Source organism: Nuphar pumila, chromosome 14 (assembly GCF_984573655.1).
Source record: "Nuphar pumila chromosome 14, dmNupPumi1.hap1.1, whole genome shotgun sequence".
Lineage (NCBI taxonomy): Eukaryota > Viridiplantae > Streptophyta > Magnoliopsida > Nymphaeales > Nymphaeaceae > Nuphar > Nuphar pumila.
Window position 1 is genome coordinate 8,487,645 of NC_143262.1, and position 60,948 is coordinate 8,548,592.

Consider the following 60,948-nt stretch of genomic DNA (forward strand, 5'->3'; position numbering starts at 1 on the left):
AATTTGAGCTTCGAATCATTTGAACCACCTGATCGCCACTCCATCCAGGTGAATCGAGGCAATCGCTACTATCTAGTGTTCTGTAGTCTGATAGCATCGAAAATATTGATCATCCTTAATTGTCCAACCAAGTGGATCATCTCCGAAAAAACGGGGAAATTCAATTTTAGCCCGATCATCCGAGAACCATCACCGGATGCAATGATGACGCCTCTCCTTGTTGATCTGTGCATGAGCGTTGCGGCAATGCTTAGATTAGAACAGACATGATCATCCAGCTGTTGCATGGTCCTTTGCATATGCTTCATAGCCTCTTTCTGAACATCTCGAAACTTCACTGATCCTTCTCCAATCAAGCTCTAATACGAATGATATCGGCCTTTCTCATTCTACCAATCATCGCTAACCAGATTTGAGTGGGCATTAGGGAAAAGTGATGGCATCAAAGATGAATTAGAATTCAGGATGGAGAAGGGAACGAGATTTGTGAAAAGAAAATGAAATTGGGGATTAGGCTTTATTCTTCTCCTCTTTGAGAGAGATGGGAGAGAGAGAGAGTAAAGGGGGTGTCGACGAACCAAGGGGGTTTTTCGGCTGGGGTTGCAAATGAAGAGGGAAAACAGAGAGGGGTGAGCATAATGGTGTTGTTGGGGTGTGAGGTTGCATGAAGACCCCAAACACAGGGTGGTCGTGAGGCTGGAACCGCAGAGGAAGAGGGGAAAGCCCAAGCAACACAATTGGTGGGAGGGGAAGAAGATGAAGAAGCCGAAAGAAAAAAAACATTCGGCTGGTAGGGAAAAAGCAGAAAATGTGAGGGGCGACTGAGGGGAAAGAGGAGGGAGGAGTCGAGTGCGTGAAATGCCTTAAGCGCAAAGATGCAAAGTTGCAAACTAATCCAAACCGGGTCCCGATTTGGGTCCGGTTTGGTCCGGTATTATCCCAATCTAAACATAAAAAAATAATAATCTAAGATGGACCTAAACCTAATTAACTAATACAATTTATTTTTAAACAATATTTGTAAAAAAAGAAAAACCAGAATTAGAATATCATGAAATATTCGTTTAATCGCTTAAAACCCATAAAACTGTATGTTTGGTTCGCTTTGATTGGATCCAACCCATTTAGAGTTTGAATCCATTCTAAATTGGCAAATTTTATTTCATTTCTTTCTCAAATAATTTTTTACATTTTATTTGCATCAATTACTCATCTAAATTTTAAATAGTTCAGCAATTTATTGATTAGAGTGTTTCTCGTAAATTATTTTATAACTAAAACACCCTTTTGATAGAATTTCTTCTGAATTTACCAAAATACATCCAATTAGGTTTGAAGCACTTTGATAACACCTTGATGAGTCATAATTCCCTAAAATAACTAGTTTAATTGATAAATTAAATATTTTAAATAGTACTTTTGATTACAATGATAAAAATACCCTTTATTCGGATTTGTTTCGAAAGCCACCAAACCGTGTCTAGTTAAATTCAAAAGACATTAAAAACACCTAGATGAGGTTGTGACTCTCTCTCAAACAATTTATTTTCCATGAACGTTTGAACATTTTAACAATATTTTATCTAAAGAAATTCTTGAAATGACCATTTTACCCTTATTGGTCAGAAAGATATAATTAAGCATATAAAATACCCAAAATTGACATTTAAAAGATAGAAGCACATTTTTTTTACTCAAAGGTAAAGCTAATTCTTTATTTATTTAATATCTCGAAAATTTACAGGTTTTACACTTTGTCAACCGGCAAGCTTGTTTTATCTTGTTGATAAATTATGAATTTATCACAAAGTCAGCTTTCAATTCTGAAATATATATGAAATGGAGTGCCCAGTTTAGTTGATTATGCCACATACTTGGTTAGATATTCATGGTGTTTCTTATACAAGAATTGGCTTCTTAGCCATTGGCTGCATAGACAGCAATTTCAGTCATTAATTCATATCTTATTGGCTTAGAAGTTACTTGATTTCTTCATTACTGATTAGCTATAATGTGGTGCAGTTACATTGACTTCATACATCCCTTGATTCAACTAACTTGACAGTTGGCACACATCATCAACTCCCATTTTAACCTTTTGTTCTCTCTTTCTTTCTTTTGTACAATCATCAAATATCGTTCACTTTCATTTCTCTGTGGTTTTGTTAATCTTTGTTTTTTTTTTCGTTTTTCGTTAGCCTTGATTCGCAAGAAGGCAACATTTGACCACCTTTTACATTGGCTCATGTATTGAATATAAAGCAATCTGTGTTGATATGAAATGTGTTCTGCAGTTACTTCTTGCATATTTAGCAACAGCACGCTACGAAGGTCCTGAGGTTGATTTAGGGATGGCAGAGAAGGATGCCAAGGCTCTTTATAAGGCTGGGGAAAGGAAATTGGGAACTGATGAAGATACCTTCATTCAAATATTTAGTGGAAGAAGTAGAGCTCATTTGGCTGCTGTTGCTTCCTCTTATCATCACATGTACAAAAAGAAGCTGAAAAAGGTAGTTCCATCATATTGCTTCTCATACTATTGATTACTAGTCCTATGTTGATATTCATGATTTATCACTCTTACAATTTGATCTCTTTATTGCTACATTGCTATTCTTAAGCTTTGTAAATATCACATACAGGTGGTAAAGAGTGAAAACATCTGGAAAGTTCGAAGATGCACTTCTTACAATCTTACAGTGTGCTGAGAATCCTGGTAGATACTTTGCTAAGGTGTGTGCTGACGTGATTATACACAATCCTGTTGTTGTTACTCTCTTAGACTGTGTGTATTGCAACTTTTAATTTCATAAGCTGTATACTTGGGTAAGCTGCAAGTGCTATCCGCTCATAGAAGGGGTGAGATAATGAGAGCTGTGGTAGGAGAAAGGTCATTTGATTGCTTCCAAACACATAAGTGCAAATAGGCATAACACATATTGCCACCTCATTTGTGGAACTTGTAACATCTGTTAGAGAACTGGATTTTTGTTTTGGCGAGCATTTGACAGAGAAAAATATGGCTACAAGTAAAATTGAAATATTTCTATAAATTGGATAATGGCGCACTTAAGTTCTTAACTATAAAGTATTGTGGCAAAGTTAGTCACTTAATATGGCAATTCATCATTTGGAAATGATGGCTTTTGTCTGCCTGGTGGTTTACCTGGCTGGGGAGGAAGGGAAGAATTTTCAGTGACCAATCTTCCAAGGCATTGAGCCATTAAAAGAGTTATTTTAGTGTGCAAGGACAAAATGGTCTGACTATGATAACTCATGGATTGGGCCTTCCAGGGCTAGCTGTCTCCTTTAAAAAAAAGCATTCTCTGTATATTCTCGTGTATCTGGTTGTGGTTCCTCGTTACTTGTTTTGCCTGATCTTGATGACTATTGGTTCCTGTTGGCCTTGGTTCAATAACCTTTATGCATGAAAGGTACATGTGACCACAAGCAATCTCAATAAGTATAACGAAGGAGATGAAATTTTGGAGATGACACATAATCTCCTGGGATCATAAAGATGTGTGTTATTTTGTCGAAAACTTATATAAAAAAACCAAAAATTAAGTCCTAATTCATGAGATTCCAACTCCTTTGTTTATGACTTTGCATGCTCTGTATGTGCGTGTATATGATGTTGCTATCTAGCCATTTCAGGCAACCAAATCTGATTTTCTCAAATTTGGTGTTTGTTGTCTGTTGAATCCTTGGTTTTGGCTATGTTATAGGCCAACCTGCTGAATGTAATGAACTCAATTTTCTCAAATTCGGTGTATTTTTGGTAGATGGTCATCTGACCTGTGATTTTCTCCTTTTCCTTTTTTTCTTAGCTATATATTTTCTTCGATTGTGATGCTTATTTTTCAGGTTTTACATAAAGCTATGAAAGGTTTAGGAACCAATGATACAAAACTTGTTCGTATCATTGTCATAAGGACTGAAATTGATATGCAATATATCAAAGCTGAATATCAAAATAAATACAAGAAGCCACTGCCAAATGCAATATATTCGAAGACTTCTGTCCACTATCAGACGTTTCTTCTTGCTCTAGTTGAGGGAAACCACTAACCAGCTGGAGCCTTATTATTGTACTGGTGTACGTACAGACTGAAGTGCTTGTTTATGTTTACGTGTTATGACCCAGGCATGTTATTGTATTTCACTTGGCATTTCTCAAGTAGTATGTTTATGTGTTGAGTAATGCTATTTACTGTGAACACCACTGTTATTAATATGTATATTTCTGTTTAAAGATATTCTGGTTGAAATTAGTCCTAATTTCTGTCTTTCCTCTTGCTGTTGGAATGGAGACCACCAAAATGACAGTTGAAGCAAAAGGTGAGGTAGTGCACCTGATTTGGAAAGAACAAAAAGAAAATTTAGAACTAAATTCTGAAGGCTTTTCGGCCTGTCTATTTTAGCTGAAGCTTAACATGAAGCTTTGAGAATACTCAAAGGAACTTTGGTTTTTTCTTTTTTAAATTTTATTTCAACAGCTTGCTATGAATAAGTGAGTAATTTCAACTTATTTGTGAATATTGGTGTTGTAAATTCAGAATCAGGTTTCTATATGGTCTTACCAACATCCAAGCATATTACAGGCCTCCGCTATTATGCTAATGTTTGTGATTATTGAAGAACTCATCCTTATCTACTGAAGAGATTGTCATAGATCTCTATCTTTTTTATCCTTTTCAGAGTCCGGATAGTGCTTTCTTTGCTACTTTATCATGATGCATGTGTTTGAAGAAGTTATGTATTTTTATGTGCATGTGAAATGTTGAGCATTCTTTCCTGCTCATGAGGTATGGACTTTACAAAAGATATCATAATATGCTTTACCAGCGTTAGTGAAGGAAAATTTTACTACAGTCAAGCTTTTAACAAGAAAGATCAAGAAACCTAGAGCTTGATTTATAGCATCTCCTTGACTCTGCTGTTGGGCTTTGCAACGGCAAATGTTGGTGAAGCAGGGGTTGCCTGACAGTTCATGATCTTCTTAAGTATTTGAAGAATGGAGCCTGCAATGTGGATTGTAGGATCAATCTTGGCCATTTCCTTGAACCTTGCACAGAGAGAGATGTGCACTTTGAGTGCTGCTTCCACACCCACACCAAGCTTTGCCTGTTCTTCCTTGATGGCTTCTGCACACAGTCCACACACCCAAACCCCGCAGAACCGATCCTGCACCATGCAGACATAGCCCTTGGTGCACTCCTCACACATGCTGCAGCACACACACTTGGCCTTCACCAACTCGACCTCTCCATTGGAGCAACTTTTGTTGCTAACTAATGCTTGGCAGTTGGAAGCTCCAGTCATCTTCTACCCAACTACCTAATGTAGCCATGCCACCGTTGCCTTCTTGCATTATATCGTGTCTTCCTGTACGAGAACTAGACCTCTATGTCCTTTCCTTTGTGTAAAATGACAACGGGGGTTCAACAACAGTTTTGGGAATTATCAAAGTTGGGACTCCAGAAAAAATTCTGAACCGATCAAAAGCCCACATTGGATGTTCCAAACAGAGTTTTGTGAAATTTCTTGAGATTGTGCCTTCAATAAATGATATTATGAGGAATGATGAACCTGTAACTTGAAATATTCGCCAATCTGGTGGCCTTATTAATTGTGGTTTACTTATTTTCATGAAAAAATGGTTTATCATTGCTCATCATGATTGGGACACTTTGATTTTCAAGGCCCATGAAAGATTTGGGGTTGCTTTTTTGGGATTCATGGGGTGTTGAATGTACTCTTAGCCACTTTAGGGAACAGTATTTGGTGGGAAGGGGCTTATTTATTGGTGCCTAGGGTTGCTCACTGCATTTTTTCCGTGAGGCATAGCAGGAATCTGGTGACTCTGAATGTCCTTTTCTGGCTGTCAATTGTGTTGGGAGGTAAACCATGTGCTGGTGCTCCTTCAAGGACGCCTTCACATGCATTGGGTTCCCAGATGTTGCGGTTAATGCTTGGTGGACCTGTCTGTTATTTTGGGGCATGGCTCTGTGCTCTTTGTAACCATGTGAGCCGTTTTGTGGTGGATGAGTCCTTGCGTCTGTCCTATTACATGCAGTGGTTGACATGAATGCCAATTTCCCACAGGGGATGTCTTTCTTCTGAATGGACTTGTCCAAAGAGGTGGAACTTGGAACGGCCAAAGATGAGGCTGTTAATATAGTACTGTTGTTTGGGTTTGGGTAAGAAGTGCTCTCTCTCTCTCTCTCTCTCTCTCTCTCTTTTGTGTCCTTTAATATCTTGTTGAGAATTAGTGTATGAATAGTATATTTAGTACAAGGCTATTAAATTGCTTCTTACAGATCTTTTGCATCATTATCATAGCTGACTGCATCGTTTGTCTTGTTGCATAAGGGGATGTAAATCGAGTTTTTTTTTATTATTATTATCTGCAAACGTTACCCTAAGCCTGTGTGGGACCAACCTATATAATACTTTTAAGTACATTTTCAGATAAAATTTTCATATAAAGCTGTACTTATAAAACTTTTTCTGTTTACCTTAGTGTATAGTTTTTGTCAGGGTAATATCTGGTACTAATGAAGGTATGAAAATATTGAGTAGAAATCACAATTTTTTTTATTTCAGTTTTTAGTGGATCAGACGCTTTGTATTAGTAAGAAATGAGTTTGAATCACGTGATTGTAATGTCTAAGCAAGTTTCCAAAGGGATTAAAAAATCAACAGCTGACAATGTACGAAAACTTTATAACTGAAAAGATCATGTTTTTATGTCAGAAAAACAAGATTCAGGTCCGATTCTTAGCAAACAAATCATGTGAACACATCTACGTGGTGGTTAAATTGAATTGATACAACTTGGACCTATGATTTCTAGCTCAATAATTCTGTACCTACATTATTTCCAAATATTTCAGCTTTTTGTCAATTGGTGTGGTTTATCTGCTCAGAACTTTATCTTTGTTAAACAAAAAGTTTTAAGAAAACAACAATAAGCCCTTGAACTTTCATAGGAAGTAACAAGCCCAGATCTCAAAAGACCTAGACATTTATGATATTACGATTTTCAAATGATCAAGAATTCCCTCTGAATTCATCCTTTCTCGTGACATATCCTAGACTTAGGGATGAACAATGAGCCGAGCTAGCTCAAGCTCGTCCGTGAGCATAAATGAGCTGATCTTGAACATAAATCCAGGAGTGGTGTGCATAAACGAGCCGAGCTTGGTCAAGCTGCTGAATTCAATTAAGCATAAAAAGTTCGATTAGGCTTGCAATATATATATATATATATATATATATATATATATATATATATATATATATATATATATATATATATATATATATATTCAACTTAGAACCTAAGTTACTGATAGCTTACTGGGTAAGGGCATTAGCTCGAGTTCAGCTTCTCACATTTTTTTTGCTGGATGCTAATCTAGGGGCTTTAGTATTTGTATATTTTTCTGGGTCACGGTTAACAAAAAACATGGCCTGGTGCAGTGGTGGGCACGTTTGTGCAATGTTTGGGGAGGTCAGGGATTGAATCCCACCTTCTCAAATGCTCATTACTGTATATACCTTTTTAAAGTGTTGTTCAAGCTTGGCTTGGCTTGGCTCGAGCTCGAGCTCGGAACAGAGCTGAGTCTGAATAATGCTGTTGAAGCTCGGCTCTGAGCTCGAAAAGAGCTTGAACAGGGGCATTTTGATTTCGAACAGCCCAAGCTTGGCTTGTCTGCATCCCTACCTAGACCTTGTAGGAAGCGTTAGATTGGTAGTTTGTTGGACTTGTTATCAGGGTAAAATCTATGGCAGTTTTTCACTGTGATGTGTGTTTCACTAAAGGTAAGAGAGGCAGAACCGCAGAAGTAGACAAGGTGGTCTCTGGCATCACAGACCCTGAGAATAATGTGCAAGAACATAAATAATTTTTTTTTATAATCTTTTAATAAGAAAAAGTGAAAAGCACATTATCTTCTTTGGAAGGATAAAAAGTTGGAAATTATGTGAGTGGGGGTGGGAAGGATCACATGGGCTTTGATGATGCAGTTCACATGGACTTTAAGGATGCAGCAAAGCTTTCTACGATTTGGTTGTGACTTACTTTGGGGCCTCGAGACACCAATATTCTCACTTTCTCTCTCTACTAAGATTTATTCATGTGAAGAGCTACTCTCTCTCTCTCTCTCTCTAAGATTTATTCATGTGAAGAGCTACTCTCTCTCTCTCTCTCTAAGATTTATTCATGTGAAGAGCTACTCTCTCTCTCTCTCTCTCTCTCTCTCTCTCTCTCTCTCTCTCTCTCTCTCTCTCTACTAAGATTTATTCATGTGAAGAGCTAGCATGAACAATTAGTACCTTCTTGCTGGTGCAATACTGTTGAACTATGTCACAAAGTTACAGGTACGACCCCAGCACGCAACTGGAGTTCGACACACAAAGTTCATTTAAAAAAAAAATTAGGATATGAAAATAATGATTTCTTAATTTTTAATAAACAAGAAAACTATTTTTGATATTTTAATATACAAAAATATGTTTTGTTAAAATGTTAAGATATCCTTAAAAAAATATCAAATTAATGTTCATAAGTTCTAGAGTCGTGTCATAGCATCTCCAACTGGTATCACCCATGACCCGGTCATGTCACCCTAACATAGCTAGGCAGGCTCATCAAGTGACTCGGTTCTCGGTGAGGGTATTCCTTTGCCCCCAAAAAAAAAACAAAAAATATTACACACCAACGGGAGAAAAGATATAACTGCTCCTGAGATGGTGACTTCTGCATGCAATTTGCAGAGCAGAATGGAGGGGTTGTGGGGAAGGGAGGCAGACTATGTTTGTGATCACTGATCAGTTACTACCAAAAGCAGGGGCACACATCGCTAAAAGAGGTGGAACCCACCTAGAAGTAGGGGTAGGGCTGCACAACGAGTGGAGCTAGCTCGAGCTAGACTTGTTTAGACTCGATTTGGACTCGTTCGAGTAATTAAACTCGGCTAATAGAGATATATGGGGATTAGTTTTAGGATATGTATTATTTTTGTTGGCTAATAATCGTAAAGTGTGCTTTTGGCTTAGAGACTAACGTGATTGCCATGTACATGTGTGGTCATGAGTTCAAATCTCATCCTCTCTAGAGTTGAATTATTATTTTTTACATAAGTTAGTGTGGCTCGTGAACTCGAGCCGAGTTTGTACACATCCTTTCAAGCTCAGCTAGGTGCGAGCCGAGCTTTTTTAGCCTGAGCTCGGCTCAAGCCCGGCTTGTGTGCACCCCTAAGTAAGGATGTCAATGGGTCGGGTTTGGTTTGGACCCAAGTGGAACCAAACTTGGACCAGATTTTTGGGTATGGTATTGGGTCTAGACCCAAGTCTAATCGAGTCTACTATAAAATAAACCATACCTGGACCCGATTAAAATTCATGAACCAGATCTGGATCATACCCGATAAAATAATATTTTTTTATCACTTTTTACATTGAAAATTTGTGGGTCTTAATCAAAACTCAGGTCAAGCCCGGGTATGGTATAAAATTTCACAAACCATACCCGGGTCCATGTATTAATCAGACCTTTAAGTCCAAACCTGAGTCTTCTTATTTGTCACCATACCAAGATCCTATAGAGTTTGGTCTGAGTTGGGTCCAGGTAAACCCGACCCATTGACACCCCTACCTAGAAGACATGTGCAGCCTTTATGATGGAGAGCAGATCAGGTGACATCTTCACCATCCATTGCTTCATCCCACATGGTCCTTGTGTACATTTTTGGACGGTGAGGATGCCAAATCCCTTGATCTCCTCTCTTTAGGAAGTATTAGGGGGAAGACTAAGTAAGAAATAACCACAGAACCAACGGGGGGGGGGGGGGTCGCTTGTCTAGTAGGAGCAGCTAGTGCCCATCACCTTGTGTTGAGACGTTGCAGGTTCAAAACCCAATAGTATAGTTGTATAACTTGTAGGGGTCTGCCTAACCCCAGCTTGCCTTTAAAAAAAACAAGACTCTTGAAAAGTACGTTTTGCCCATGTTTTAAGAAGCGTTCTTCAGTGACTATCATTGCCACATTATTGTAAGAGGCAGTATCAGGTGCAATCACATTGCACAAATGCAATGTGCCCCTGCACTTACAGCCTGTCAAAGTGAGGCCCAACAGCAAATGGATGGTGATCAGATGCAGCATTGCACCTGATCCCATCAGGTAGTGTAAGATACAACGTTGTGAGCTTGTCACTGTGCAACAATATTACTACACTAGAATATGTTAACTAGAGTATGAACCGAGTTTTTCATGTTTTTTTTTTTTTTTGTTTTTTTGTTAAATCTCACCTTATTAAGGAAGTAATCTACATGCTTGGCTTTATAGAATCAGAAGGATCTTTTAAGGCTTGAAAATCAATGGCTCAAAATTTTAGTAAATATTTAAGCATATAAAAATAGAACATTTTCATCGAAAATACATGATCCAACAGTCTATTCCTAGCAAATGGACCATGCCCAATGCATCTACTCGGTTAGATTTAAAAAAAAAATGTCAAAAATGCCTAGTTCACAGTCTGGCTCACATATTTTCAGTTAATATATTCTTAGTGACCCCATAAAAGCGTTTTTCTATGTTGATTTAAAGGAAAAGAAAAGATTTCCTTGGGACGATTTAAAGCAAAAGCATGGCAACGTTAGCAATGTTTTTAAGGGAGTGGGTACTTCTGATAATTTTCCATGTGAATCAAAGGGTGCTTGACTTGAAAAAGATAAACCTACTTGTGCTTTCCTGTTAGGGCCCACATGCCATCTATGGTACTTTCGGTTGCTACTTTGAAAAAAACATGATTCAGAATCACTTTCCTAATTTGTTTGAGAATTAGAATCACATGTGATTTTGAATCTCAAGTAGTTTAGAAAGTGACTCGTTTGCAAAGGCAAATGAGATTCACTTTCTCACAGCTTAACTTGTTATGTTCGACTGCTTGTACAAATCAGATTGACTTTCTCATTCTAATGAGAAAGTAAATTTGCTGATAGGGTGTGACTTTTTTTTTTTGTTTGCTAAGCAAAGAGAAATCCTTCACCCAATAACCGATCATGCATTATTAGGGATGGCAGTGGACCGGGGGAAAGTGGGACCCCGCCCCGCTTGGACCGGGGATGAAGGGTATGAAACGGGGATGGAGGCAGGGACGAAGGTTAAAATCCATCCCCGTCCGGGGATGGACGTGCACTTTTCCCCGCCCTGCTTGGACCGGGGATGAAGGGTATGAAACGGGGATGGAGGCAGGGACCAAGGTTAAAATCCATCCCCGTCCGGGGATGGAGGCAGGGATGGACGTGCACTTTTCCCCGCCCCACCCCATCCCCACCACGATCCTTGCCTCTTCCCCGCCCCGACCACTTTTCCCCACAATATCCCTGCCCCGCCCTGCCTCATCCCCGTTTGAACCGGGGATGGAGGACATGAAACGGGGATGAAGGCGGGGGTGGAGGATAAAATCCATCCCGGCCGGGGATGGAGGAGGGGGTGGAGGATAAAATCTTGAGGCGGGGCCGGGGTGGAGACCTTGTCCCCCGCCCCGCTGCCATCCCTATGCATTATCCGACCTTTGGTTGGTAAAATGGTTATGCTTTAACTTGCGGCGACGAATGTCCTGTCTAGATTTCGAACAGATCGCGATATTTTATTTTAAAGTAGTTTGCAGAAAACCGTTTGATCCATCACTTATTTACAAAAAAGAACTGTTTTAACATTTTCATTATTATATTCAGTTACCTGCTGTATAGTTTATGTTTCAAATACATCTTAGTTTGATCATAAATTATTCGGTTGACCGTTGCATCGCCAAGATAAGTGCCCACAACGCCCTGGATTTTGTTTGTTTAATAACAGCATAAGACAACGGTTATATTACAAATACACGCGCGTTTGATTTTTTTATTTTTATTTTTTGAAAAAATAGGGCACGAGGACACAAATTTTTTTTATTTTTAATCAATAAAATTTTTTTTTGATATTTTAATGTAAAAATATATTTTATAGAAATAAAACCTTAAAATGATAAAAAATAATACAATATTATTCATATGTGTCAGTGTCCACGTTTCCAAGAGTGTTCACTCGTGTCATGGGAGACATGCCACAAAAATGGTGTGTCCCTGATGAGTTGTTTTATAGAAATAACAAAAATGTCATTGGGAGATCCAAAAAAAAAAGGGGGGGTTAATAGGTGTCTAACCTCTGTTGGAATAAAGGAACAATGCCTCTCCATCGTCCTCCTTTCCCCCCTCTATTGTTCTCCTCTCCATCTCTACCCAGATAAGTGATGGCCTTTTCGAGCTACTTACCATCCTCTTATTGTGTTTTTGGAGCTCGTGCCCAGGATCACATTAGGTCAAATATGCTATTGATGCGATTAAAGAATACATACAATTACAATAAACCTAATAAAGAAACAAATAACTACAAGACAAGAAAATTTACATAATTCAGCAAAATCGCCTACATTTATAAAGAGAGTACTCATAACCTTTATTAATATAATAAAGTCACAAGCATGAATCTATCATTCAACCCACCAAGAGTAGATGCGTGCAGCCAAAAACTACATCTCACTCATCAAAAAAAAGTTGTGATATTATCCCTCACACTCCTCTCAAAATCCAAGCGAAACCTAAAGTATTGGAGAACTGCCCATAAGAACAAAATTACTTTATTTCAATACAAAAAAAAGACACCTTTTATTTTTCTCTCTCTCTCTCTCTCTCTCGAGCCAAGAAGTATATCTTCATCTTTCCAAAAGAGAACACACTTATTTATAATTATCAAAGGTAGAGTTCTTATCTACGAACCTTATATAGTTTATATTTATCATCTCATATAGGTTTCTAAATAAGAGTCCAACATGGACTTCTTTACTTGGCAAGGTGAGTCCTAGTCAAACCATAATCGACATTCTCTACTTTAGCTTGAATGTTTTTCAACCAACTTTCTTTAACACCCTTTTCTTGAGACCCAAGCAATTTGGCTTATAACAAGGACCAATTTCAAGTCAATCCTAGACTCTACAATTTTCACTGTTTTATCCGTTTTACCTGTAGAAGCCATATTTTACATGCACAAACATGCATATTCAATTGAGAAAGTGTACACTATCATATCATCCCATGCACATTGCTCATGAGCTCAATAATCTTTTTATAAAATTGAATCACCTTCTGCAGTGAGCTATCCTGTAATTGAACCTGAAAAGATCTTGATGAATGATCATCAATCTTTTCATTCTTCTCAGCTTTCTACTTTACCTACAATAAAGTTTTATTTGTTTATCTTGTCTTGTAAACACTTTGTTGAGTTAATGGACTCTTAACTCTTATTTTTCTTAATGCTTTGTCATCAAATTTCTCCACTTCAAACTTAATATTCATTACCCTTGAGGTCATATCTAATATTTCCTACAATCAATAGATTTGACATCACTTCTTATGATTTTGGAGTTTATGTTCATGACCACACATGGTAAGTTCTGATATTAATGCAATTCGGAAACATTGGAAATCACAATAAAACAAACAAAGAAACAAATAACTACAAGGCAAGATGATTTATGTGGTTCAACAAAACCATCTACATCCATGATAAGAGTATTGAGGGTATTTATTAATATAATCAATCACCAATATAAGAAAAAACAAATAAAATAACAAACCAAAATAATTGAATATGTTGTTCGACCTACCAAGAGGATCGACGCATGCAACCTAAAATTTTATCTCACTCACAAAAAAAAAGCCATTACATTCTCTCACACTTTCTCTAAAAATCTAAAAGAAACCAATCATCCAAGAACTGCCTAAGAGAGCAAAACCATCATTTTTCTGCACCAAAAGAGATACCTTATCTTTTCTTTCTCTATCAAGCCAAAAAGTATCTTTTCATCTTTTCAAAAGAGAACGCACCCTCTTTTTATAATTCTCTAAGATAGAGTCTTTATCTATCAAAGAACCTCATAATTCATATTTTTGATCTCATATGATATTTTAAATAAGAGTCCAAAAAAAACTTCTTTATGTTACAAGGTAGCTCTTAATCCAATAAAAACTCATTTAAGCTATCATCAACACCTTTGCTCACCTACTTTTCTTCTTGGCAGACCTCTATTTTCAACATATCTTTAAGCATGCTGGAGCCCTCTGTCTCGACCACATTGGATGGATCCTAGAGTCAGGATCTCTTGTTTGGGCCATGTTTCCCCAACAACAAAACTAAATGAAACTTTATTTGGCACTATCGGATCATCACTGCATGGTGGTTCATTTGGAAGGAAACCCCCCCCCCCCCCCCCCCCCACCACCACCACCACCACACACACACACACAATGCAACCTTATCCTCGTGGATATCTTTCTAATGACAAGACAGAAATGGGGTTCACATTCTCTGCAATGGTTGCAAGTTTTATTTCAATGTAACATTTCAATGACAAATTCTTGTGTGTTTTTAATTATTTTAAGTGTTTTTAAGCTTAATAATATATAAATAATAAAAGTATAAAACACATATACTATCTATTATATATAATATATGTATAAAAAATATAATATATACAAGCCTATAAGAGCCTAGCCGAGCTTGCCATGTTCATGCTCTGCTGGTCAAACTCAATTTGGGAGCTGAACGCCTAGCTGCTAGTCTTGTTTGAGGCACAATGCAATACACCTATAAATTGAGGAAATCATTATAGATAACAAATTGAAAAGACAACAAAACTCATCTTTTTAGACTAACTATAAATTTTTTAAAAAGTATCATTAGACAAACCCATGTCCTGAGTCCAGCCCAAAAGATGCGCAAAGAACCGATACATCATACTAAGCACCAGATAATGAAAGATTATCATCATGGGACTCTTCAGGATGATCCACTATCCATTAGCAGGATGATAGAAGTACCAAAAAGAAGTTAGTCTAAATTGTTTTCAAATTCCTGTTCTGCTTGGCATGGTGAATTTGCTAGGAATCAATGGATCATGTATTTTGGATGAAAAAATACTTAAAGAATATGAGCCATTATTTTAAAACCTTAAATAAATCATGTTTATGCATCAAAATGAGATGATTCAAGAGCTGAAAAAAGGACAAAAAATTCATGATCCACATTTAGTTCTCATATTCTAGTGATTAATATATATATATATATATATATATATATATATATTTTTATTTATTTATTTATTTATTTATTTATTTATTGTGTTATACAAACTTGAAAATCTTTTCAAGTATCTCATATTTACCTATTGTTTTTTACATTTACACGAAAAAACTGCTGTCAAAATCATAGACCTAGCCGCGCTGGCTTTACTTGCCGTACTTACCAACGGTCGGTTGTTGTCTTGACAGCGTAAAATTCTGTACACTTGCCCCTAGAAAGTCATCACACTTCGATTTGCGAAAGGGTCGGGTTTATCCTTACCCTTATAGAGACTGGGTATGGTGACAAATAAGAAGGCCCAATTAAGACTCGAGTCCAGGCCCGAAGGTTCCATTAATACATGGACCCAGGTATAGTTTGTGAAATTTTATATCATACCCGCAATTGATTAAGACAAACATATTTTCAATGTAAAAATGATAAAAAATATTATTTTACACTATATGATATGTTCATGTAGTTTTTATTGGATCTGGGTATGGTTTCTTTTATAGTAAATCCGATTAGACTTGAGTATGAACCTGATACCATAGCAAAAAATCTGGTTCAAGTGTGGTTCCACCTGGGTTCGAACCAAACCCGACCTGTTGACGCCCGATGGTGGACTTTTCTAGTCCCCTTGACAGAGAAATTTTGTGTCCCGTCAAAGACGAAATTGGTCCCAGTTTCCACTCAGGCCCAAACTATATCCAAACATATTTTTGAATTTGGGTAGTAATTAGATCTCTGATACAGAGAATCCAGATCTAATTTGGATGTAAACGGTTTGGATTTTGGTTGAATGTAGCTAATACCAAATCCAACTCATCAAAAATTGGCTAAACCGATTCTGACGTGGATGGATGAAAAGCACTTATCAAATTAGCATCCATCAAATTCGGTAGCAAAAATCCGAAACCATGTCTGCATCCTATTATAATAGGACATGGTTTTGGCTAACCAAATCCGACTAAATAAAATGGGATTCTATTGGATACCGGATAAAATTCAATCCATTGACATCCTTAGAGAAACCATGGTTTTACGGATCTGGTGTTATGATGCGATAACGTCCCACCCATTTTCATAGTTTAGTGTTCACTCAGACAAGCCTTTTGATGTAGCGGTCAGATCTTTCCGGATCGGGTTAATATCCGAACCATTTTACTTTGAAACTCCCAAAGGCGGTTCTGGGACCCCTTTATATACCCGTCCTCTGTTTTCTTTCCATTCTCTGTGGGTGAGCCGTTTCTTCTCTCCATCTGTTTTTTGCTCTCTTTTTTTTAATCTTTTTTTTGTCACAAACAAGGTAACTCTTTTCCTTCTCTCTTTTTAAATTTTGTTTCTCAGTAAAAATGCTTTTTTGTGTAGTTTTTTTTTTCATTCTTTTTCCTGGTTTGAATTTCATTGTTTTGGGATGAAGGCGTAGTTGTTGTTGTTGTTGTTGTTGTTTCCTGGTTTGAATTTCGTTATTTTTTTTCAAAAAAAATAAAAAATTCATTTACTGAGGAAATTTCGGTGCCAGTTGGATGAAACTTTTCGCGATCGTTTGGGTTTTATTTCCGATCGCGCGATCGATTATGGTTTCTGGTGACCGAAATTATGAATGAAAAAGAGTAATTGAGTAGTTTTTTTCCTAGGCGATGCATCTTCGAGGTTAGGGTTAGGGTTAGGTTTTTTCGCATGCAAATTTGATTTTTGTGGGATTTTTGTTAGGGTTTTGATGTTTTTTCGCATGCAAATTTGATTTTTTGGGGGATTTTTGTTAGGGTTTTGATGTATTTTCGTCGGCTCTTGTGTGGATAGGTTGCTGTTGAGTGCCGTCGATCCGGTGGATGTAAATATGTGTAGATCGGTAGTTTTCTTTCGTTGATTTGTAAGGTTTTTTGTTTTTCTCCGGAGTTGGATCTCTTGTACAGTTTTGAGTATGGATAGGATGGTCGGAGAGGTCGATCGCGGCGGACAGAGGGTTGCGGATTTGAAGCGGAAACAGGCTTTGCGGTGCGCTGCGTATCTGGCGGGTGTGGGGCGGACGCGGAGCCATCGTGCTGGTTGGAGCAGGGAACGGCGGCAGCCGCCTCCGGCAGCGGCGATGATGGTGGAGGGTTTCCGGCGTGGGTGCGGGTGTTGTTCCGGGAAGTCCGTGATCAACAACTACTCGAATTTTCTCAAGAGCGGGTTTCCCAGGCGGATAATGTTCTTCTCCAAGGGGGAGTGGTGCGATTTCCCTGCGCATGTGATCGGTCCCCTTGCCGATGCGTTCGTCAGCAAGAGATCCGCTTTGGAGGTGGTGTTGGACGGGCGCCGCTGCCTCGTCGATTTTCTTCGCATGGTGCGGATCGATCTCAGAAGTGGGTTGCAGCGATCGATTGCGTGGATTGATGATTCGGAACGGTGTTTTTTCCCCAAGTTTTTCTTCGACGGTAGTGGTAACACTGGCGGGAGGAAATGCCGGCATCCGAAGCTTGCAGATTCGCGGGAGATTGAGGTGAAACTTGAAATTGGTATTAGTCGGGTAGATAGTTCGAAGACGGAGGATCCGAGCGATGTATCGGTTTCGCATGCGAAGATTGCAAAGGTTCCGCCGAGCGACGAGCATAGTGATTTAGATCAGGATTCTGGTGCTAGCCGAAACCAACCTGCAGAAATGAGAAAAGTAATAGGTGAAAATGGCGAACTGTTGCCTGAGGGTGGAGCTTTTGGGAGAGGGTCATACAGTATGAGCCAGGAGGTTCTAGAGGTTCTTGGTTCGGAGGCTCTGCGTGATAAGGTGGTCGCTTTGGACAGAGGTTCTAATGATTACATTGCTGTCCGCAATGTGTTTCTTATGGGAGTCCATACGCTTGTTACAGCTAGTCATATAGTTGGGATTTATCGTTACTCTCCCTCGTGTAGGTTTGCACATGGTCGGATGCAGTTGTTTGAAAACCAGGCACAGGTCATGAAGAGCTACCGCGGCGATGCAAATGTTCGGTATGCATGGCATGGTTCTTCAAGAGAAGGTATTGTTGAAATCATGCTTCATGGATTTGGAAGAATTCGAAAACCTATGAATAGAATCGCATATGGGAGTGGCATCTATCTTTCACCAAAAGAATGCTCCCGTATCAGGTGAATGTTTTTGCATTAGTATTTCTGTGTCTATAGCACATTATCTTCCTTTCCTGGTTGCTGCATTCTGTTTGATTCCTCTGTGAGGCAGTCATTGTATTTCAGTGTTTGGCTCGTACTTTGCATATTATCTGTGTGCTGAGAGATGCCTAATGCTAATTCGATTGTTTGTGTACAGCGCCAGTTATTCTGATATTGACGAAAAAGGCATGCAGCACATGGTATTATGTCGTGTGATAATGGGAAGTATGGAGCAAGTCCCTATTGGTTCTGAACAGTTCTATCCTAGCAGTGAAGTTTTTGACAGCGGTGTGGATGATCTTAGGAATCCTAAGCATTATGTCATATGGGGTACCCATATGAATACACACATACTTCCAGAGTATGTTGTTAGTTTTAAGGTTCCTCCTATTGTTCAAGGTAATTTATCTGCATCAACATGATTGGATGATTGGATGTTTATAATAGGCCTTCTAGCTTCATGCTCACTTGGATACTGTTGTTATTTTTCTGCATTATCTTTTGTTTTTGTAATTTTTTTAGAGTGCTTGGCTGAACTGAAAGGAAGACAGAGCATAGTTGGTTCGGTGGCAGACACAAATTCCCAATTGCCTGGTAGCAATATGAAGCGATTCTCCACAACTGCTGATTTGGTAAGAACATTCTAAATTTTGGTATATGGTGGCCATTACTTCTGGAATATCATGGTGTTAAAGTTTGTTCACTTAGTGTATGGAAGCTGGTAAGCTGTCCAATCAATGGAGCCCTCTGATGATCAGTTGGTACCTTACCAAGTATGGAAGTTCATGTGTTTCTAAAGCTGAACTTTGAGTCTTCCCAGACAGGGGTGTACAGGGCTGTGCCATTTGATAGTGTAACATGAAAATTTGTCTGGGTATCTTGTGTCTATTTTAAGTCAACAATTAACTGCCTTTGTCTATTTTAAGTCAATGGATGGGCACCACTTGTCCAACTTGTCTAAGAGTGGTCACCAAAATATGCAGGGAACTGCCCCAGAGCCAGTGAAGAAGCCAACTTCTAATTGGATGGCGTTTCCACTACTGTTTGCTGCAATTGAGAAGTATATGACCCTAGAAGATAAGAAGGACCTTGATCGCTATTATGCTGATTTCAAGGTGGGAAAACTTGGAAGTCTGATTGAGCTGTATGTTGTATTGTGAACTTGGTTCATCATGTGCTGTGTTTTCGTTCTGTGCCAGGCGAAAAGGTTGACTAGGGATGATCTTATTAAAAGGTTGAGATTGATTGTTGGAGACAAGCTGCTCATAACCACCCTGAAAAATTTGCAATGCGATGTGAGTTTGTACCTCAAAAGTTTCATGAATTTTGTTTTCTTAAATCCATGCTTCCTCCCTATTTCTCGTCTTGGCTAATGAAAGTGAAAATATTGGATCCTTGTCTATTTTATCTGGTACCACCGTTGGGTATGGTATGGCTGTTTATATGTTTATTTTTCTGTGGTATATACTAAACATTGTTACCGAAGTAAATTGGATGTCCTGGTGCATATAATGTTGTTAAATTGTATTTTGTTTTTCATTGTAGACTCATTAACAGTGAGTGCCTTTTTGTACTCCAAATAAGTAAATATGATGCCTCCTCCTTTCTCCGGTACTCTTTGAATGCCCCAGTTTCTTCAAAATGTCAATGTTTGAATGAAGACTTTCAGTGCAGTTGTGAGTGTCAAATGGCAGCAAAGTGGAGAAGCTTGATGGGTTGAGGCTTGCTGAAGTGCCTTTAGGTGAAAACTGAAAAGATGTCATGTATTGAGTCTTGTGGAATAGTGTTTTTTTGCCTGCTTGGAGCTATTTGGCCTTACAAGATTTTGTAGAAGAATGTTAACGGCTATTTTCTTTCAGATGCCTTCTTTTCCCTTGAAAATAGACATTAGCATTATATCAAGAAATGGGATGCAATGCTGTGCACCATATTTCTCAGACTATTCTGTCGTATGGGATAACTAAGATCCTGTGTGAAAGCAAAAAACAAACAGCCCTTAACTTGTAAGTTGTAGCAGTTTCCATTTTTCTCTTGCTATGGACTATGATCTGCTCCTCTTTCATTAAATTTTGGGCAATATTTGTTTGTTAATGTGTCAGTAATTGTTCATAAAGTAGATAATTGTGATTTTCTATCATGTTCCTTTTTTTAATGGAGAACGGGTTTTTGGAGCATGGCAAGGTTGTTTGGAAGTATTGGAGGAGTTTAAGGATACAAGATTTATCCTTCACATTCTGGTTGACTTGATTTCCCTTGCTATTGGTTTCAATCTTCATGAATGAAATCATCGGTATACAAGTAGATGGAATATAAACAAAGATGTCATGTGCTGCTTAACTTGATATGGTTGCGACGATGAACTACTAATCTGTGTTGCCTCTGAAAATGGTCTTGGGTTCATGTTGCTTGTTTTCTTTGGAAGTTGAAAATTTCTTTAAAACAAAATCCTTAAATATTAATTTGTAACATGAGTCCTGAATTAGCTTAATTTTTCTTTCTTATTTGTAACGTGATGTTTGCAGAGAAGTAGCATCTACCAACAATGTTCGGGAAGCTTTAGGAAGACAAAAGCAGGTATACTTTGTGGCATGAAGTATTGTTGATTATATTTGTAACCTGCTTCTCTGGTTGAACTTTTGTTGCTTTCATTTCCTCATGAAGTAGGTCATAAAGCAAATGTGGTCATCTTTTGTTAAAATTAGGGTGGACTGTCATTTAATGTGTTGTTATTAATCGTAATATCATATATGTCCTGTGAGCAACCCAATTTATCTAGAGATCTATAATTTTCAACCAATAAATTTTTTGTCTGGTATTAAGGACCTCCAGATATGGTGTGATTTGTGGATTGTATTTCATTTATGGGGAGGCTGGATGAGGCAGACAGAGGTACTGGATGTGCTGTGGTGGGAGGCTTCCCTTCCTTTTGGGTTTCATAATTTATTTATTTTGGGAAACCTTTCATTGAGCGGTTGGCGTGTACTAAGATTATTTTAGTAGATCTAATACCGTGCTGGATATTGTTAACAGCTTCCATACGGCTTTATCTCCTTGTTGCTTTGGGCTAATCATCTTCTTTTCTTTCTTTCCTTGATGTCTTTGGTTCCAAAAATTGGAAAAATGGCTGCAGCCCTCATCACATATATTTTTCATGTGGAGAATTATTGCATACTTTTCATCATCATTTCTTCTTTCACTGTTTAATTTTCATATCCAATCAACTTGTCTTCTCATAATCCATGTTTCACCATTTTCTTCATCTTCTTACTTTTCCCCTTTTTTCTGCATTTGTTCTTTGTTTTTGGTGCCAAAAGTAGTGTTTTCATTTAATCAAGCAAGAGTTTGCAGAAATCTATGATACACGTGATCTGAATCGTCCTGCTTTTAAAAGAACCATTAACTGACGATGCTCTTTGTTGGCCAAGGCATCTGGCTGTTTCCTTCACAAAAATAACTTTGATACACTACTGATTATGTATGCTCTATCTTGAGTTTTAAACAGTGCTTTATTGCTACAACATTCCCCTGAAGTTGTATAGAATTACTAATAGAGTAATATTCTGTTGTTGTGGTAGATTCTTTGCATATTCAAGGTTTGTGCTTGTGATCGTTGCTGGGAATATTTTCATTTTTTCACCAATCAATAGTTACAGATTTCCAGAATTTGCTTGTTAACCTTGTTTTATTGTGCCAGTGAATAATGTCACTGGAAATAGTTTATTTTCTTTGTCTTGTCATGTTTGAACTTTGAACTTGTCAAGAAATTCAAATCTAAAAACTTTGGGAAGCTTTCAATCATGATCTTGACATTCAAAATATTTTGATGAAATTCCACATGGAAAAATTTATTTTGATTTAGTTGGATGCAAATGCTAGGCTTCTATTTGTCTAAATCCAGTTAGTTGGCATGGAGACACAAACAAATGAACAATTGGTTTCTGAAAGAGTGCATATGTTTGTGCTTTGTCTTGCTGTTTTGGTATGTGGGCTTTCAGACACCAACATGAGTTCCATATGCGTTACTTGTTCTGCCTCTTTGTGAGATTCTGGTCTCGAGCCTTAAACAAGTTTGCTCTTACGCAGAACGAGTATGAAACTATGAAGGGTTGTTTCTCAATTTGGCAAAATTTACATTTTTTCTTTTATGCGGTCCCAGTTGCCTAGCGCAGAATCTAACATATGTTTTCTAAAATGCAGGGTAGAACTTTGCAGGGTTTCAGTTAATAATTTTCTACAAGATTTGAAGTTCAGGGTGTGGTTTCATCAGTTATAGGTAATTTCTGGTTTCAGCTTTCAGGAATGGGTATTGTGTTTCTGTATAGGGTTTGTTCCTTTGTAAGAGATGGAGCAGGTTGGGTATATCATCCAGCAGATCATGGTCGTCAACGCTGTAAAATTTGTCGACTAGAAACCATAAATAATGCTGTGGAATTTGTCGACTAGAAACATTTAATTGTTATTCAGTCTTCTAGTTGTTTTTTAGTTTGACATATATTCTTCTTGCACATCTTTGGACATTTTCCCTTCCCTTGTAAATGATTGGACCTATGTAGTAATCACATGTTACTATCCGGCCCAGAATGCAATGAGGTAAGACGTGAAAAAATGCATTGATCTTACCAGGTACACATTGAATGCAACTGCATCATGGAGTTGTTTCTTGCATGCTGGTGTGCTATACTTGCAGTAGGTTTGCTGCCTCTGATTATTTTTGTTAGTAGGATTTGGTTGCTTCGGATGTCCTTATGGAGCGCCATAAACATCTTTTGATTTTCAGAATGAGTTTTATAATTCTAGGCATTGGAGGTAATCAGTTATGCACTTGGATGATCTTTTGACTCTCTCTCATTGGTGATGGAGAAAGTTTTTTGTTTTATATTTACAAGGAGAAACCACCCCCAGGATCAGAGACCTAGCCGCCTTGGCTCTGCCTGCATACTTACGATCACTGTCCTGGCAGCGTAAAACTCTGTGGGCTTACCCCAAGAAAGCTTTTGTTTAATTTAGTCACCTTTGAACAAATGACATGGTATGCAAATCCCCTGTATGTAAAAGCAGAATCATAAGACGGATCACTGTTTCCCTTTGTTGTGTGGGCAATGCATGTCTGGAGCATATATATGTTTACTAATTTAGCTCCGTTTCTCAAGATCCACGACCCCTAGACCATTTTTTTTTTTATTTTAGCTTCAATTTTCTTAAGATGTTTCGGACCTTTTATCTGAAAGTGAAATGTTGTGCAAGTGTCAACTGGGATGGTGGCATGGACACAGCAACATTTTTAAAACATCACTTTTAATCACAAACAAAAAAGTGATGTTTCCTCGTTATTTTGAATGTAAATCTATCACTACATTTGAAAATGTCGCAAGCAGCCTGAGGTGTATTGCACAAATAAATGTGGCAGGTGTAGTGATAAAAAGTTTAAAACGGCAACATGGCGAATTGTCAATTTCTCTGTTCTCATGAGAAACTGAAATATTTTATTTTCTTGCATTTTGATTAGCAGAAAATAAATAAATACACCAACGGGGGTGCACGTCACCTTGCGTTGGGACGTTGCAGATTCAAAACACAATGGTATAGTTGTATAACTGGTAGAGGTCTGCCTAACCCCAGCCTTTTTAAAAAAAAAAAAAAATTTATATATATATATATATATATATATATATATATATATATATATATATATATATATATATATATATATATATATATATATATATATATTGAAGAATGTACTAAATATATAAATAACCTAAAATCTCTTGGATGAGTAATAGTATAAAGAATGGGTAATATTTTAAATGGTTTATTTACTAATTGATACCACAATATTTTTTTATATTTGTCAAATTAAACAAGTTCTTCGCTCATCTAGGGAATGAATACAAGTGATGGCGATAAAAGATTTAAATAATGAAAGATTGGAAGAATATATTTATGGCTATGTCAAAATGTGGTGTTAATAAGTGATATTGCGCTTGACAGCTCCAGTCTCGATGCAGTGTTTTTGGCAACACCATCGCTCCCAAACAACTGAGAGCACTGAGGGAAACTGCAACACACCAAACTTATCTGCAAACAACATGATATATTTTTGCTTTTATAGACAAATTTTCTACGGGATAAATTTAGTTTTGTTTTATTAATTTTTTGTGTTTTTTTTTTGAATTTATTTTTCTTTCTCAAACTTTATTTGTTTGGCCAATAAATTAATGTTTTACTCTTTTGTCAGTTATCACTGAGTGTATAGGTTCGCTACTTCTATGCCAACCCAAATGCTCCTCTATGTCCAAGAAATTCAATCCCGTCTAACCCACGTAAACTATGCATTATTTTTGGATTTAATCTTCAAACATAAATGTGTGCTATAAAACAATAAGATGGGTAGGAGATGGATGAATCCGAATCCAATTCATAATTCCACTATAAAAAATGGGCTTTATTTTCAATAATCATATCTAAATTTGGGTACTTCCAAGCACACACCCATAAGCTCTGTTTCTCAAGATCCACGACCCCTAGACCATTTTTTTTTTAAATTTATTTTTCTTTCTCAAACTTTATTTGTTTGGCCAATAAATTAATGTTTTACTCTTTTGTCAGTTATCACTGTGGGTATAGGTTCGCTACTTCTATGTCAACCCAAATGCTCCTCTATGTCCAAGAAATTCAATCCCGTCTAACCCACGTAAACTATGCATTATTTTTGGATTTAATCTTCAAACATAAATGTGTGCTATAAAACAATAAGATGGGTAGGAGATGGATGAATCCGAATCCAATTCATAATTCCACTATAAAAAAATGGGCTTTATTTTCAATAATCATATCTAAATTTGGGTACTTCCAAGCACACACCCATAAGCTATTCATTTTCCTAAATGTATATTAGCTGATGATTCATTATTCATAACATAGTTACGAGGAAACTAAAATGAGTACGAGAAGGAGAAGCGATGGGTGAAGTGAAAGCGGGAAAGTGAGTGTTAAAAAGTAGTATGAAGGGAAAAAATGAGATATGGTTGTGAAGTGATTATTTAAGTACATGAAAAATGAAAGAAAATACATATATAACAATATCAAGCATGAGTATAGGTGTAATATCCATAAAATTTTCAAAAATTTTAAATAAATAAAAAGATAATTTTTGGCAATTTTTTTGGCATTTACTATGATTTATAATAAATTATCATTTTTTGGTGAATTATATTGGCAATTATTTATATATTATATTTAATTATCAATTATTTATCGATGATATTTAATTGATATTAATTTAATTGTTAAATTTATTTAAGGATTTAAGAGAGGATAAATCTAAATTATTATCCAAGTATGAAATTTGAAAATTTGAAGTTTGAAAGTAGTATTTGGGTTTGAATATGAAAGAGGATCCAAGAACTTTAACCCAAGAGAATTTGAAATTGAAGCACATTGGGATTCATTGAATCTTAAAACTAATCAGGTTTGGATCTTGAAAAAAATCCAAGAGAGTCAACCATATGGTTTGGGACTAGATCTATTTAGGAGACCCAATTTAAATATAAAATAAACTAGCTTTGGATACAGTAGATCTTAAAGTTTTTTGGGTTTGGATCTTAGTGGGTCAACCCACACGGGATGGTTTTGGATCTAGTGTGAGTGAAACTACATTTTTTATCCTTTTTTGGATCTTTTAAGTGATGCGGGTAGTGGATTGGATTACCCAAAACATCAAATCCCTTGATTCTTTCACTAACCCACTTCATTTCTCTTATTTTACTCACCTACCACATCACCTTCTCTAAAATCCCTCACCAACCCCTCATCACCTCCCCTAAATCCCTCATCAACCCCTATTTCATGCACTAAAACTTATAAATATCCTTCACTCCCAACACTCTCACTCTCTCTCTCCCTCCACTAGTTTTGGAGAAGAAGATTTTTCTTTTTTCTCTCAAGTTTTCTCTCCTCTCTTTGGTGTCGATTTTCTTGGAGTAAAAGAGCACATCATTTTCACGATTTTTAGAGTGACCTTTATTTAGGGTCTCTCTAAATCCACAAAATTAGAGTAGCGCTCAAGTGTGATAGCTCACTATTAAATAAATTTGTCATTTTTGACGTTTTCATAATCTTCAAATAAGCTAAGAAAAATATGATAACTCGTATGGTTGTACGATTCTATTACAATAGGGATTTACCTATATGTTTTGAATATTGTACATGTATAAATGATGCATGTGTGTATATATACATATATTAATATTAATTATGCATGCTTCATGTCTTGAATATTTAATATAGATTATGTATATTGTAAGTTAAGAATTATGCATACAGAAAATTACATATTTTAAATGAGCATGCATGTTCTAATTATACATGCTTCGAGTTTTGAATTACACATGCATGAATTTAAATGTTTTTACGTATGCATGAATTTACATGTGTTATTTACGCAAACATGGACCTTAAATATGCATGCACTAAGGTTCAATTTACGAATGCAAGGATTTTAAACATGAAATGTTGATTACACATGTTTCAAGTAACGAATGATGTGACATTTCAAGTCTTTTGTAAATTGACTATCGATATGCATTCGAGAAACCTGAGTTGTCACGATTGGACCATGTTGAGATTCGGTTATTGTTATTTATGGATTTCTTGTATTGATTTCTCATTATGCCCACATTGATTTTTTTTTTAATGAATGCATGGATTCTTGTGAAAAATGACAATGCTTGTCTTGTATGAAGATCTACGAATTGTATTCATGTACGAGTTTGATAAGTGAATCGCATGCAAATACTTGGTAAGTGAATGCATGATACCCACTAGAAAATCCATTTCTAGTAAGTGGGTGTGCTACAATGAAGCACTATGCAATGACAATTTTGTGCTTTGGAATATGAATTATTATCATGTTGTGAATATTATATTTGTTATGTCACTCTATGCAAATATGTTCATATGAACCATGATCCTTATATGTTGTCACCGTGTTCATATAGAGCATGATATCGTACAGTGCTATCAGTTAGGCATCACATTCATGCATGTAAATGATTACTTGTAATAGAGCAGGTAATGTAATGGAACCAATATGGTGCCTTAATAAATAAATTACATGAGTGACATATGATTATTATGTTCGTATTGTAAGACATCAAGGCATGCATGTACACATATTAGCTCTATGATGAGTCTAGGTTTATGACCACTACCAAGGTGTATCAATGCACTCAGTTATGAAAAAACACATGCATACTTAATTCTAGGATAACCTTCATAGGCAAAATGCTTAATCACTTTAAAGAGACCTAAGCGCATATTGAATATATTATGTTAATACACAAACTATGAGAACCTACCTAAATGAGTTAGATGATGCCAACTGATATGAGGCATATGCAACATGGTAAATACGTTTAATAAAAAGAGAACCCATTAACCTATTCATATTTGATTCTTACTTATAGAGGTGGTAGGTGGTACAAGCCGTGATGAATATTGTTGTAACTACTATGCTCCTCAAGTGTCAATAACTCGACGTCCTCAATCATTGGAGTTAGGAGACATGACTACCAATATTTATCCTAGGTGATAGATTCCATAACTTTGGAAATAAATTTATGATGCATCATTAATTATCCTTACCTTTTTAGAATTCCTTTTAGAGAAGATTTAGTTAGTCATCCGGAGTATTAAAATACCTAGCATAATAAACCCCCCGAATGATTTCAGTCAGTCTCTACGTTCTTCCTGTGAGTAACCACATGTGGGTAATATCAAAATGAAGACTTTATGTTCAGAGAGTTATTTGAAATGAAAACATGCCTTGTTTATACAAGTTAGTAGATTGTACAATTGCATATTTTATGACAAACATTTATTACTGTCTTATTGATGTATACATGATTGAATATATGATTAAATCTTCATGTATGTTTTATTTCTCTACCACTATATGATGTTACTGTACTTATCATACTCGATATAATATGATCATTTATCAATTTAGGTGATCACTAGATTGTAGTTACATGCGATGATGAGATGGTATAAACCAGTCATAGGACCGCATCCTATCTATTTTTGTTTCCTAAATATGCTTGATGTTTAGAGATATTACTTATTATGTTAAACAATTTTCAATTCAGTTATGTTTTGAAATCTTGTTTGGAATGAATCGTTCTTGAAAATTTGCCTTCTCTATTTCAAAATATATGTGTATAGGATCATACTCAGATCCAATAAAACTAAGATCCATTCATTGTTGTCGTGTATTTCTCTGTAACCTGCCCAAGGTTGCTAACTTAGATTTTTCGAATGATTTTTTTTTTTGTAAAATTTTCTTAAAATTTTTAAGTTAAAAATGTTTGGAATGTTACAATAGGTACGTAATAAATGACAAAAACACATAAATATATGTAAAACACATGACAAGCTTGCTATAAAAAACATTATTTCTTAATATAAAAAACATTAAAAGTGAGTTAGAAGAGAGTAAAAAGTGACCAAAAGAGAGAAGAAAACATTAAAGAAGCAAAAAGAGAATTGATTTAGGAAGCGAGCTACCCCATGAAGCAAGAAGTATATTGCTGCATAGCCAAACAGGCTTCCCACTAAAGGGAATCAAGTTTTTCATATTGTGGGAGTGAGTTTTCCAAAACTTCTCTATTTGTTTTTTTTTTTTGAGAAAGGTAAGAGTTTTTCTTTTTTGAAGTGAGCTTCCACACAAAGCAAGAAGCTTCAGATAACTATGTTTCATACACTCAAAAATGGATACGGTTTTGATGGGTAGGGATGGCAGTGGACCAGGGCACGTGCGCGAGACAAAGTTTTCATCCCTGCCCTATCTTAAATTTAACGTCCCCACCTCCATCCCCACCCTCGTCCCGTACCCGTCTCTGTTTATTCTCATTTAGTAATAAGAATATATATAAGAGTTACATATAATTTTATTAAACAATTAAGAGTATTTTAATAATTTTACTATAATGGGGCAGGGTGGGAGAACACTTGAGTCCATTCCCTTACAGCTTTTTATTTTCACTTCCATCCCTGGTTCATTCTTTGTTTCGTGCCCTCCATCTCCGCCCCAAACAGAACGGGTTTGGACGGATCTCCGCTTTTCCCGGGTCCACTGCCATCCCTGGAGGGACTCTTCAACTTACCAGCTGTAGGATCACAGTTTCGGGTTTCAACCCGAGATCCGATACGAGTCTACCCGTTATAAAAGGGCGGGGAGGGGGGGGGGGGGGGGGGGGGGGGGGTCCTCTGGCTATAAAAAAAATGGCTGATCGCCTCGTTCTCCGCGACTTCGTCACTCCCGAGCTCTGTAAGGTGCGTTTCTTCTTCTCTGAAACCCTAGAAATTTCCTTCACTGATAGAAAACCGATTTAGTGTGCGATCAATCCTTGTTTCCTTCCCTTCATCGTTATTATCTTCTTGTTCTTCTCATTCGCAGGAACTTGAGTTCATACACAAGAGTTGCGGGACGATCGGTTACAGAGACAACGTGTTGTCTACGACTCTCACTCACCTGATCGCCACCGGCTGCGGCCATCTCATCGTGCCCTTCGTCGCTATCCGAGGCGCGATTTCTCGGTTCTTTGCGTTTTTTTTTTCTCTCGCTTTTCTTTTGTTCCGTTTTGTGCTGGAGAATCTCTTCGGTTTTGTATCCGCGTGATGAAATGAGGATTTGGATGGCAGAGAGGTTGAAGGAGAAGGTGGAGGAGGTATTCGGCTGCGAATACGAGCTCTTTGTTGAATTCACGGGTTTGATCAGGTGTGCTCTTTTTCTCTATTCGAGGATTGAGTTTTTTTTTTATTCTGGGGAATATATCTGTATACATATTTGATCGAGTGTGGTGCAAATTTTGGACGTCTTAATTGGTGGCGGAGATGGTTGATTCTAATTGTTAACTGTGTTTTTTTTTTGTCTGAAATAGTTGGACCACCGGTTCGAAGATTGGATGGCATAGCGATGACAACAGACCTTATCTCAAGCAGCGCCATTTCGCGGTGCGTATTGGAAATCGATAGGTTGGTCTTTACTTGTTTAACTTTTCCCCGCCTTGGATTGGTTTATGCATCTTGGACGATGGTTGGGTGGGTTTTGATGGGTTGAAAATCTTCGTGTGCTATGTTGGTCTTATATTGTGTCTCCATGGACTAAGGCACCTTCGTTGTGTTTTGGAACCTACTACCGAACAAGAAACCCGAGAATGGAGAGGTAGATTATTTAACTGTCCACAAGAGTAAGGCAAATCAGATTCTAAAGATGGTGATAGATTAATTGGCCTAAACTTGCTACCCACGGCAACGCTGTCAATTTTCCAAAAATGATCAAATTATTAAATTATTTATGAGGAAATAAATGATGGTGATGTTCCGGATGCATTGGAACACTCCTCACTCTCTAAAATGAAAGTTGCCTTCTCTTCAGTTTCCTAGATAAGCTCTGGTGAGGGGTACAAGTTGGAAACTTGATTACAAGTCCTCAGCATCCAGAGAGAATCATATCCTGTGTTAGCTACATCCTCTAAATCTGTTGTCCTTGGCACCTTAAGCTTGATCAAGCACATTTGAGGCATGGTCTGCCTATGACAAGGAATGCCTAGTTTTTTTGAGAGGAAATAGTTTGTTAAAAGTCTTCAACCAGTGATTTTGGCAGGATGAGGATCCTGCGAGGTTTTCTCTTATGGGACAGAGGAGTTGAACTTAGGTCTACCAAGCTTCAAATTTTAAGTTGTTTATGTCCTTAATTGGATGCATAAGGATAATGCAACTCATGATCTAATTTTCAGTCAATTATGGGAAGTAAGATAGCGGGTGGCATGAGAAAGGTGGCTAAGGAGGTATTGGGTGAGTCTAAAGGCGGTGCACCGCTAGGTAAGGATACATCATGGTGGAACGAGGATGTCAAATTAGCTATTAAGGCTAAAAGAAAGTGTTATAAAAATCTAAGTAAGAGTCGTGATAATGAGAATTTGGAGAAGTATATGATAGCAAAGAAGGAAGCTAAAAAAGTAGTTTGAAACGCGAGAGATAAGATATATAAGGAGGTTTATGACAAGTTGGATACCAAAGAGTATGAGAAGGATATTTATAGGCTTGCAAAGATGAGAGATAGAAAATCGAGAGATCTGGGTATGGTTATATGTATCAAAGATGAAACACAAAGGGTTTTAGTCAAAGATGAGGAGATTAAGGAGAGATGAAAAGATTATTTTGATAAGCTATTTAATGATAGTCATGCTCAAGATCTTGGAGACTTCTCCATTCCTTTTCATGAGATAAATCGTGACTTCATGCGCAAGATTCAAAAGAAAGAAATTGCAGAGGCTTTGAAGAAAATGAAATCAAGTAAGGCAGTTGGCCCAGATGGTATACCTATCGAGACTTGAAAGTGCATGGGGGAGAAAGGTTTAGAATGGTTGACAAATCTTTTTAATAAGATTTGACAGACAAATAAGATGCCTAATGAGTGGAGGAAGAGTACTTTGGTGCCTCTATATAAGAATAAGGGTGATATACAAGATTGCACAAACTATCGTGGTATAAAACTCATAAGTCATACTATGAAACTTTGGGAGAGGGTGTTTGAGTTTAGGTTGAGGAAGGTTGTCATGATATCGGAGAATCAATTTGGTTTTATGCCTTGAAGATCAACTATGGAAGCTATACATCTTCTTAGACAACTTATTGAAAGACATAGAGAGAGGAATAAAGATTTGCATATGGTTTTTATTGATTTGGAGAAGGCATACGATAGAGTACCTAGGGACGTTCTCTGGTGGACAATGATGAAGAAATGTGTTTCTCTCAAGTACATTAGTATAATTAAAGATATGTATGAAGGAGTAGTAACCAATGTCTGCACTTGTGGAGGGGTGACAACCAATTTTCTTATAACGGTTAGGTTACATCAAGGATCTGCTTTAAGCCCTTTCCTATTTGCTATAATGATGAATGAGCTTACGAGATCAATTCAAGAAAATGTGTCGTGGTGTATGGTTTTTGCTGATGATATTGTTTTGATTGATTTGATGAGTCTAGAGCCGGGGTTAATGCTAAGTTAGAATTATGGAGACAAACATTGAAAACAAGAGGTTTTAAGTTGAGTAAGACTAAGACAGAATATATGGAATGTCGGTTTAGTAAGCAACGAAGTAGTGATGGGAGTGTAGTGAAGCTTGGTGAATAAGAAATATCGGTGGATGATTGTTTCAAATATTTGGGATCTATCATTCAAAAGTATGGAGAAATTGATGGAGATGTAAATCATAGGATAAAGGTTGGGTGGATGAAATGAAAAAGTGCAATTGGAGTGTTGTGCGATCGTAGAATGCCATTGCGGTTGAAGGGAAAGTTTTATATGACGACTATTAGGCCCGCTTTACTATATGGTACGGAATGTTGAGCTGCCAAGAGACATCATATTCAAAAAATGAGTGTAGCTGAGTGTTAAAATGTATCTCCAAAACCATTGTTGTAAGTATATATATATACTTATATATATAGAGATGCATATACATATATATCATATATGTATACATATCTCTCTCTATATATTTTATTTTCTTACCCAAAAGGGTATTATTGTAATTTCCCATCATGCACATATTCCACTTGGAATATGTTGTAATTTCTTTTCTTTATTTTTTGTATTTATTTTTTTTTTTATTTTTTCATAAAGGTACATTGGGGGTCCCCCCAATAGAGTCGTTGGGGACCCCCCAACGGTTACAAATGTGACCGTTGGGGGCTCCCCAACGACTCCTTTGGGAGCCCCCCTCTTGTACCCCTTTGCTCTTGTATAAATAGGGGTGTTCCCCCTTATTATTTCTTAAGCTTGAGAGCCTCAAGCATTTGCTCTTTTCTATAAAATACATGCCTTAGTGCATGTTTTCTACCTTACGTTTTTTGTGTATTTTGTTCAAGTGTTGTGAGAGTGCCTTCGTGCACATCCTTTATAAAGTATTTGTGCTTGTATGCGTATTATCTCTTCGTAGACAATTTTACATGGTATCAGAGCAAGGTTGGTGATAGAGGATCATGGAATTCTCCTTTTTTTAGTGCCTCGAAAAGCGTGCCTTCGAATATTTGAAGTTTGAAGTGGTGGATCTTGCTTCTCAAATATTTTAGAAGAATCTTGTGCAAGTTAGAATTTGAAATATTGTGTCGATACACTTTTTCTCTCTTCCTTTCTACTTCTTAATGGGTGAAAAAACCTCATTTTGCTCTTGGCTTCAAATTAAATGGGTCCAAATATCATGTTTGGGCCGGAAACATGGAAACTCATATAAAAGGGAAGGGGCTATAGGGTTATGTGCAAGACACAATTTCGAAACTGGAACCCAAAATTACCGTGGTAAACGGAAGTGAAATCAAGATTCTTGAGGGGAAGAAAGAATCAAAACCCTTGAAGAGTACTCTAAGAAACACAATGAATGGGAAATGAAAAATTTCAAGATTCTTTCTTGGTTTTTCTCATCTGTGGAAACTAAGATTAATGCCAACATTATTAAGTTCAAAAAAGCATCGGAAGCTTGGCATTATCTTGAGAAAATGTATACATCAAGGGATCTATCTCATAAGTATTATCTTCAAAAGAAGGCTCTCTCTCTTACTCAAGGTGAAATGACTATTAGAGAATATTTTGCCGATCTTTCCTCTATTTGGGATGAGCTTGCCATGCTTGAACCAAAAATGGAGTGGAGAGGCAATTGAACTCCGTCACAAGCAACTTGAAGAAGATCGGTTCTTCAACTTTTTGAATGGGCTAAGGCCCGAATTTGAGCAAATAAGGTCATCTCTTCTATCCTCGTTTACTTCTCCCTCTCTTGAAGATGTACTCACCAAACTAAGTGGTGAGGAGACTCGTATGAGTTTATGTAAACAAGGATCAAATGTTCTTGCGGTTCCTTGTAATTATGAAGAAAACAATGAGGTCAATGCCGTATCAAGACCCGGAAACAATGCAAAAACCTATCGTCTTCTTCACTTTAAACCACAAAATCAAGGTGAAAATGGTGGACAAAGAGGAAAAATGGACTATAGCAAAATTATTTGTCATTTCTGTAAAGAACCGGGGCATATCAAACCCATATGTCCCAAATGGAAGAAGCTTCTCGCTATGGCTACCACCGGTGTACCATAAAAGGAGGAGGCATATTCAAGTGAGACTCTCTCTATAAATCAAATAGTGGAAGCCCTTCAACCTCTCCTCAAGGGAGCTACCTCCGGTGCTGCCGTATCCACTTCTTCCTCTCCAGGTAAAGTCTCTTGGCTTTTGGACTCCGATGCATCCTTTCATATGTCCCCAAACATTTTTTCGCTTTCCGATTACTCAAAAAATGTTTCTCCATCTTTTGTTTCCACTGCGGATGGAACCTCTCTTGAAATTAAAGGAATAGGTAATTTTGAAACTCAAGATTTTTTTATTCCAAAAATTAGATTTATACCTAAACTAAACTTAAACCTTCTCTTTGTTTCTCAACTCTCGGACCATGGTTGCGATATTAAATTCTCTTGTGATAAATGTTAAATACATGATCGCCGGTCCGGAAAATTGATTGGGGAAAGCTTTAGAAAGGGAGACTTATACTATATGGAATCTCTTCAAGTTCCAATTTTTTTTTGTAATGCTGCCCGACACAAAGATATAAATGTGTGGCACAAAAGACTTGGTCATTCTAATATCACCAAGTTATCTTATTTACATTTTGCAAAAGACCTATGTAAAAGCTCATTTTCTTGTAATGACTGTATTCTTGGAAAAATGCGAAGTTTACCTTTTGAGCAAAGAACTATGTTCTCTTCTAAAACTTTCTAAATTGTTTATTCAGATGTTTGGGGACCCGCACCTGTTACTTCAAAATGAGGCGTAGTTGTTGTTGTTGTTGTTGTTGTATTTTTCCAGATATTCGTGGATATATTTTCTTAAGTTCAAACATGAAGTTTTTTCGTGTTTCAAAACTTTTCATTCAATGATCAAAACTCAATTCAACAGTAACATAAAGATATTTAGAAGTGATTCTGGAGGAGAATATCTCTCCAATCAATTTAAGGTATACCTTGAGGATCACAGAATTGTTCACCAAAGGTCTTGTCCTAAAACCCCTCAACAGAATGGGTTGGCCGAAAGAAAACATACACACATCATTGAGATCACTAGGACCCTTCTTATATCCCAAAACATTCCTAAAAACTTTTGGGCTGAAGCAGCTCTTGCTTCTGTTTATCTAATAAATCGCTTACCATCTAAGATATTAGGGAAAATATCTCCTTTTGAGGTATTGTATAAGCTTGAACCTGATTATAATAGGTTGCGAGTCTTTGGGTGTAAGTGTTTTATAGTTACGGATAAGAATAATAAGCTCTCTCTCAAGGCTATTCCTTGTGCCTTTCTTGGATATTTCGAAACTCAAAAAGGGTTTCGTTGTTATGACCTTCGAGATGATAAGTTATATGTCTCTAGAAATGTAACATTTTTAGAAAATGAAAGTGGTTTTGAAAAAAATGTTTCTCAACAAGAAAATTCCGATTACTCCTTCCTATTTGACTTATTGTCTAGTAATGATGATATATCTAGTGATGATGATGTATCATTAAACCATGATGACGAAAATGATGGTGAACATAACTCACTCAATGAACAAGAAAGTAGAAGTTCAAGTGATCCAATAACCTACTCTCATAGAATCCAAGACACCTTTAGAAGTGCTATTGACCAATATAGTGAGCTTGTTCCTACTCTCGATCACAGAAGATCTGAAAGGAATAGGAGACCTCCAACTCGTTTTGTCTCTTTTGATTCTTTTTCACCCCGATATAGGGCTTGTCTTAGTGTCATTCACTCTTATTTTGAACCGAGAAATTTTGAAGAAGCTAAAAAATGTATAGAATGACAAGAAGTTATGCAAAATGAACTTAATGCTCTTAAAAAGCCTGAAACTTGGGATTTCCAAACTCTACCCATAGGAAAGAAAACCATAGGTTGTCGATGGGTTTTTAAGGTTAAAACTAAGAGCGACGGATCTCTGGAAAGATATAAAGCTCACTTAGTCGCAAAAGGGTATGAGCAAGAGTATGAAATTGATTATGAAGAAACTTTTGCTCCTGTAGCCCGAATGGTTACAGTTAGATGTCTTATTACTATTGTATCTATTAAAAATTAGAACATTTTTCAAATGGATGTGAAAAATGCATTTTTAAATGGTGATCTTAACGAAAAAGTGTATATGGATGCCCCACCAGGCATGAAGATTCCCAAAGATAAAGTTCTTTGTCTTCGAAAGACCCTCTATGGTTTGAAACAGGCCCCCAAAGCTTGGTATGACAAGTTTACCAGTGTAATGCTGAAAAATGGTTTTTCCTCATGTTATACTGATACTGCTTTATTTACTAGAAAATCTAATGCAGGGATTGTGATACTATTACTCTACGTTGATGACATGCTAATTACAGGTGATGATGTTCAAGGAGTCAAAGGTATTAAGTGAAAAGGTGTATAGTGTTTCAGGTCTGGATCCTATACCAGACCCGAGTTCATTCCATTTTATGTATTAGTGTAAAATTTTAAGTGTAGTGTATTTTTTTTTGGGTTTGGATATTACATTAGACCCGACCCGACCCATGTACACTTAAGTGCATTTATACAAAGCATTAGGTCACGATTTCTGATAAGCAGAAATCGTGACAGCCGCAGTTGCCCCCTTTTGGTTTTCTCTTCTCGTTTCTCTCTCTCTCTCCCTCTCTTTCTCTGTTTTCTCTCTTAATGCAGGTGCAAATGAAATTCTATCATGGTATCAGAGCATAGATCCTTCTAGAGGCAAAAAAAAGGGAACTCTGGCTCATGACAACGATAAAAAAATTTGAGGGTTTTCGCTTCTCATTTTCTTTCTGTTTTTCTTTCTCCTTCGTCTCTTTTCTTCCCCCCTTTCTGAATCTTCCTGTGTACTCACACCTCACGTGAGTTACATCTTTGTGAATCTGTGATTCACGGGAACTCTATTCACGTGAATCCAGATCGTGGATTGACTGCATTTCACGTGAACTGGTTCACGTGAAACATTAGTCTTCTCCCAGATCGTGGGTTAACAACTCTTCACGTGAACTTGTGAACTGATTCACGTGAGATATTAAATTTGTTTCTATTAATCGTTTGATTCCCTTTTTCATTCTATCTTTTCCAAAGTCTCTGTATATTCAGATGTTATAGTGCTTCCCTTTTATTCCCTGTGCTCTGTTGCACATTTTTATTCTTGATTTTCCTTTGCTGAAACAGTCAAAGGAGGGGTTTCTTAACGTGAGATTATTTCTTAACGTGTGGTTATCTTTTCACGCAAGCCCCTTTTGGTGCACAGAAAGGCCAAAGTTTCTTCATTTTTTGATTTTAACAGTCTTTGATTCTCAGACAGCAGCAAAAAAAAGGGGGGGGGTGTTGGGAGAAAGTTGAACTTTTTTTTGTCTGTTGATTCTTATTCTCTATGGATCCCTACCACCCTCAATCAAATCTTTCTTTAAGTTTTCTCAACCAGCTTGTTTCTGATAAGTTGAATACCTCAAATTTCTTGATCTGGAAGAGGCAGATTATTCATTTCATAAGGAGTCAAGGTCTCTTAGGTCACCTGGATGGAACCACTTCAATTCCACCAGAATTTAGCCCGAGAGAAGAAAAAGATAAAAAGATGATAAAGGGGCGAGTTCAATCGTGTATGTCAAAAATGCTGAATTCCTCAATTGGGAAAGAAAAGACCAGTCAGTTGTTGCATACATCACATCCACCTTGTCTCAAGAGATCCTTCTTGCCATTCCTGACAATTGTACAACTCTACAACTCTGGGAACGACTAGTTCAAACGTATTCGCAGGTTTCTCAAGCAAGAGTAGTTTTTCTAAAAAGAGAATTTCAGTTGTTAAGGAAAGATTCCATGACCATCATGGAATATTTGAACAAGATGAAGACCATCACAGATCAACTTGCAGTTATAGGGTGTGCCGTTAGTGACAGTGACTTGGTGCAACAAACTCTGAGTGGATTGGGATCTGACTACAATATGATAGTCACTTCACTATTGTGTCTCCCTGTTCTTCCTACCTTTGATGAGCTACGAGCCAAATTGATCCAATATGAAATGACTCTGAAGGGATTCTCTAAAGAAACTCATAATCATTCAAATTCTCAAGAAGTTTTTGCTACAGGAGTGACCTATGATAGAGGACGAGGACGAGGAGGACAAGGGCGAAGTGGACACGGAGGGCGTGGTTTACTTCCCACTCCAAATACGTTTACTCATGCGCAGGGAACAAGATCCATCCCTACCTGCTTCCTTTGTAACAAAAAGGGACATATCAATGCGAACTGTTGGCATAATCCAGAGAATAAAGGAAAGAGTCTATAAATAGAAATCAAGAGAAAGTTCACAAATACCAGAGACAGTGGAGAGATTAAAGATTTGCTGATATCTGCCTTGTCAGAGTTAAAATTGAAGCAGAATGATGAAGGCACTTGGTTTGTCGATTCCGAGGCAGCGACTCATGTGACAGGCGATGCAGGTAAAATTTCTAATCCTATTCCTTATTTTGGAAAAAGTAAGATTGTCACTGGAGATGAATCCCACCATCCTGTTTCCCATGTTGGAAAGACTGCCATCCCCATGTCACATTCCACTCTTACTCTTTCTGACGTTCTTCATGCCCCTGACATTAAGAAAAATATTGTCTCCGTCTCTAAACTTATTGATGATAATAATGCTTCAGTTGAATTCACTCCCTTCTCTGTGCAGGTCAAGGACCTACGCACGAGGGAAACATTCGCTGAAGGAAAGAGACGAGGCAACATGTATGTCTTTGAAGAAGGCTCCATGTCGTGATGTTCACCCTTCTCACCTGATTTCGAAGCCTTCATCAGAGTCATGTTCCTTCTCTTCTGCTAGTGTTTTTAGTATCTCTGAATGCAATAAGCCATTCTTATGGCATAGTAGGTTAGGACATTGGGGGAGTCATTTTATTGAGAAACTTGTTTCTAATAATCTCATTCCAAAAGAAAGTCTTAAAGGGGATGAGAGCAATCATAAATGTTCCAGTTGCCTTTTATGCAAGAGTCATGTATTGCCTTTCCATTCATTTAATAAGAGAGCTTCAAAACCTTTTAAGATTATTTGTTCTGATGTGTGGGGACCTGCCCCAATTGTCTCTGGGTCTGGAAGCAGATATTATCTAATCTTTGTTGATAGCTATTCTCGATACACTTGGATATATTTCATAAAAAATAAGTCAGAAGTCTTCTCTTTGTTTCAAAATTTATTTTTCTTGGTCAAAAACCAATTTTCTGAGTCCATTCAGTTTTTCCAATGTGATGGAGGTGGGGAATTTTCATCCCATGATTTTATTTCTTTTCTTCGAGATAACGGAATAGGAAGAAGGGTGTCCTGCCCTCACACTTCTCAACAAAATGGGATTGCTGAAAAAAAACATAGACATATCGTTGAAAGTGCCATGAGTATGCTTCATGACATCTATCTCCCCACCAACCTATGGACAAAAGCCTTTCATTCTGCCGTGCATGTGATAAATAGATTGCCGATGGTCATTCTGGAAAACAAGTCTCCTTATCACTGTCTCTTTGGAGCTCATCCTAGTTATCATGATCTGCGTGTTTTTGGATGTGTTTGCTATGTGCATGTTGATCGGTCCCTGAGAAACAAGTTTCAAGACAAGGCCCAGAAGTGTAGGTTTGTGGGATACGCAGATAACTACAAAGGATATAGGTGTTATTATCCCACCAACAAACGTATCAGAATCTCAAGAAATGTTGTCTTTGATGAACAAAATTTTGATGACAAAGCAGATGCAACGAATATACCAACTGAAGTTTACTATCCTTGGTTGAGTTCAAAACTTTTTGCTAGCTCCAGCGAAGCGTGTTCACCAGGTTGCGTGCAGCAAGAAGAAGAGATGTCTGAAAACACTGAGACGTCGGGGTCACGAAATTCAGAAAAAATACCTGGCAGATACAAAGGCATTGTCTATTCCAGACAGAGACCGATGACATCAAGCCATTCAGATCATGCTTCAGTCAGCAATTCGACCCCTTCTCACACTCTTGAGATCAAAAAATCGAGCCGCATACGACATCCCATTGACAGGTGGGTCAGCTATAACAACTTCTCCTTGGATCTTCAGCTGTTTTTAACTGCTCTCAATAAAGAAGATGAGCCCAATATGTACTACCAGACAACCACTTCTACCAAGTGGGTAGAAGCCATGAATGATGAAATGCAAGCTTTGCATGAATGTGGAACTTGGGAAGTCGTTCCCAGACCGCCTGACAAAAATGTTGTTGGATATAAATGGGTCTACAAGATAAAGTACAAGTCAGATGAAACTATTGAGCGATACAAGACAAGGCTCGTAGCAAAAGGATTCACTCAAGAAGCAGGGCAAGACTATGATGAGACTTTTAGTCCAGTTGTAAGAATGAGAACAATTCGGATTATTATATCTGTGGCTGTTGAACATGGGTGGAAGTTGAGTCAGCTTGATGTAAAGAATGCCTTCTTGCATGGGGACTTGAATGAGGAAGTGTATATGGAGCAACCCCCTGGATATCAAGAACAAAATTGTAAAACCCATGTGTGCAGGTTAAAGAGAGCTATCTATGGTCTGAAACAAGCATCTCACTCTTGGTTTGATAGCTTCTCACTAGAGATTCAGAAACATGGATTTTCGCGTTTCATGCTGGACCAGCCATTGTTCTTTTTCAGAAGCCAGACTGTGACCACTCTGTTATTAATTTATGTTGATGATATTGTTATCACAGGAAACTCTGTGGTCCACATCCAAGAAGTGAAAGACTTACTAGGTCAGAGGTTCAAAATGACAGATCTTGGAACTCTACGCTATTTTCTTGGTGTAGAAGTTGATACTCAAACTCATGGCTTGACACTCACTCAACACAAGTACACCGTAGATGTTTTCCGCAAACCGCTGGGAACTTCGAGTGTGCTGCATCAAAAACTTAGTGTCCATGATGGAGATTTGTGTGATGACCCCACCAGGTATCAAAGCATAATAGGAATGTTACAGTATCTGACCTTCACTAGACCAGATATTGTTTATTCAGTCAATCAAGTATCTCAATTTATACATGCGCCACGTACTGGACATATGGAAGCTGTCAAGAGGATCCTTAGATATCTGAAAGAGACTATTGGGGATGGATTGACATACTCACCACAGTCATATGGCAAAGATGAGCATGGACTCACTGTATATTGTGATGCAGATTGGGCTGGGGATCCTGATGAACGAAGATCTACATCAGGATATTGTGTCTTCATTGGAAGAAATTTAGTCTCTTGGAGCAGTAGAAAACAAAAAGTTATCGCTAGATCAAGTACTGAGGCTGAGTATAGATCTATGGCTGCTGCTACTGCCGAAGTGACCTGGATCAGACATCTACTGACTGAAGTAGGAGAAAAGATCTCCCATACTACCTTGCTATGTGACAACCAAAGTGCTATTAACATGTCATTCAATCCAGTACATCACAGTCGTGCTAAGCACATTCAGATTGACCAACACTTTGTGAGACAGAAAGTTGAAGAAAAAGAGATCGAGCCTCAGTTCGTCAATACTGAACAACAAGTTGCAGACCTATTTACGAAAGGATTAACAAATGATCGTTTTTGGACGCTCAAAGGCAAGTTGTGCATGGTTCATAACCATGATCAACTTGAGGGGGGGTGAAAAAGGTGTATAGTGTTTCGGGTTTGGATCCTATACCAGACCCGAGTTCATTCTATTTTATGTATTAGTGTAAAATTTTAAGTGTAGTGTATTTTTTTTGGGTTCGGATATTACATTAGACCCGATCCGACCAATGTACACTTAAGTGCATTTATACAAAGCATTAGGTCACGATTTCTGATAAGCAGAAATCGTGACAGCCGCAGTTGCCCCCTTTTGGTTTTCTCTTCTCTTCTCTCTCTCTCCCTCTCTTTCTTTGTTTTCTCTATCATTAAGTCCGTCTTGACTTCAAAATTTGAGATGTCAGACTTGGGTTTTCTGACATATTTTCTTGGAATTGAGGTTGCCTATTCTCAACGAGGTTATTTCCTATCTCAATCTAAACTTGCTTATGAGATTATTGATAGGTCAGGGATTTCTGATGACAAAGTTTGCGAAACTCCTGAAGTCGTGGGATAAAAAATGAAGATTGACGACAGTGTCCCTCTAACCGATCCCACTCCTTACAGGCAGTTGATAGGCTCTTTGATGTACCTTAGCATTACTCGACCAGATTTGTCACATGCTATCCACATCGCCAGTCAGTTTCAGCACGCTCCCACAACCGTTCATATGAGTGCTGTTCTTTGCATCATCAGATACTTGAAGGGCACAGTGAATAAGGGAGTATTTCTATTTTCCTCTTCTGAATTAAAATTATTTGCTTATACTGACTCAGATTGGGGAGGTGACCCTAGTAACCGTCACTCCACCACTGGCTTTTGTGTTTTCTTATGTGAGTCTTTGATTTTATGGCGATGTAAAAAGCAACAGAAGGTCTCTTTGTCATCCACTGAAGCCGAATATAGAGCCATGGCATCCACTACTATGAAAATTGTATGAATTCGACGCCTTTTGGAAGATATGAGAGTGTTTATCAGAGAACCAACAAAGCTATGCTGTGACAATAAAAGTGCAGTCTATATTGCCAAGAATCACACCTTTCACGAGCGAACAAAGCATATAGAGATGTAGTGCCATTATGTCAGGGAAGAATACTTGAAGAAGGTCATTGATCTACCATTGCCTTCCTATCAGAAAGTGGAAGAAAAAATGTAGTAGTGTTCCTTTGACAATTGTGCTACATATATTTTGGAAATTTGGAAGAGCATAATTCACTCTAGCACATCAACCTCTGGTGTGTTTCAGTGGTTGAACGCTAAATTTTAATATAGGCATGAATGGTTGCTAAAGTGGGTGCATAGTCTATAATGAAAGATATTATTACACTGAAAAAAAAAATGAAAACATTGTGAACAGAATGACCTTTTTGCCAATGCATAATTTCTGAAGCGAGGAATCCACTGAATGTCGTGCATGCTTTTCATAATCAATCCACATTCTAAAATTAAGTACCAATTAAGAAAACAAAAATATCCTTTCCATTTATGAAGCTCCCAAATCAGAGGCAAAAAAAAAAAAAACCTCGGGACTAGGCCAGAACTACTGAAAACTATATTGATTGCAAATTTGCAATTGTCCTAACCTTTCAGCAAGCTGTTAATTTCTGCCATTAACTTACAAGTCCCTCTCATCTTGCCATTGATGGAAGCTTCTCAAGTTAAAAATAGAAGGATTTTCATGTGGAAATGAGAAAGTTGTCCACTTGTCCTTTATGACCTTTTTGAGAGTGTTTTGCAAAATATGTTCACATGGGTTATGACTTTCTCTGGTTGTAGAATCAGAATTCTACTGTGAAATGCTAGGTACTAAAGGGTGATTAATATTATTATATGCCAGACCCTATTTGTTTTTTATCAGATGACACTTGTTCAAGCTTATCTTACTCATGTTCTAGGCATTTGTGGTAGGCCTTTGTGGTAGCTATTGTTTCTTAGATCGTTCTTTGGGTAAAAACCTGTCCACGTGTATGGGTCACTCAAGTAGTTCTATTTTGATAGTCTTTCCCTTTTCATTGTGAACGCACAAAAATTATGGCATGTCTTATTTTCTTTTTACCACCATAGCTTGAAATCCATAATGTGTTTCAAAAATCAAGGATGCAGCATCTAAGCCTTTTCTTTTCCTCTTTTTGGTGGCTTAGTTGTTATGAACTTTAATAAAGTATGATGGCTTATGGTTCTTTTTCTTTCTCTTCTGCTCGTTAAACTCAGCCCTCTTTTGCAATAGATTTCCATTGTTTCTTCTTGTTTTTATATTGTGCTAGTGCAGACCTCCTTGTATGCCTAAAGTCGCTGAAGATATTGATAAGCAAGAACTCAAGATGTATGGCAGCCTTATATATTGTGATTTTGGAAGTATATATAGTATACGTGCCTTGGAACTCAAGAGTTGCTATTATGTTTTATTTTGTATTTTTACGTTATTTAGTTCAATGGCTTTATTTACTTTTATCCTTGTAAGTCTGACTCCAAATATTTTTGAAGGACTAAAGGCTGTTTGTTACTTGAATACTTATGGCAAGGATTTCATGGGTGGAACTTTCCACTTCAAAGAAGGTGAACCCAAGAGCATTTTGCCAACAGCTGGAGTAAGTGCTTGTCACTTGATGATATATACACTGCTGCTATGCTCATTTCTAGTTGCATGTTTAAAGACTTTAAGCATAAAAAAAGACCCGGTGATCATTTTCAGGAAAATGTTAGACAAGAAGAGCAAAGAAGTTTTGTTAAATATGTAATGTAATATGCAGTGTAATATATTCTTCTTGAAAATAATGTGCCTGTGATTGATATGCATTATACATAACAGAATGTATTCTTTCTTAACATATGCCAATAGGGTATATATATCATAGTCACAAATATAGCTGATAGTTTGAAAAAATTGCGATGATATCACTGTAAATTCAAAAATATGGTTTTCACCTTTCTTCTGTATTTTTTACTTATTTTTTTATTATGTACGCATTTTATTATCTAAACAGGTTATTTTCTTACTTATTTCTGCTATTTTTTATATATTTTTAAAAAATTTTACATTCCGATTTTCCTTGAGATTTATCAGCTACACCTATATTATTGCAAGAAATTGCCTTGCCAAGATATAGCTGAGACCTATGCCACATAGGTGCGGGTGCGGGTACGAGCGCAGATGCGGTAATGCGGCACTTAAAAAAAACTTGGGTGCGAGGGTATATATATATATATACATATATATATAATTTTTAACAGTTTTAACTTTTAAGTTAACATTACGTGTATGTGTGTGCATTTATGTATTTATATATATAACATATATAAAAATGGACTTGATTAGGGTTAACTGAATCTATTTTTTGATAGAAATGGACCTCAATGTGGTTGACTTCACCTAACACAAAGGAAGCTGTGTCCGATGCGGGTGTGGTGCCCTGTTAAAAGAGTCTGTGTTACATAGGCCGAGACTGATATTTGTGGTTATGGTGTGTGTGTAGAAAAAGTGGTAGCTTCCCAACCATCATTGTGCCTGATGCAAATGGATGCCCGCATCCTGCATAAAAACGACCTTTAGCAGCGCTTTTGAAGCAATGCTAAGGGTCAAAATCCCGCTGAGACCTTTAGCGGTGCTTCAAAAGGTCGTTTTTATACAGGACGAGTGCTGAGCATCCATCACGCACACACGTCCATGTGCATATGTGTAAAGGGGCTAGCGGCACTTTTGAAGCACCGCTAAAGGTTAAATTCCCACTGGGACCTTTAGCGGCACTTGAAAAGCGCTGCTAAAGGTTGTTTTTATACATGACGCGCTCTGAGCATCCACTATGTGCCTGCAATGGATGCTAACATGTCCATTTGCGTCAAGCATAAAACTCATCAGGCAGCTACCACACACTCTCTCTCTCTCTCTCTATATATATATATAGGTGTTTATTAGTGCATATAACATATGATGTTAATATAGTTCATTTTTAATAAACCAATTTATTTATAGGATTCCAAGAGAATATAGCAATGTTCCATTACTAATGCACCGTTTTGATCATGGTATGAGTACTTCAATCTTATTTACAAAAAAAAATTCTATGTACCTTCAACATAATAATAAGGTTGCTTTTGCAATGAGAGGAAAATCAAATTATCAATGAAAAAAAATTCATTTAAAACTTTCAAACCAAACGCAGCACGTTCACTATCCAGGAAAATGATACAGTTCAAGTCTTCAAGATTAACTTCAGAACATATTATGACATTATCATGGAACTTTTGCTAATCGTTAGTGAAGATATTTTATTACATAAATTTTGAATTAATACTGAATTATTTTCTTGCTTATCTTTATGATTTGTAGTAATGAAGCCGGTTGAATATATATGAATGTCTTATTCGTGAATGTGTCTGACTGATGTAAGTGGAGTCAAAGATCTTAATGTGCTGGCAGTAAGGCATGTTGTATTGCATACCATTAGCGGAGTAGGCTGTTAGTTGGAAGGCAATCATGCAGTAAATTTTTAAGTCTTAATAGCTTCACTTAGATTGGTTACCTGAATTGTTTGACATATAATAATGATAATATTTGTTTCTGGAAATTGATAGGTAGTCATTATATATACAGCCGATGACCGCAATATCCATTGTGTGGATGAGGTATGGTTTCCTAACTTTATTTTTTTCTGTTGAGAATTTTTTGTACATGAGGTTTAGAAATCATGTTTTCTAGTCTTTTGGCAGTAGTTATATTTTCGAATGTAACTACCTTTTACCATGCAACTTAGATTTATTCTCTACTTTATTATTTTTTGTTTAACAGATAACACATGGGGAAAGACTTACACTAACATTGTGGTTCACCCGTGATAGTTCCCATGATGAGGATGCCAAAATCCTTCACCTTCTGTCTCAGAGATATTTGGGCTGCCATGATGATATTCCAGACCCATGTCTTCCTTTGCCAGCCTCTTCTAACATGTATTGGTTTTCTCTCAACCCAGAGTCCCCCCACAAATTGGGTTTTGACGTTCGCTGGGCCAGAGTGTATATTCTTGGTTACAATTTTTATTTCAATGATGAGAATTCGAGTGTAACTTTGGAATCATTGGATGAACTTGAGTTGCTCAACAAGCCATTGCGACTGATAAAAGGCAGTTCTATACTTGAGAGAGACTTCAGTAATAGTTTACAGGCCGTTCAGGTACCTTTAAACAACACATTTTATCTGTGATTTTTTTTATTAATTCCCAAATTTGCGAAGCATTTATAGATTGTTATTAATCCATCTACTTTTCAATTGTCAATTTGCTGACTAGAGCATGTCAGAATTATAAGATTTCGTGTGGGGTTCAGCCTTCACTGCAGAAAATAAAGAAAAGAGAGAGAGGAGGGAGATGCGTAGTGGCTGGGGCGGCGCACATTAACCCGACCTCCAAGCCCTAAGCTTTATAAATAAGCAAATATACAATGGCTGAGATTACAGAAATATTACAGGAATGCCATTAATGAAACATCATTGAGCATGTGTTAGAATATTTAACGTGCGTATGGATCCGAATCCAGATCCACATGCATACTATATTTTAACACCCTCCCTCAAGTTGTACGTGGTTTTGGAGCATGTACAACTTGCTCTTCAATAGCCAAAATTGACGTCTTGTTAACCCCTTGGTAAACAAGTCTGCCGCTTGATCTTCTGTTCGAACATGACGTAGTTCTATCTCCTTCATCTCGACTTTCTGTCGTATAAAATGTTGATCAATCTCAATGTGCTTCGTTCTGCTATGCTGAATAGGATTACATGCAATGTTTATTGCGCTTTGATTGTCACATAGAAGAAATGATCGAATAATTGTCTCCCCAAGATCACTCAATAAGTGTCTAATCTATGTAGTTTCTGCCGTGCTTGCAGCCATCGACCTGTATTCGGCCTCTGTACTCGACCGTGTCACTGCCTTTTGTTTTATGCTGCTCCAGGACACTAAATTGTGTCCAATATATACACACTATGTCACATGGGTGCGGGTGCGGCACTTCCAAAAAACCCGGGTGCGGGGGTGCGACATGGGCAAAAATGTAAATATATATATATATATATATATAATTTTGAAGTTTTAACAATTTAACATTTAACAATAAACATTGTCATAATATGATTCATCATGCATGCAGTATATCAACCTAAATATCAAATTATCAATCAAATAAGTAAAGCAATTACATAAATCAACCTAAATATCAATCAAATAAGTATAAAAGAACTAAATTACATACCAAAGTATATCCTGATGAAGTAATGAAAATAATTTTCTTCATCATCATCAAATGCATCATTAGAAGGAATACTGGGCTCAGCTAAATCTATGTTTGTTATGTTGAAATCATGTTCTCCCTCGAAGTCATATCCCAAAATTTGGATGTTCCTTGTCTGCATTATAAACCCAATTTGAAAATGATAAATACAATACAAGTATATTTAAATGAAAACTAAGAAATAATCAAATAACTAAGAGAGCAAATTAGTACCTGTATTCATCATTGCTTTGCGAAAGTAATCGAAGATTTGAATGAACATATACTAAATCCTCTGCACGCTTGCTGGTGAGTTTGTTTCTCTTCATGTTGTGGATTTGAGAATATGTGCTCCAATTTCTTTCAGAACAAGATGAACTAGCAGGCCGCGATAGCAATCTTAATGCAAGACGTTGGAGGAGAGGTGTTTCTGATTCAAATGTTGACCACCATGTGATAGGATCTATATTATCTTCTTCTCTCGCGAATAATGCCGGTCCATATAATCTCGAAGATGAAAAATTTTCAAACTCTTGTGTGACTTGATGTAGAAGATATGCTTCTGGAAAAAGTCTTGTCATACACATATTTCTATGTCTTGATAGCTCTGGGTCTAAATTTGGAGGGACACGACCAATACCACCAGCCCGCCACTTATTTGCATAATATTTTGGATTAAGAGAATGTGCCATGCAATGCAAAAGAGTGTTGCTCTTATCCCATCTTCTGACTAAAATTGAATGAATATGATTAAAAAAAATCTGAATTATCCAATTCAAGATTTTTTTCTTCATGCTTAAAAACTATAACTTGTATTTTTTCAATCATGTTATCCCACATTTCATAAACTCTGTGAAGCATGGGCTCATCCTTATCAACTTCTCTTAACATTTCCCAAGTAGGTTGCGTAAATTGAAGGAAGTATACCACTCTGTCTCAAAACTCATCATCAAGAATGAATTTCTTAATTTCTTGAGCCTTGATATCATCATTAGCACGATAGAATGTCCAATTTTCATCAGTCACTATGTTAATCAAATCATTCTTCACTCTTTTAATCCTCTTCATCGTCACAATGATGGACGCAAAACGTGTTTCAACGACTTCAACAGTTTCAAATCAGAATGCCTATTAAATATAGTATTAACATGATGGTGGTTAACAACAAAATTCCTAATGCTTTTAACATTTCTTTCTAAATCTTCAATCCATGAACATAAAGCATATGCTTGTGAATTTTCTTCTTCTTTGAGGTTGCAGATGCTCTTTAGGGCTAGATTTAAGCTGTGTGCTACACAGGGAGTCCAAAAAATATGAGGGTACTCACTCTTTAAACTCAACGCTGCACTTTTACAAACTGGAGCGTTGTCTGTAATGATTTGTACCACTTTCTGATCACCCACTTCTTTTATCACTTCTATAAACAATCCCTTCAAATACTCTGCATTTTTATATTTCCCAGATGAATAAATTGCTTTCAAGAATATTGGGTCACTAAGCGAACAAGCAATGAAATTGATTAATGGACGCCTTTGAATATTTGTACATTCATCAAATACAATAGAAACTCCATTTTGCTCCCATGAATATTTTTTAATCTCTAGCAACCTCTCCACATTTGCCCTCTCTTCTGCAAGAAGTGTGGTTTGTATTTTTTCTGAACTTGGAGGCACATAACTACTCAAATTACAATTTGCCAAGGATGTTACTAAATCCTTCCGATAAGGATTTCTAGCCGCATTAAATGGGAGTGAACCAGAATAAAAATACCTCCCAACTTTTCTATTCAATTTTTCTCTTCCATATGTATTGAATGTTGCTTGTATCGTTCCTCTACCTCCTACATTGACTTTTCTTTTTTTTTTTCAGCATCTTCTTGGTGGCTTGCAAATGACACACTGACTGCAGAAGAATCGGCCATTGCCTTTCTCTTCTCATATTCTTCTTGTATTTTCTTGTATTGTCTTCGCATTGCCTCATCAACTTTTCTGCAAGCTGAAATGCCATGTCCTGGTATCTTCAACAAATGAGTCTTCACTCTTATGTAAGACCCAACAAAATCTCTTTTGCAGAGCTTGCATCGAAATCTCTTGTTTCCACCACCTCCTTCTCCAGTTTTTGCAAGTTTATCTACATGTACCCATAGTGGCCCCACATCATCAATCCCACTGCAACTATCAACAAAACTAACAGCAGAACTCACATGTTGGGATGAGGATGACGCAAGTCCTTTCCCTTTATTCGTCATTTTTATCCTGAAAACACACAAAAAAATACATTAAAATTTTCAAATCAATTATACTTGACCCTCTCCCCTGTCGAAAACATAGGGAGAAGGGGGGGCTTAACCCCTCTCCTGCCAACCCAACAAGAGAGCGAGAGCGAGGGGGGCTCGGCCCCTCCCCTGCCGAAAACAGAGGGAGTAGGGGGGGGGGGGGCTCAGCCCCTACCCTGCCGACCCAACAAGAGAGCGAGGGGGGGGGGGGGGGGGGGGGCTCGGCCCCTCCCCTGAAATCAAAGGGAGTAGGGTGGGGGGCTCAACCCCTTCCCTACCGAAAACAGGAGCAGGGGGTGCTCAGCCCCTCCCCTGTCGACCCAACAAGAGAGCGAGAGGGGGGGCTCACCCCCTCCCCTGCCGAAAACAAAGGGAGCAGGGGGGGGGGGGGCTCAGCCCCTCCCCTGCCGACCCAAAAGAGAGCCAGAGGGGGGAGGGGCTCGGCTCCTCCCCTGTCGACCCAAAAAGAGAGCCAGAGGGGGGAGGGGCTCGGCCCCTCCAGAGGGGGGGGGGGGGTGGGCTTGGCCCCTTCCCTGTCGACCCAACAAGAGAGCGAGAAGGGAAGGGGGTGCTCGACCCCTCCCCTGCCGACCTAAGAAGAGAGTGAGAGAGGGTACATACTTGCGAAAGGAGAGGAGGAGCCTGGGAGGCAGAGCTGGGGCGGCGGAGCCTGGGAGGCGGAGCTGGGGCAGCGATGGGAGAGAGCTCGAGCTCGGGGGAGAGGAGAGGAGAGATTAGGGCAAAAAATTTCTTTTGCCCTAATCCTCCTTTTCATCGGAGTTTTTTTTAAACGCCCAAACAATGGACAAAAATGACCTTGGGTGCGTTGACCGCACCCAGGGTCGTGTTGACTGCACCCGCACGCGCACCCGTGTCGCGTCGCGTCGACGCGGGTGCGGCATCTATTTTGTCGAATCCCTGTGACATAGTATACACAATATCCAGAGATCGATCGTCTCTCATTTGGATCCCCTGCCCAATCTGCGTCTGTATAAGTGATGAGTTCATGCCCTCTATGCAGGTTATAGTTCTTGCGATAAACAAGTCCATCTCCTATAGTTCCTTTTAAATAGTGTAGAATTCGCTTCACAGCTTCCATATGACCTTTCGTTGGAGCATGCATAAACTGGGATACCTGATTGACAACATAAACTATATCAGGTCTAGTAAAGGTCAAGTACTGCAGCATCCCCACATGACTTTTATACGTTGTTGGGTTGACACAAAGATGACCATCTTCAGAGCTCAGCCTTTGATGTAATACACTCAGAGTGCTGACTGGTTTGCAATTCGTCATCCCGGCTCTTTCCAAATGATAAAGAGTGTATTTTTGTTGCATGAGTGTCAATGTGTCTTGTTGCCTGTCAACCTCAACTCCCCTAAATCTTTCATCTTGAAAGTTTTCATTAAAAACTGCTTCACGTCTTGCACATGATTATCTGAGCTCCCAGTGATCATAATGTCATCAACATATATAAGAAGAAGTATAACGATGTCTGTCTTTTGGTAAATAAAGAGCGAGTGGTCCAAAGAGCATCTTCTAAAACCATAGCTTTGAATTTGCATAGAGAAACTTTCAAACCAAGAACGAGACGCCTGTTTCAACCCATACAGAGATTTCTTTAGTTTGCACACCCAGGCAGTAGGATCCTTCTCGGCATAACCAGGAGGTTGTTCCATATACACTTCTTCCTTTAAGGTTTCATGCAAGAATGTATTTTTAACATCCATCTGGCTAAGCCTCCATCCTCGGTCGACTGCTAGGGATATGATGACACGAATTGTACCCATTTTGACTACCGGACTAAAAATTTCATCGTAATCTTCACCATATTGTTGTGTGAATCTCCGAGCAACAAGTCACGCTTTATATATGTCAATACTTTCTTCAGGCTTATACTTTGTTTTATAAACCCATTTTGAGCCAACTGCATTCTTTCCTTCTGGCCGAGGTACTATTTCCCAAGTCTGGCACTCATGAAGTGCTTTCATTTCTTTATTCATAGCTTCAGTCCATGACGAGATTGAAGAGCTTGATTAAAACAATTGGGTTCATCCTGTTTTGTGAGCTGAGACCTATGTCACATGGGTGCGGGTGCGGGTGCGGGCGCGGGCGCGGGTGCGGGTGCGGGTGCGGGTGCGGGTGCGGGTGCGGGGATTCGGCACTTCCAAAAAACCCGGGTGCGGGGGTGCAGCAGGGGAAAAAATGTAAATATTTATATATATATGTATATATATATATGTATATATATATAAGGGGTCGGGGGGCGGGTTTTTTCAAATTTTACACGATAGCACAAGCAAGGCTACCACCATCATTGAAAAGTCAGGAGCTGACAGCTGCTGTCAGCAGATTTTTTTTGTATATACAGCTGCACGATAGCACAAGCAAAGCTACCACCATCATTGAAAAGTCAGCAGTTGTCACAGCTGCTGTCAGTTTTTTTTATATACAGCTGCACGATAGCACAAGCAAGGCTACCACCATCATTGAAAAGTCAGGAGCTGACAGCAACAAATTTTTTTTTTTTATATACAGCTGCATGATAGCACAAGCAAGGCTACCACCATCATTGAAAAGTCAGGAGCTGACAGCAGCTGTCAGCTCCTGACAGCAACAGGTTTTTTTTTTATATACAGCTGCACGATAGCACAAGCAAGGCTACCACCATCATTGAAAAGTCAGGAGCTGACAGCAGCTGACAACTGCTGTCAGCAGATTTTTTTTTTAAAAAAAAAATTTGCAGGGGCAATTTTTTTAAAAATAAAATAAAAAAGGACATAAATGATCCTGGGTGCGGTCAACGCACCCAGGATCGGGTTGACCGCACCCGGTGCGGCACCCGCACCCGCGTCGAGTCGCGTCGACGCGGGTGCGGCACCCTGCTAGCCGAATCCCTGTGACATAGGCTGAGACATAAACAACTGGAAATCAAGAGAAAAAGTCTCATAACTCACCATCGTTGAATAGGATGCCTAATGCGTGACGGCCTTTGAGCCGGATCATTAGCGATGCTTTCCACATTCCTCTGTTTTATATTTTTGTCCTGTCTAGTGTATATCTGTCCAGAGAAGCGTTCTACTGGGGGTGGTTCTACTGGAGATGGTTCAACACGCATCTGTGAGTCATCCAACCCCCTACTCAAGCCGAAGGAAGGACAATTCGCCAGACATGTTTATCATGTATTAGCAAAAAGTTCTGTGCTCATCCATGGATCATATACCTCTACTTCTCGAGATGGCAACTCTTCAGACTCATTGACCCAAAAATTTTGTTCATCAAAAACATTCCTGGAGGTCCTAATACGTTTTGTAGTAGGGTCATAGCATCAATAGCCTTTGTATTCATCCTCATACCCAACGAATCTGCACTTAACGACCTTGTCCTGAAACTTATTTCGCAGAGATGAATCAATATGTACATAACATACACAACAAAAAACACGCAACTCATCATAAGAGGGATGTTGCTCAAATAAAAAATAATATGGAGAGTTCTGATCTAGAAGTGCCATACGAAGACGATTTATGACATGAACAAATGTGTGAAAAACTTCTGTCCAGAGACTAACAGGCACATTGCTATCATGTAACATGCTCATCACACTCTCGACAATATGCCTGTGTTTCCTTTTTGCAACCTCATTTTATTGAGGGGTATGAGGGCAAGAAACCTGTCGACTTATTCCTTTATCCCGAAGAAAGGCAATAAACTCGTTTGATGAATACTCTCCCCCACCATCACATTGTAAATGCACAATATCACAGGAAAAATTTTGTTTTGACCATCGAATGGAATTCCTGAAATATTTGAAAAACTTTATGCTTATGTTTCAAGAAATATATCCAAGTATAACGGGAATAAAAATCAATAAAGATAACATAGTAATGACTATCGGAAAGAGAAGGAATAGGTGCGAGTCCCCAAATATCGGAACAAATAATCTCAAATGGCTTTGAATCCCTTTTATTAATAATATGAAACGGAAGAACATGGGTTTTGCAGAGTTCGTATGAGGAACATTTATTATTATCTAAAAAGGAACATAAACTAGACTCTGGAAGAAGACCATCAGATACAAGACTTTCAACGAAGCCCCGACTACAATAGTCCAAACGACTGTGCCAAATATCTGGCTTATTACAATGAGATGAATTAAAAACTTCCAATGAAGGGAAAAACAAAGACTCTAAAGGCGAAGACACTGAAGAATGCTTGGACGACTTCAACTGGAGGACTGAGGCTAAAGACGAAGACATTGAGAGAATCTCCTTGAAGATGTACATGTTTCTATATTGCTCCCCCTTAACGAACGTCTTCTTTGTTCGTAGATCCTTAACATAAGCAGAAGAGAGAGTAAATTCGACGAAAGAATTCATATCGTCAACAAGTTTAGTTACAAAAACAATGTTTCTTTTTAATATTAGGAGCAAGGAGAACATTGGACAAGTGAAGTGAGGACTCTCACATAGGGATATGTGCACTGCCAGTATGACTAATGGAGTGATAAGTTCCATCTCCCGTAACTATACTACCTTTTTCAGAATAAGACAATAAGTGAGATAACTTACCGGCATTACCCGTAACATGAGTGGCAGCACCGGAATCAACATACCACTCGCCTTGTTCATTTTGCTTGATCGTCATCTGTGACGATGCTTATAACAAAAGTTGTTGCACATCTATAGATGACACTTTCGTGTCCACAATAGTAGTTGACTTATTTTCAATTTTGTTTATTTTTCCTCTATTTTGTAGATTAAACCAACAATCAGCTTTTACATGTCCTCTTTTCATACATAAGAAACAAGTGGGCACTCTCCTCTGATTTCCTGTATTAAAAACACCAGAAATATTAGGTGTAGGCAAGATACCACGTCCTTCTTGCCCAAAACGTCCGCGGCCTCTGCCTCCTTGATGCCCTCAATTCCCTCGTCCAAAACCGACAGAAGTGTCCATGGCCAAAACTGAATGAGAACGAGCTGATTCATTTCCTTCTGCTCTTTGTTTCATAATCATCTCATGCTAGAGAAGTTTTGCTTGAAGATCGTCAAAAGTAAGGCAAGTGAGGAAGGCATGACAAAGCTGTGGTAAACATGTCAAAATCAAGGCCCAATCCATTGAGGAGTTGTTGAACTTTATCTTTATCTGAAATAACACTTTCAATAACCGCCAATTGGTCAATAATACTCTTCAAGCGGCTTATGTATTCCATGACTGGCATGGAGCCTTTCTTCAAACTTTGAAACTCATTTTTTAAGTACATAACTCGGGCTTATGATATCTGAGAGTATGTCTGAGACAACTTACTCCTCAGATCCATCGCAGTGCAATCATCTGAAAGAGTAACCAACACTTCTTGAGAGAGTGTTGACGTATTATAAGCAACCAAAGACTGATTCCGCTTCCTCCAGGCTGTATACTTTGGATTCTTAAAGGAAATAGTAATTGTGTCACCCTTCTCATTGTTGGTTTCTTGCAAAATAAACTGTGGTGGTATAGGAACCAAACCATCCAGATGTTCATCGAGATCCTGACTCTGTATAAAAGAAAGTATTTGTCTCTTGCAGGTCAAAAAAATTAGAGTAAGTTTTTCTGTAACGAGCGGACTCAAGAAATTTGCAGAGGGACCGGAGGACAAGGTGGATGACGAAGAGTAATCCATATCAATGGGACAACGAATAAACGAACAAGATGAATGAAAAGAAAGAAAAAGAAAGTTGGAGATCACTTAATCAATCAATAGAACTTCAATAAGGGATGCACCCGTGCTACCAATAGACGTAAACTGTTATGCCTTTTTTTTTTGTAGATTCAGAATAGAGATTGTAGACTGTTATAACCTGCCTATAGGCGTCACACAGAAAACACTAAACAATAATAAAAAGGAAACTTCTGTAATCAAAGAGGAATTAAAGAGGAAATAAATTAAAAAATACTTAAAAACTACAGTAGATTTGTTTGCAATCAAAGAGGAGACTGCAATCAAAGAGGGAAAACACGAATCAAAGGGATTGCAATCAAAGAGACTGCAATCAAAGAGGAGAAAACTGCAGTCGTTGATGTCGAAGAAGGACGTTAATGGTGAAAAGGAAAACTGCAGACGTTAATGATGCTGCAGACGTTAATGATGAAGAGAGACCGATGGTGATGATAATGAGTACTGTGAAGAAGAAGAATGAACGAGAATCAGAAAAATGAATGAGTAGCAGAAGTTACCAGGAAAGAAGAAGAATAGACGAAGAGATGTATCAAAAACTGTTCCTTCAGAGATCTTTAGATCTCGCTGAACACACTTCTGGTAGGGCTCCACAACCTCTGCTCTGATACCATATAAGATTCCGTGTGGGGTTCAGCCTTCACTGCAGAAAATAAGAAAAAGAGAGAGAGGAGGGAGATGCGCAGTGGCTGGGGTGGTGCACATTAACCCGACCTCCAAGCCCTAAGTTTATAAATAAGCAAATATACAATGGCTGAAATTACAGAAATATTACAGGAATGCCATTAATGAAACAACATTGAGCATGTGTTGGAATATTTAATGTGCGTATGGATCTGGATCCAGATCCATACACATACTATATTTTAACAAGAATATGATGCCTAATACTTTCAAGAATACTTTATATTTCATATTAAAAAGAAAAAGAATGTTATGCCAAGATCTGAAACCGGATCATGTCTCTATAGGAGGTTCTCTTTACCAGTAAGGCCTTATTTCTGAATGCATTGCCTTCAAAAGGGCAGTTAGGAACATTTGGCTTGTGCATTCTTGGGTTACAGTTGCTATTGGCATCGTTTCGTGTAGTCACGGATAACTATTTCACATGAATGTTTTTCCATTACTAGTGTTCTTTTTACCATATATTTTTATGGAGAAAAGCAGAACTGACATGAACTCGAGATCAGAAACAGAACCTTGAGCCTTAAATGTGGTCATAATGTTGAGCTTTCTTCATGGTAAATTTTATTCAGAACATGAAAGAACTGCCACGAGAGTTTAGTGAAGGAACTAATGTAGTTCTTTGTCGTTTGTTGTGCCGATGCAAGCTTGGCCTTATCTTGTTTGTTGTACTTTGCCAGTTTGTCCAATTTTACCAGTGGAGAGGGTTTGATATGCAAGCTTCTGGACTGCAGTTTGGAGAGTTTGGGATCATCCAGTCTAAGTCGGGAAGAAGTGTTGGATGCTGTTCTATTATCGAGGCAGATCGACAAGTTGTGGAAAAGATATCTCTTCACCTTTCTTCTCCTGAAGAGGTTCCTGAACTTAACTCTGCGACCTTTGGAATGGGAATTGCAGCCTGGGAAAATTATGCCCACAGGTTGCATAGAGAACTGTTGGATAGCCTTCCGTTATGGTTAGCACATGGAACCATCAGCTCCTTGGTATTGCAGGAATTATAGCTCTTGTTGTCTAAACGTGTTTCAGTTCCCTCCAGTGGTGGTTCAGGCAGGCCGGTTTCAGAACTAGACGGCCATGTCGAGCACTCAAATGGTGATCAGTACACTCTTCATGGCAGAAGTCTTAAACCTAGTCACTGTCAAGTTGCATGGCATCTTCTGCAAATCTTGGTCTGTTGTTTAGGCCTATGGCTACATTATTTTATTATTTTGCGAGGACAATGCCACATTTGTGGTTCATTGCTGTTTTTTATCTCCCTACATGTTGTGCAGAGGCCGTCCTGTTAGTGGTGGATCTTGTGGAACGGTGGAATCAAGCGAATCTGTTTGTAGTTCGATCTGTATGCTGCTCCACGTAATTTCTCACGATGGTGTGAGGTTAACGTGGGAAAACAACCCACCTGATTGGAGAGTTGGTGCTCATTCTCTTGTAATCTTGTTATAATTTCTGTTGTATAGGCCCGGAACTGCCCCCTGTTCGGTTACATTCATCCGCAAAGTCATTCCTATTGTCTTACCCCACCTTGTTTTTTTCTTTGATGCAAATTGTTTTGATCAAGTTGGACTCCATAGATGTGATCTATGTCGCCCATTTAGGCTCTGTTGGAAGCCGGTGTTGGGGAGGAGATGAGAGGGCTGATGGGAGTGGAGAACAAATTTGGGGATAGGCTGGAGTTGTCAACAAAATCCTTGTGAGGATGGAGTTGGAAACATGGTCACAATTCTCTTTTTTGGGATATTCTCAGCGAAGGAATGTCTTGGGAGATTTTCAGAAAATGAGTTTTTTGAAAAAATCTCGGTAAAAAAATTAAAATTAAAAGTATATATATATATATATATATATATATATATATATATATATATATATATATATATATATATATATATATTGAGAGAGTGGTTGGTTTTATCCAAAACAAAAGTGCATTGGGGCGTTTAATTGCGTCATGCCACATCACCGTTTCAATAGGGATTATTAGAATAGTCCCATATCCGAGGGAGTGTCGGAAGAGTCCGGATCGGGTGCAATATTATTGCACAAAAATTGTGCATTAAGCATCCGATCGCCCTTCATCAGGTCTTGGGCTCCACACCTGACAGGCCCAGTCCCCAAGATGGTGGGTGATGAGGTGCTTAATGCACAAATATTTGTGCAATCATATTGCACCTGATCTTTTTACATGCCTATAAAAGGGAGGCCATCCTCCTGTTTGCATTAGTAGAAGTCTGCCCTCTGGGCATGCTACCATTGAATGCTGTATAGCTATTAATGCTGAGTAATTCGTTATCCTAGCATGCTTTATGGCATTGAATGCTTGCCTGCTATGTTAAGAAATGTCTTGCGTCTAAATTTTAAATATATCACGTTTTAATTGGAAAATCTAGATTGTTCATAATATCGTGATTTTTTTGCTAGAAATTGAATATCTTGCTGATATTTGTGGCTATGGTTGAAAACAAGTCATCTCAAATCCCAACACTGTTCTCTTTTTCCCAAAACAAGGTTTTCAAGCAGCTGTGGGCGTAGGTGGTATTTCTTTTTTTTAATGATCAAGTTAGGGGAATAAGGCCTCCCTCCTTTCCAGTGGAAAAGCTCTACTGGTGTCTATACAACCAGACAATTATTCAACAACCCATACAAGTGGGGTTCAAACTTGCAATGACCCATCACATGGTGACTTGCACAAACTGCGCTTACCAAACAGACGAAGCCCCCTGTTGGTGGTATTTATTAAATCCTCTTTAAATATCATCTCTTGTTCCAAAAAGAGCCTTAATATGGATACATATTGAAATCAGAGAAGATTCTTTGGCCATTCAGAATTGAAGGAATGAAAAAACATGAAATTTTATAATTGAAAATCATATTTTTTTTATTAAAACATAAATCTAAGATTCGATGATTATGTTGAATTTATGGATGAGATCAGATTTGATCAGAACAACTCGCATCAATAAGATTTCAGAGCGGCATGACGATAGGGGTGAACTTCTTGGTTATGTCATGAGTCATCTTCTTCCAAGGAAGCATTGCTTTCTTGGAGTGATGTAACTGCACCCTTGTAGTGCTACCTCTTCTTCAACACATCCTCAATTACGAGAGCACATAACGTCAAATGCAACTCTGATGGTAAACCGTCAAAGCTTCCTTGGATGCCGTTCATCCACTTGATGAATGAGGTTGTTTCTTGGATGTGTCCCACTAAATCTGCCGATTTCATCTCGTTTCTCAGCACCCCTTTGGTTTCCTCATCTCATGACATCCTGTTCACAAGGGTGGAAAAGTATTGTCCATGACATCCATTTTATTAAAGATGATCTCAGATGGTATTTAGGTAACCTCCTTTTGGCTAGATTAATGATTGGGCCAAAAACTTTTAGTTTGAATGATAAGATGAGGAAAAATTATAAATTTTAGGTACAGTACCTAAGGGACCCGACAAATTCAGAATTGGAATCAGGGGATCCTCTTTTTCTTTAATTGATTCTTTGGTCACATTGTGATATTTTGAAACATTGATGCCAGAACAATTGGATGATGAAAAAACTATAAGGGATTGGCCTTCCTTATTTCTATTAAGAAATATATGAACGGTTCATTGATGTTGACTAAGTGATTTCATCTTCACCTTGGAAGAAAAAAGATTGGTATTGACGCAATATGACCCAATATCACCATCACTGAATTGGTCCTCAGATTTCTCCACCATGTGAGTGTAGCTGATGTGATGTCCAGCTTCTTCGGAAAATCGCGAGCAAGAAACAATAAGCAAGAACGATCAAACAAAACAAAACACAGAAAGGACACACAGATAATTTACGTGAAAAAGCCTTTCCTCAAATTCGAGAGAGAGTAAAAAATCACGGTCGCCCAGAGGAAAACTTTATTGCGCTTTTTCGACAGATACAAGAGACAAAGAAAAGAAAGAATTTATACAAAGTAAGGGCGACAACCCTAAACCTAAACAAGTCGGGTCTGATCCATAAGAAACCGGGTCTCAAACCTAAAACAAGTCGGGA

At 37.9% G+C, this 60,948-nt stretch overlaps 3 protein-coding genes across 14 annotated transcripts in view; all 3 read left to right on the forward strand.

Annotated features, from left to right (window-relative positions):
- The window catches only part of LOC149816266 (annexin D5-like), a 17,631-nt gene extending 13,360 nt beyond the window's left edge, over positions 1 to 4,271 (forward strand). The window contains exons 3-5 of the mRNA XM_089987997.1: positions 2,295 to 2,515; positions 2,649 to 2,733; positions 3,868 to 4,271. Coding sequence (XP_089844123.1) covers positions 2,295 to 2,515; positions 2,649 to 2,733; positions 3,868 to 4,071 — 510 coding nt within the window. The 3' untranslated portion in view covers positions 4,072 to 4,271. The remainder of the gene's footprint in view (positions 1 to 2,294; positions 2,516 to 2,648; positions 2,734 to 3,867) is intronic.
- Positions 4,272 to 16,402: 12,131 nt separating this feature from the next.
- Positions 16,403 to 22,792, forward strand: LOC149816267 (inactive poly [ADP-ribose] polymerase RCD1-like). Of its 10 annotated transcripts, XR_016427729.1 has the most exons (9): positions 16,403 to 16,477; positions 16,975 to 18,279; positions 18,458 to 18,699; positions 18,823 to 18,932; positions 19,284 to 19,415; positions 19,500 to 19,595; positions 20,160 to 20,303; positions 20,823 to 20,874; positions 22,498 to 22,792. XR_016427729.1 is itself a non-coding variant. In XM_089987899.1 (8 exons), exons 2-8 carry the CDS (start codon positions 17,096 to 17,098, stop codon positions 22,500 to 22,502), a joined length of 1,821 nt encoding a protein of 606 aa, XP_089844025.1. In that variant the 5' UTR covers positions 16,403 to 16,477; positions 16,975 to 17,095; the 3' UTR covers positions 22,503 to 22,792. The 10 variants fall into 10 exon arrangements, 6 of the variants coding, with proteins under 6 accessions (XP_089844025.1, XP_089844027.1, XP_089844031.1 ...); XR_016427732.1 differs by lacking the exons at positions 20,823 to 20,874; positions 22,498 to 22,792 and adding an exon at positions 19,975 to 20,041 and having other exon boundaries at positions 20,185 to 20,238; XR_016427731.1 differs by lacking the exons at positions 20,823 to 20,874; positions 22,498 to 22,792 and adding an exon at positions 19,846 to 20,041 and having other exon boundaries at positions 20,160 to 20,228.
- Positions 22,793 to 29,562: 6,770 nt separating this feature from the next.
- Positions 29,563 to 58,444, forward strand: LOC149816268 (2-oxoglutarate (2OG) and Fe(II)-dependent oxygenase superfamily protein). 3 transcript variants are annotated; one of them, XR_016427733.1, is made up of 9 exons: positions 29,563 to 29,634; positions 29,759 to 29,885; positions 30,004 to 30,079; positions 30,243 to 30,315; positions 44,485 to 44,580; positions 46,565 to 46,615; positions 46,779 to 47,159; positions 57,610 to 58,098; positions 58,201 to 58,444. XR_016427733.1 is itself a non-coding variant. In XM_089987907.1 (8 exons), the coding sequence occupies exons 1-8, from the start codon at positions 29,584 to 29,586 to the stop codon at positions 57,928 to 57,930; spliced, it is 1,176 nt and encodes a 391-aa protein (XP_089844033.1). In that variant the 5' UTR covers positions 29,563 to 29,583; the 3' UTR covers positions 57,931 to 58,444. The 3 variants fall into 3 exon arrangements, 2 of the variants coding, with proteins under 2 accessions (XP_089844033.1, XP_089844034.1); XM_089987907.1 differs by having other exon boundaries at positions 57,610 to 58,444; XM_089987908.1 differs by lacking the exons at positions 57,610 to 58,098; positions 58,201 to 58,444 and adding an exon at positions 47,275 to 47,620.
- The last annotated feature ends 2,504 nt before the right edge of the window (positions 58,445 to 60,948 follow it).

Coding starts and splice junctions, on each gene's coding strand:
- LOC149816267 (XM_089987899.1), top strand. CDS start 17,096: ATGGATAGGATGGTCGGAGAGGTCGATCGCGGCGGACAGAGGGTTGCG. Junction 18,280..18,457: donor AAAGAATGCTCCCGTATCAG/GTGAATGTTTTT, acceptor GTTTGTGTACAG/CGCCAGTTATTCTGATATTG. Junction 19,416..19,499: donor GCTATTATGCTGATTTCAAG/GTGGGAAAACTT, acceptor GTTCTGTGCCAG/GCGAAAAGGTTGACTAGGGA.
- LOC149816268 (XM_089987907.1), top strand. CDS start 29,584: ATGGCTGATCGCCTCGTTCTCCGCGACTTCGTCACTCCCGAGCTCTGT. Junction 44,581..46,564: donor GCATTTTGCCAACAGCTGGA/GTAAGTGCTTGT, acceptor GGAAATTGATAG/GTAGTCATTATATATACAGC. Junction 46,616..46,778: donor ATATCCATTGTGTGGATGAG/GTATGGTTTCCT, acceptor TTTGTTTAACAG/ATAACACATGGGGAAAGACT.